The sequence below is a fragment of the Epinephelus moara genome, chromosome 12 (genome assembly GCF_006386435.1).
Source record: "Epinephelus moara isolate mb chromosome 12, YSFRI_EMoa_1.0, whole genome shotgun sequence".
NCBI lineage: Eukaryota > Metazoa > Chordata > Actinopteri > Perciformes > Serranidae > Epinephelus > Epinephelus moara.
In genome coordinates this window covers 14,839,850-14,910,634 of record NC_065517.1, presented here as the reverse complement: position 1 = coordinate 14,910,634, position 70,785 = coordinate 14,839,850, and the positions used below count along the sequence as shown (strand labels likewise).

Below are 70,785 nucleotides of genomic sequence, written 5' to 3'. Positions count from 1 at the left end.
CAGTGAGACGTCTGTATAATATATGATGCACATGTTACGCTAAATCAGTCTGTAAGGTGAATGAATTACAGCAGTACATGTGCAGCCCAGTGATGCGCTGCATGTGTGGGAGACAGAGCTGCTTGATTTTGTCAGGTCAGCTGTAGTCTAATGTGTGACATTCAGACCGAGCCTGGATGCAGATGACACATGCGTTTAAAAACATGAAATATGACAACACAGACGTTTCATATACAAGATGTATATAACACCAACAAAGTGTCTCTCGTTCCCTCACTCCCTCAGCCTCAGCATTTAAAACCAAACATGGAGATATATATCGTGTATCGCCATTCAGCCTGCAAATACTGAGATATGAATTTTTCTCCACATCACCCAACCTTACTTTTATGTATATTATATACAAACACACACGTTGGCAAATGCATCAAATGCAGGGACATGGCTTGCCACAGCACCGTGCCCTGAGCAGTTACAAGTTCAGTACCTTGCGCAAGAGCACCTTGGCAGTTCGCTTGCACATCTACAGGAGGTGAACTGGCATCTCTCCAGCTATCAGTCCACACTCCATACTTGGTCTAGCGGGACTTGAGCTGGCAACCCTCCAGTTCCCAAGCTAAGTCCCCATGGACTGAGCCACTGCCACTGTCATGCAGAGGGGGAAAATAATCATTTTCAAAAATATTTGTGTACGTGTAGACAGGGCCTGAGTTATAATTGAACCTATAACTGGGCATATACATATTTTCTTGTGTTAAGACCAGCCGGGAGATATAGACAAATGATAAACATGTGTGTTCCTTACTCCTATCCAGGACTCCCGGCCTACTCTGATCTCTGCCATCGAGAACTGTGTGTACACCTTCCTTTGGTTAACAGCTGCTGCTTGCCCTCTAGACAGCACCCAACACGACAACTGCAGGGTCACAAACCCAGCTACAGGTTAGACATTCAAAAACAGCTCTGTACACATTGTATCTATACATACCTGTTGTCAGTATGCTCTTATAGTTGTACTTTCTGGTGACAATAAAAACTACATTACTAGAGCAGTTGTATTTGTATTTCTAAGAGTATTTGTAAGAGTTTGTGAAATGGCTCTCCTCTCCCACAGGTCATTTGTTTGATCTCAACGTCCTGACAAAGGAAGGCGGTTACACTGTGTACGATCACCACGATCACAGGAAGATGTTCCGCATGAACATCTGTGGAAACATGACCAACACTGGATGCAGCGCTGACAGCGGTACGTCCAATCACTGGGTGACCAAGTCATCTTTCAGGTGTTAATTATTGAGCCAGTGATGCAAAGAATCAACACTCCTCTTCTTTCATTCTTTGCTCAAACAGCAAGATGGTAAAAACTTGCTTGCATTAATTTAATGGCATTGATATGAGCATATATTCACTATGCTATGATATTTGGTCGACATATTTCTGGATGAATCAGCCTGAAATATCCTTCAGTTTCATGTTTTATAATGTTTCATGTATCAATTATGAAACAGAACATGTGCACAACTCTGCTGTGTGCTTCATATCCTCTTAATAATTTGAGAAATATCTTCATAGAGGTGTTGTTGGGACACGACAGACATGCAAAGCCAGCTGACACTCGGGGGCTCAGAGGTCACTTGCTTGCATTTTCAGCATCTTCAGTTGTGCGGACACAAAAATCACTTTGCAAGCAATCAGATCAACCTTTAACTAGTCAGAGCTGACATGACGTTATCAAACTTAACTCACCCCTCTGTAGTGTACGGGGTGGTCCAGTTTCCAGCTCAGTTCATTTTCAGAGGTGGTTTCACAGCCTGGTGAAACACTTTATTTGACGGGGATGCAGATGTTTAAAAATATGTTAATATATGTATATATTATTCTTTGAAATCCAGTTCTCCCATTTTGTGCGAACACGAAGAACAGATTTGCATTCGTGCATCTGTTTAATCCTGATTCTACCTGTACAGAACTGATTTTATCACTTTTTTTGTACTAGTGATGCCAAACAGAATAAAAAAAATTAACAACAGATGTTTTAAGCTTATAGATCTCCTGCAATATGCTCAGTCAGAGGTGACACTGGAAAAAAAGCTATAGAAAAAAAAATCTGTTGCTTATTTCCTGTTACCTGTAACTCCTCCAAAAGCTTGGAAGATTCCAGTAAACTAATTTATCTTGGAACAATATTTTCTAACCATAACAGCAAACAAGGAGAGGGATCCATTAAGGATTCATTCACTGCTCTCCTGGTTACTGTTTAGTCTTGCTCAGTCATTTGTGCAATTTATGTAACACTCACATGCGTCAGCGCTGTTTGGGACGTAATAAGAGACCTGAAATGCCAGTACTTGTCAAATGATTAAATGATCTTTAACCAGGGCTGTAGTAGATGTTGCAGCATCGGCCAAGGCTGTTTATAAATGTTCAGCCTGCATTAAAATAAACAGTGATGAACAGTTATTAGGATGGATATGCTTGATTTTTAATTATTTAAAATGAGTGTGCTGTAGTTGTTGATGAGAAAATATGAGGGGTGGATGTTATAAAAATTCCTTGTGAAAACTTATTGTGCTCGATAATATACTATATATATATATACTTAGTGAGTTACAATTTTATATCAAAAGTTAAATTGTATTTAATTGCCATGAAATATATTTAACTGTTCACTATTAGTTTTCAGTTTATTTTTTATAATATTCACTGCTTAAATTTTCATAAAATATCTGGGTTTCTCAGCTGAATCTTGTTCACTGGCTCATGAATGAATCAGAAACCTGTAAGACATAATAACTTGCAAACGAAAACGCAACCTCACTTGAATGCAATTGTCAATTTAGGTTCTAGAAAGAAAATGTTTCCATGTTGCGATCTACCTAAAAAAAACTATATTTTAAGTATTAAATACAGCTGTAGGGGCGTCGGTGGCTTAGTGGTAGAGCAGGCGCCCCATGTACAAGGCTGCTGCCGCAGCGGCCCGGGTTCGACTCCAGCCTGTGGCCCTTTGCTGCATGTCACTCCCTCTCTCTCTCCCCCCTTCACACTTGTCTGTCCTATACGTTAAAGGGATAGTGCAGCCAAAAATGAAAATTCAGCCATTATCTACTCAGCCATATGCCGACGGAGGCCCTGGTGAAGTTTTAGGGTGCTCACATCCCTTGCGGAGATCGGCGGGGGGAGCGGCTAGCATACCTAATGGCAGACGGCGCCCCAGACTAACGTCCAAGAACACAAAATTGAATCCACAAAGTACCTCCAAAGTACCTCCATACTGCTCATCCGTAGTGATCCAAGTGTGCTGCAGCCGCGACATAAAAAGTTGTTTCGAAAAACATCATATGAACTCTGTTTTTAGCCTCACTGTAGCCTGTAGCTCTGACTGCTTCTCTGTGCTCGGCATATGGGTGAGTAAACAATGGCTGAATTTTCATTTTTGGGTGCACTATCCCTTTAAAAGGCTAAAAAAAAAAAAAAAAAAAAAAAAGCCCCAAAAAATGTCTTAAAAAAAAAAAAAATACAGCTGTATTTGTGCAGTTAGGTACGTAAAGAAATTCTCAAATTTTTGTTTGCATTTTATCTTCTAGCTGTGTGTATTAAGGATGCCACGACTGCGGTGAGCGGCGGTCAGGTGAGCAGGAAACTTTCGTACAAGGATCACGTTCTGGAGCTGGCGTATGAAGGAGGAAGTCCCTGCGAAGCAAACCCCGCCTTTAAACACAACACCATCATCAACTTCATCTGCAGGTACTTCTTTGCTTTCCCGTGCCCTTGTTAGATTTCCTCGTTTTTTTTGGTTACTGTTTACATTTTCTTCTCCTGCTTCTCGTATGAACGAAAAGCTCTCAGCGCTCAGGGAGATAAAGGAGCTGTATGTGACATTAAGAGCATTAATATAGCAGCAAACCAATATTTGCTATGTATAGATATAGTGGGGTAATGGTGTCCTGAGCAGAGGATGAAATCACGCTCCCCCTGTGCGTGTTGTAGTCTGAGCTTCTCTGTTTTTTGTTATGGAAGATGGTCTGTCCTTTTGTGTGTATCCCACTAACTAGCTAATGGCTGCCACTCTGCACTGCACCAATACAGTTACCTGGGATAACGCTGTACTGACCTACAGTGGCGGAAGGGTAGTGTCATAGAAGCATAGCGCCCACCCCCCTGTTCCCTCCATCTTAACACTGTTGTTGTTGTTAGCACTGTTCATACTGTTAGCACTGTTAGCCAGGGTGTCTGCAGGTTTTTAAAAAGTCTTTAAATGTCTTGAATTCAGTATAAATGTATAAATTAGTCCTTTCTTAAAATCTTCTGTTGGGTTTTAGATGTAGTGTTTCACATACACATAGATATATTTCCGTTACCTTCATAACGAAAAACAAAAACACGTGAATGACAGTTTAATAAATGTCTTCACTCAGTGTGAGTAGCTTTGAATAGTGCATCCAACAAATTGCATATGTTTTGGAAAAAGAAGTTAACAGCCTGGAAGTGGGAAAAGTCTGTCATTTTCTTTTTCTTCACATTTTCTCTCATATTTAGTTTTTTCCCCCCAGAAAAATGAAACATTTGGACTATATTTTGAGTAAAATATCATGTCAAGTCATGTCAACACGAAAACATTTTTAGCTATGATCTGAATATTGTGTTTGTGCAGGCCACCTTCCATGGGCTCGGCCCCGCCAGAGCCAGTCCTCATCGCCTCCAACGCTGAGACTTGCACACACTTCTTCTCTTTCCACACACCCCTGGTCTGCGAAGAGCCGGTAAGTATATTTTAAGTAAGTAGTACTGCGACTCTCAGTACAACCTGCCTGCATCATAAAGAAAATTTTGGGTAACTCTTGTCCCACCCAGTGCTGTAAGAGAAGGAATGTGCCTTCATTAGTAAATTCACTCAAATGTTAAGTTGTGAATTCCATAAAATCTAATTTCATCATGGGTAACTACATAACAATCATGCAGATTGTTGTGGTGTTATTAGCTTTTCATGAAAGCAAATAATAACAGGAGACTTTATAGAAGTGTGACTTTTATATTAAGTTATTTCCACACAGCAAAATGAAAAATATGGAGCATTCCTTAGCATATTGGCACTTAATTGGCCATTTGACAGAGCAAATTTAATTCCAGTTGAGTGCAGTCTGTAGGTGAATGACAATGACTTTCTAGAGGCTTCTCAAGGGTAACAGAATACTTACAAGGAGACAGGAATGTGGCATGAAATTATGTGGTGCTGTAGAAAGCGTAGGATTGTCTCACTACTTTCAGAAAAATTCTGAAAACTGAGGATCAAAAGAAGAAAATATTCAGAGGAAACTTTCTGCAGCCATTGTATAGAATAAAAATGGTTGAATTCCTCTGCTTAGAGTTTGGCTTTCTGAAGTCTAACGACTACGACTGTTACTTAGGGGTGTCACAATTCAATTTCACTTTTGATTTTAAGGTCTGGATCCAATTCAGTTTTTGATTTAAACATTTTGTTTCACTACTGAAGGCTTTGCCATAGAGCGCTGAGAGGAGCCAACACGGAAGTTAGCATTGCTCTGGTTCCCTCGACAAAAAGCCAGTGGGATATTTCCACTGGATTTTGGATTATTGCGTTAAACAATCGCTGTAGCAAACGAACTTTCTCACTTAGACACTTGCAAGCAACCATCTTTTTTGGGACACATTAAGACTTAAAAATTTATGAGTTGGGGCGTCGGTAGCATAGTGCATAGTGCCAGCGCCCCATGTACAGAGGCAATGCCTCACTGCAGCGGTCCGCTCTCTCTCACACCATTTCACTCTGTCCTGTACATTAAAGGCAAAAGCCTGAAAAAATAATCTTTAAAACACATCAGTTGTGGTATATCATGATGTATTTTATGTTGTAGAACAAAACATGAACGTCTCTATAGCTTGTGGTAACCACAGACCTTATTTCAGGCATCTAACCAAAAACAAAACCCATTGACTTTGAGACGAGGGATCCCAGAGTGCTAACATGCTAACTGATTTCCAGGTTTTAGGGCTTATTCCTGTAGCACTCTGTTGTCAGATTATTGAGTCTTGATTCTTAAAAATCAACAGATCATTGGTTTTCTGCCCTGACAGCTGTCATTTACATTTTCAAATTGTTCCTTAAACAGATAGGCTACATGGTATAAAGTGTGATATAACAGCCATGTTTCTCTTGGAATGTACCACAGTGAGCTCATATAGTCAATTTTAAATAATTTACTTAAAATATAATAACAATAATTTATTTCACAAGTCGATTGACCAAACTGTTTAACGCACAATCAAAAAGAAGAGCCCTTTACAACACCAGGTGAATTTTCTCACCTGCAAAAAGCTACATAACTTCACCTGTGTAGCCTGCAGACTGTAGTTTTTCTGTCAACAACGCATTTGTTGTTTACATAACTCACGTGGAAACTGCTGACCTCAGGGAAGGAGAGAGATTTTCCAGTTCTGTTGTTTTCCGTCATCTCCGACTTTGGCAGTGGCCATTGTTCCTAGAAAAGTGCAGCTGCAGGCTACCACTAAGCTACACTGTGTTGTCTCTGATTGTACCAATCCTGCTTCTGGGTTCGGTGATCAAAATCAAAAGCTCATTTCGATTAATTTTTCGATTGAGAATCAAAATTTTGACACCGCAACTGTTACTCTAGAAGATGTGCCACTCACATTTTTTTTCCTTTTTGTATAAATTTTTTCAGGTAAAGTGTTCAGTCCAGAACGGCTCTGCTGTTATAGACCTGACTCCTCTGATTCATGTCAGTGGATACTACACAGCAACAGGTCAGTGGGCTACGGGCTGAGGTGCCCTTGGTCTGACATCTGTCCAGTAATGCATGTGTTTAGGTCCTGTTTGTGCATGTGTCTACATTTTAGGCCCGTGTGTGTAATCTGTAAAATAACAATAGAGTGAAAAACTTGAATTTCCCCTCGAGAGACTAATTAAGGAAATTTAATTTTTGCATGCAGTGATGGAGCTCTAAATCTATTATCAAATTCACAGAGAACAAGTGCAGCACAATGTGCATCCTGTCAGCTTAGATTTTCAGTCACGTGCATCATTTATGAGGCACAACAGTCAGATTTACTGTTGTCATGTATCTGTCTTCCTTTCAGATGAGGCAGTGGACCAAACTGACGAATTTCCAGACTTCTACATCAACATCTGTCAGCCTCTAAACCCCATCCCCGGTGTCACCTGCCCTCCTGGAGCTGCTGTCTGTATAGATCCTGATAATGGACCGCCTGTGGTAAGACACTCCAAAACCACACCCACAGACACACACATTTTCTTTCACGTTATTGTCAGACAAGGCGGATACAGGTCCATTTACTTTGACCTCACTTTCATGTAGTTTGACTGATTTTGGACGGTGGTCATGTATAAAAGTCCAATGTCCAAAGTCCAATTTTGTCTCTGTGTCTCTTAAAGGACATTGGGCGAACTACCAGCGGCCCTGAGATCAATAGAGCGACTGGGGAAGTGTCCATCACTTACCACAGCTCTACAAAGTGTGCGGCCGATCCAGCACAGAACTACACTTCGACCATCATCTTCACCTGCCAGAGAGGCCTGGAGCTGGTCAGTGAGCACTTTGACATCCTTTATGATAAGAATACTTACACATGCACCGTTACTTCAACCTGTTTTTCTAACAAAGCTGCAACCTTTCATATCTTCATCCAGGGCTCTCCACAAATGCTGAGGCTGCAGGGATGTGTCTATTTGTTTGAGTGGGCGACTCCTTTAGTCTGTTCAGATGCTACCCACACCAACGCCAGCAGTTGCAAGCTCACTGACACCCAGCTCCAGTACACCTTTGACCTGTCGACCCTCTCTGGTGAAGTCCAGGTGAGCTCCGTCCACAGGCTTGTTGTTGTTTAGTTTTTCAGGTATTTTTCAGCCAGGGTACACAGACTCTGGGTCAACAGTTAAGAAAATATACTAAAGTTAAGTCTCTAAATGTTAGGTATCAGCGGGCTCCAGCACCTACTTCATCAACGTCTGCAGCTCAGTGACAGATCCGGCCTGTAAGAACAGCACAGTGTGCCGGGTGTCTGGTTCCGGTTCAGACAAGTCGGCCTCATCCTTTGGCATCAGCAAGGCCATGACGATGGACTTCAAACACGACGAGGAGGCTGTACTGATGCAGTATGGTGGGGGAGATCCCTGTCCACCAGGTAGGTCTAAACTTACCATGTTTATGGCCTGGGTTCAGGCTTTGGACCTTGGATCTTTTTCAGTGACTAATTGGAACAACCATTTTTGAAATTGGTCCAGTATTGACTGTTGCTGCAGCTGCCAGCAGTGTTAAACAGGCTGCAAAGTAACCACTCTGGGTAATTATCTACTGTCAATTTACGTCAACTGGAAGTGCTTGTTTTTGCCACTGACATGCTCAAATTATTACTTTTAGTGTCTAACAACTTACGGAAAGCATCCCTACAGAGGTCAACCTTTTTGTTAAAGAGTAAGATCCTTTTTGTTTAACTAGACACAGGCCCCAAATCACCAGCGCTAAACCCACTAGACTCCATTTGAAAAAACAGTAATTTTAGCATGTATAGAGGCAGCATATTTTCACATCTAACTGTGTGAATTAAGGGTTTATTTCACTCAAGCCAGAGATAACGATTGTTCAAACATCGGAAAGATGAACTGAAATGTTTTTTGTGAGTTTTATTTTGTTTCTGATAACTTTAAATGAAATGTGCGTTATGATGATTAAATTACTGCTTTATTAAATGGAGTTTGGTGTGTGTGGCAGTGGAGACTTTTGGGCTGTTTCTGGTTAGAGAAAATGGATCTTATGTTTTTAACTAAAAGGTCTATCTCTAGGAATGCTTTCAATAATGTTTTCAGACACTTTCAATAACAGTCTGAGCCTGTCAGTGGCAAAAACAAACACTTTTATTGGACGTAGATTAATGGTGTGCAACTGTCTACTAATCTTTCGCTGCAGCCTGTTTTGTCACTGCTGGTCAAATTTCCAAAAGTGTTCCCACCAAATCATGTGAAAATAGGGTCCAGGTTTAAAAAAAAAAATCCTAATCCTTAATCACAAATATTTCAGTATGCTCAAATTTTTATTTCAACAATAATAAGATATTTACCTACACATTGCTCTAGACTCTCAGAAGTGAAATGGATCATAATAATGACGTAAGATCAAACTTCTTGGAAAACAAGTAGTTTATGTGTTTGTTTGTGTGCTCCAGTGACAAATGAGGGCGAGGTGTGTGTGTTCCCCTTCACATTCATGAAGAAGTCATACACAGAGTGCACCAAAGATGAAAGGACAGATGGCAGGAAGTGGTGTGCCACCACTGCAAACTATGACACGGACAAGAAGTGGGGATTCTGCAGTGAAGGTGACCGCTTTTTGGCAGGGGAGAGGAAGATGAAGACACAGAGAGAAGGCGTGATACAACAAAATCATCACTGTGAACTCCAGTCACATGCACTGAGATCACATCTGTTATTCATGCTTTAAACAGCTGATTTTTTGGAAGTTCAGGACTCAAGCATAAATCTGTGAGGTGTAGAGCAGGCAGACAGTTGCTGGCTTCATTTTGTCAATGTGTTTCAAAGCACCTGTGTGCATTATTGATGCTAAAACTTGGGCTTTTTTATCATTTGTTCAAACCTTTCAAAATAATTTGTTGTGTTGCATTTATTACCTCTCTTCTAAAACCATGCTGCCTTTCCTCTCTCTCTTCCAGCGTCTGGAACGCGTCAGTCCTCCATATTGTTTACTTGCGACCAGTCTGTGGGCCACGGCACTCCACAGCTGCTCTCAGAGACAGAGGGTTGCTCAGCCACTTTTCAGTGGCGTACCAGCGCTGTTTGTCCACCGGTGAAGATGGAGTGTAAGCTGGTCAGCCAGCATCAGACCTTCGACCTCCGAACCCTGTCGTCCCTCACTGAGCCGTGGAAGTTCCGCCACCAAGGAGATTCGTAAGTGTGGCTTCAGTCATGGATGGGCCATGCCTCCATGTCTATCTCCTCCTTATAGTGCATAAATTGATTTTTATACTCATTGATACAGAAAAATGTAGGAGGAGGCATATAGGATGTAGATTAATACATTTGTTCAGTGTTTTTTGTTTTGTTTTGTTCGTGCAAATAGTTAAAAAATGCGAGGATTCATGAGGATCTTATCGAGAGGTTTTACTTTATATACAAAGGCATGAAACTAACTGAATTAACATTTTTGGGGTCACAGGTCAAATCTTTTATCATGGTTTTTAGGCATAAAAGTTTCTTTATTTAATAATTGCATTACCACTTTGTACCTATAACACATTCTGCTGAACAGTTAAAAATTTGTTTTGCAAGGCCATCTGAAGCACTTGATCCTTTACTTCTTGTGTCCTGATTTTATTGAGATATGACACTCTTTCCTGTGTCTGTGTCCTCAGATACTTCATTAACCTGTGTCAGGGTATCCACGGTGGATTAACAGGTTGTCCTGAAGAAGCAACTGTGTGCCGACGCTCAGCAGCAGGAGTGACCCAGACCTTGGGCCGAGTTTATACTCAGAAAATGAGCTACACTGGTGGGTAACCAAGTCATACACGTTTCAGTCTGCTTAATGTTGGTCTTTTTGAGGGCGAGTAGTGATATCTGCTTGAAGGTTCTGATATCCTAGGGTCAACATTTCTATATATTTTACAGTTTTGATGCCAGTAGAATTGAACAAAAGCAAATGGGGATGCATTTCATATTTTACTGCTAATGTCCTATACTAATGCAACTGAATACTGACTCTGATTTGAACCACTGGTTCCCAACCTGGGGTCCCAAACAGGGAGGCCCGACCCCCTCTATAGTCACTAAGGCTTTATGGGTGGTCGTGAGGCCTTCAAGTTTTTAAGGGATGTAAAAAAAACTTAAAAACAAAATTTACAGCAGGCCTATATTTCAGCATTTTATTAATTTCTGCGAAGAAAACTAATTAAACTGTTATTTTTAAAGTTTAGATTATTATTAGTTAAGAAATAAACTTGAAAAAATCTCACAGGATAAGGGCACAGTGAAGACTTGAACACAGCTATGTTCTTCTTATGAGCGTCAGGGAGAAATAGACACTGAATTTGTTGGGGGGAAACCCTATTAAGTATGCATGGTGGTGAGAGAAAAAAAAACATAAGACAGACAGAGGATCATATTAAAGATTCCTAAAAATATCATGAAAACTTCTCTCTGATGCAAAATGCACTGGAAATAATCTGCCTTACATTGCGTCAAAATCTCTTGTTTTACACAAATTTCCTGCAAATATTGCGTTCACAATTTAGGTTAATTGTACAGTTGATCAGTTTTTCTGTACTGTTTTTGTTATGCATTGAATATAATTTGAAATATCCATTAAACATGTCACTTAGTCAGGGGTCATAAGTTTACTCAATGATAGAAAAGGTTTCCCTTAACTTAAAAGGTTTGGAACCACTGATTTAAACAGAAATCAGTGCAGGCTTTGAGGTAAACAGAGTCAAATTTAAATTAATAGTTAGATGTACAGTGTATATTAAATCAGGGTCCGACGTTAAGGTTTTTTCCTACATGCCCTGCCGGGCAAGTACTTCTCAAATCTACTTGCCCCATCTAAATTCTTACTTGCCCTGCCTAAGAGGTTCTTTTTCTGGCTGTGTGGTGCATATTTTCGCTCATGACTTATATCTTACGTCAGCAGAGACGCTCAGCCAATGGAGGCAGCAGCACATAAAAAAGCAGCACACTGCAACTGGCCCCTCCGAGGACAGAAACAGGAGAGGAAATACACGATTACAGGCCTGGAGTTAAGATATTTTTAGGGCAAGGCCACTTTGGCCTTTGATAAATACAAATTTATTGGGGCATCACGGCCAAAATGTGGGGCACCAAGGCCAAAACCAATGGCGCAATAACAATATGTGCTAACTACATTGAATGAAGACAAAACAATATATGTGTTGAAAAACAGTACTGAGTTTATTAAAACTGGGTGTGCATGACTGGGGATATATCTCGTTTCTTGTTGTTTTGATTCATGTCCCTTATTTTTTAAGTCTTTGAAATCTCTTTATTCTTTTGTTATCTCCTAGTTATTAAGAAATTATTATTAGAAGAAGATTCTTTATTGTCCTTTCTCAGCACATTACATACGTTTGACCTCTGCATTTGACCCATCCTACTGTATACACTGGGAGCAGTGGGCAGCCACAGTGCAGCGTCCGGGGACCAACTCCAGTTCTTTTGCCAATGCCAGTGGTCAGGGTCACTGACAGGAGTATTCACCTAACATAGCCTACATATCTTCAATTATATAATTATTTATATGTCTCTATGTATATTTTTACATAAATCCAATATTTAATTTGCCTTTAAAAAAATCCTCTTCCTTCATTTAATTTGACAGTGTTTATTGTATTGTATTATATGTATTAATTCTCTACAGGATCTTGTATGTTCTTTAATGTGTGTTCAATTTATTTAAAGAAAAACCGTTTTGGTGAACCCTGCAGCAAAGTGAACCCTCTTCCTCAGAGAGGATCTTTGCCTCTCAGTTTGTTCCTGGCGACAGAGCAGAGTGAACCGTCTTTCTTCTCAGAGGATCTTTGTCCCATGAGAGCAGGCAGCTGTTCTCTGTGTCCGCATTTAAAACAACTTTCGCTGGCGATTTGACAGTCACTAGAAGCACATTATGACCCTTTTTCTGAGTGGTACCTGTGTTGTACATGAGCTAACGTTGGCGGGTAAGGACTGAGAGGCTGTCCGGTATGTGTGTGTGTCCGAGTCGGTGCTGCTTGCCCGATCGGGCATGTCTGCGCAGGGTCTGCTGGCCCGCCAGCTATTTTTACTTGCCCCGGGCATTCGGGCAACCGTTAATGTCAGACCCTGTTAAATGGAAAGGAGGTGATATTTTTTGTTTCCTTCCGCCCCAGTGAGGTTGCAGCACTTATGTAAGCTCTTGTTTTCTCTTACTAGTGACTGTCACAGCTGTGGGTTTGATTTTGTGCATTAGAAAGTTATTGATCACAGTCTCAAACTGCCTCTGCAGATGGAAAGATCTTTGTCAATTACTCATCTGGTGAAGATGTCTGTGGTAACGGCGTGAAGGCCAAGACTGTGATCCAGCTGAGCTGCGGCACCACTGTGGGACACCCAGCACTCATCAGGTAACACACACCACGGTACATGTTCAAAATCTGCGTCATTCACAGCTTTTGTTGTCATGACTTAACTACCATGTGTAAATCGATCAATAAACTACATTCTGGAGTAACACTCATTTACTTTATGGTTCAGGGACTTCTAACTGCCAGTTAATGACAAAACACAGTGTTTGTCTTAAGTTAATCTTTCTCTCGTTACGGCATTGTTTGAGGCGCATTGCCAAACATTTCTCAGCAGACTTGTCGTTATTCGCAGAAAAGCAGTTTCTATAAAATATGTACTTTTAAAAGTTGATGTACTTTACTAAACACAATTACTTGCTTGAACTGGTCCCTTAATGTTTGCTTTGTCATATTTTTCAGTCTTAAATGTTGCTTTCTGAACTATTCAATGTGCCACCTTGCTAAGAGCATCTCATCTCCATCTGTGTCTGCATGACAGTGTGGATATGGCTTCATGTGAGTTTGTGATTGGCTGGGAGACTCGGTTGGCGTGTGCGGTGAAGCAGCGTGAGGTGGTGATGGAGAATGGGACGATACAGGTTCCTGACACTGGAGTCAAGCTCAGTCTTGGAGAGGTCTACTTCAGGTAACACAAGCACACTCTCCAGCTGTCCACCTGTGGCTTATTCCCTGCTCCCAGTACGCTCTTCTTCATGTAACTGATGAATTTCTCACATTGTTGCACAAATGAGAACTTCTCCTTTTCATTTTCTACCTATGTCGGTCTGTTGACCCTTGTTTTTACCCTCCTCCTCTCAGCCACCATCAGGCGTCTGGAGACATCCGTACCAACGGCGATCGGTACATCTACCACATCCAGTTGTCAGGCATCACCAACAACTCCCTGCCCACCTGTCTCGGTGCCAACATCTGCCAGGTCAAACTTAACGCACCCTACAGACGCAGGATTGGCTCCTCCAGCAAGGCCAAGTACTACATCAAAGGTAATTTACTGCTATATTTAGTAGGTGGTATACAAAAGTCATGGTTTGATTCATAACCTGGTTTAGGAGTCACGATTTGGTGTAGTGGGGGAAAACAAAACATGTTTGTTTTTCATTTATTTTGAATGGGCATTTGCACTAGTGAATTATAGTGTTACTGAGCGCGCTCATATGCAACCATTTATATGTGTGCTCAGTGCTAAACATGCTCTTACTAACATACCATTAATGATCACGTTAACTTGAGAGATAGTGTTTAGTGTTAACTTAGCAAAAGCATGTTGACAACGTCTCTGCTTTCTCATCAGGAGGAAACCTGGATGTGATGGTGCCCTCGGACTCGGCGTGTGGGCGGGAGAGGACCACAACAGTGTCGTCCACCATCATGTTCCACTGCAGCCCCTTGGCAGGCATCGGCATCCCTGAGTTTATGCTGGAGACGGATGAATGCCAGTATCTGTTTGTGTGGCACACGGACGCTGTGTGTGGTCTCATGTGAGTAAAACCTTTTACGCTGGAATTAAGTTTTTACTCCAGACAGCAAAGGCAGATTTAAGAATATATTGAAGATTTCCTTCCTGATTGTCTTGCAGAACTGTTGATACACAGTCATATGACGAGGACAACGGCGAGGCTTCAGTTCTCTCAAGGCGAAGTCAAGCGGTGGAGGTGATGTTGACCCTCATGTTGGTGGGTCTGTCTGTCTGTCTGCTGGGGCTCCTGCTCCACAAGAGGGAGAGGAGGTGAGACCAAGAGCGTCAAACAAATGTCAGGTTTAAAGAAAGCTGAATTTTCACAAATGCCTGTCTGAACTGTTTTTGCTCATCTCTCATCTCCCACAGAGAGCTGGTGATTCAGAAGGTTGCCGGCTGCTGCAGGAGAGGAAACCAAGTCTCCTATAAATACTCAAAGGTGTGTTGGTCTAATGAATGAATCAATTTTGACTCTCTTTACACACTCCGGATAAACACACTGTTCCAGCCAGCTACTTTGTTAATTGCTTTCGAAGGATGCTGCATCCACAAAATCTCCTCTTCCGCTTGCCTTTCCTGACTCTGTATCATTTTATCCAATCAGGTCAACATGGACGAAGAAGGGGGAGAAGAAGAGATGGAGTGGCTGATGGAGGAGCTCGAAGCCCCTCCCACATCCACTTCCTCGTCCTCCCACCGAGGGAAGAGCAACCACGGCAATGGTCACATCACAACCAAGCCGGTGAACACGGACGGCCTGCGCTCGTTCTCGCTGGACGAGCAGGAGGACGACAGTGAGGACGAGGTGCTGAGCGTCCCGGGGGTGCGAGTGGTCAAATCCTCCGCGCTCCCCAGGCACTCCACGGCCCATCGCAGCCCCTTCCTTCAGGTGAGCATCGTCTCAGCATCTGTCCAGGTGTTTCAAACATGGTGTTCAGAACCTCACTGCCTTCCCTCATTTCAGGAGGAGAGCGACGAGGACCTGGTCGGCCTCCTGGACGAGTCAGAAAAGAAGAGGAAGAGCAGCAAACCTCGCTCCTCAGGCCTCAATCACGGTAACAACACGGCAGCCAATAGGAAACGGGATGAGGACGACAGTGACGAGGACCTCCTCAGGGTGTGATGTCACTTCCTCCGTCCCGCTCCTCCTCCCCCCACGACCAATCTGAACTCTTCTTTCTCAGTGAATGTCTCCATAACAACAACAATGAAGTACCAACAACATATTGAAAGCAGAAACCTTTTCCTCTCTTTGGGATTTTTTTGTTGGACTGCACCTTTACTCGGCCTCAGACTCTATCCAGTCCACTGTCTACAGACTGTTGATGTTAGCACATGGTTTCTTATTTATTGATAGCTGATTATTTAAAGTGTTCTGCAGGCTGTTTTTGACCTGCGCCCCATTTTCTCATATTTTCTGTCATAATTCTGAAATGAAATAAGTTACTTCTCTATCAGTCTTTCCACATTTATCTAATATAGACTCTAAAATCAACCCCAGAGGCATTGAACTCATCTTTCTTGACGTTCTGGCTCAATGAGACATGTCAGTGAAAATATGTAAATTAAATATTTTTATTTTCTTTTTGAGTTTTTGAAAAGTTGTGCCATTGCTTTAGCACTTTACTGTAGCATTGATTAACCGAGAATAATACTACATGTCTCATTGCACACAGTGAGAAGAAAAGCTACTTTTGGAGTTGATTCTTGGTTTTGATTTTAATTTCCAGGACTGTATTTAATAACTGTGGTGAGATTGTAAGTCAAGTAACTCAATAGTGAAACAAGTATTTGGGCGAATAACGGCTATCAAAGAGTTTAAAAAAAGGAGGAACTGGTTCAGTTCCCTGGACGTGGGCAGCGAAGGTGTCGGCTTGTGTTGTTTCTAAAGGGAATGAAGACACCTGTTTGTCTTTTTCTTGCTGTTTACAGTTGCTATAATAGCAGATGTTTCTCTTTCTTTCCCCTCAAAAAGAAAGCACGATGCCTTCCTGACGATGAACCTACTTCGTGTTTTCATCGATGAATCATGTCCGGCGACAGATTGATTTGTTTGTCTTGTTTTGATCAGAGACATTGTACATAGAGGATAATGTTCTATAATATGGACGTTTTGTTTGTTTGTTGTCTTCACTGGTGAATTGCTCACACGTTTTGTTTTTATGATTATTTAAACGGCTATCCGTGCTGATTATCTGTGCGAATCTCTGCTCTGTGAGAAAATAGAGATGGCCTTAAGTGTGAATGGACGGTCGACGAGGACGGAGGTTGAAAGTGAGATGTTAGTTTAGGTTGGTTTCTGAAGCCCCGCCCCCCACCGTCCTCCTCTCCCTCCGAAGCCATATTTCTACAGCCACCGCTGGCACTAATGTATGGAAATTGGGAATTTTGTGTTTCCGCTTGCACGCTCTCGTACATTAAAGGCTCAGTTTTGGTATTCAGGTCTGTGACTGTGGATGATGCCGCATCAAAAGTTTTAACTCGGTAAAACCAAGTTTTTGTAGTGCCGAAATCAGGCTCTTTTTTTTTTGGCCAAATGCATGTGATGATAAGAAAAGAAATGAGCATTAAAGTGTTAAGGAAACAGGCAGGTGACTTACATTTAACATATTTTCTGCTTAATAATCAAACTAGTGTTTTCACAGAGATTATCAGTGATGATTCTTTCACGAGTGAAATCAAACTGACAGTGAGATGAGTAAGCCTACACAGTATAAACACAGAGTACGTGTGTGCCGTCCTACTTGCAGGTTCTTTTCTTTGGTCCCAGCCAGAGAAGAAGTTGTTGATGTGAAGCTTTTAGTTTACACAATTAGAAAGCAGACGTATGAATTTACAAACTCACAAATAGTCGAACATTTACAGCAGCATAGTTTTGGTAGCATTTCATTCTCATGGTTCCAGTCAGAACAAGTCAAACTCTAGCTCCTGTGACTTTAACTGCACATGGTGGACCTGTCTGTGCTCTTTGAGGTAATTCTTCTCTGGTTTTCATACCAGTTAACAACATATTAGGTGTGTTTTTTCCGGCTGCTAATGACAGTTATTTTCATTATAGATTAGACCAGTGGTTCTCAACCTTTTTCATGTGAAGGACCCCTTAAGTGAGACTTCCTAGGTGACACCACAGTTCAGGGGATGACCATGGAGAAGGTAAAATGTATGATCAGAATTATCAAACTGACTCTTATTCACACTGGACTCAGTTTTATAGTCAATTGAAAAGTGAAAATAACCACCTGGAATTCTGTCAAGGACCTCTGAGAGTCTCTGGTCCCCTGGTTGAGAACCACTGGATCGTACAGTACAATGCGAAGAATACTCATCACAAGCTCTTAAAGTCCAAGGTGACGTCTTCAAATGTCTTTTGTCAGAGCAGTCTGAAACTCAAAAAATGTAGAGGAATCTAACAAATTCTCACACTGGGGAAACTGATAACAGAATTTTTGATGCCAGATAATAACTTTATCCAAAAAAAAAAAAAAAGAATGTATTTTCCATAGATTAATTAAGATGAGCATTTAAGTTCATTCTTGACCTTTAACATAGTGATTTAACAAAAAAAAATCTTAACTCAAGGTCCACTTACTAGCTTTTTCTTAAGCTTTTAACTACTTCTCACATCAGATTCCTTAGTTGTCGACCAAGAAGTTCATTTGACTGTGAGATGTGATTGAAAGCCACAGAGGGGGAGTGAGTCAGCCTGGAGTACAGGGCTTTCTTTGTTTAACTTCTCAGTCCAAGTTTGAGGAACGACTAGCGAGCAGACATCGTTCAAGCTCAATAAACAGAACATTAAAAATATTAGTCATCGTTAATCGTTGAAGTTGATCATCGAGCAGAACTGCCATATATTTTCTGTTTTCAGCCTCTCAAATGTAAAGATTTTCTCTGTTTCATATCGTTGCAAATAAAACACGTTTGGGTTTTTAGACTGTTGGTTGGTGAAAGCAGGCAGTTTGAAAACATCACCTCAGCCTCTGGGACATTTTTCTGTTTTTTTTTCTGTTTTCTAAACTAACACTTACTCGACTAATCCAGGCAGTGATCAATACATTAACTGATAATGAAAATACTCATTAGTTGCAGATCATTCATCTACTTATATCAGTAAATTTTGAATGGAACATTTTCGAGGTATGTCATTTACACGTTATTCTCACAAACTAAAAGAAGAATCATAAAGTTCCACAGATTGATTGAATCACTCCAAATTTACTTTTGGTGAATGTACAACCTTGGGAGAGCACCTATTAATGAACTGACAGATTTTGTATTGATTTGTAATCAAAAACACAGTGCGCTCACACACTATTTATATTTATTGCATTATGTACATTAATTACATTATGTACGGCATGAAGGGGAATGACGGTTGATTCACTTTTGGGTTTTCTCAGTATTTAATCCACAGAAACTAAAGTTATTGACAAAACGTGATGATAAAAGCTCTCATCAGTCATAAAGAAGGGTCACCATTCAGGGTATTTCTGAAGCTTTGTACACAAAAATTGTTAAACAAGTTTTTGTAGGATGTCACCCAAATCACAGATTAAAAATAACAAACGGATAAAATCTTGAAATTGGAAGCATAAGTATTTTGTATGAATGAGTGCCATAATGATTTACAAGCAGAGAACATCATGCTCTGGTCCCTTTCCTGTGGGTGTTTAGAAACTTGTTATCCTGTTATTAGAAGCATGTTTTGCGTCAAATCGTCAGACTCCGGAAAGATCAAGAATCTAAGCACTGATCACATCTTATTTAAAATCTCATTTATCATGTAATCTGTTAATTTTTGAAGGTCTTTGAGGATTAACCATATCACTAAGATACTGATCTGAAATTCTGAAGTGACTTAATATGAAATCCGCCCTTTGAGAGCTTAAAGAACGAGGTGATAATACACAGTACGCAGGGCAGGTTTCCAAAGAACATTTAAATTAGTGCAATCACAAATGAAATTTCAAGAATCCATATCCATTATTGAAATATCATCACAAATCCAGCAAGAGTTGAGATGAAATCGAGCCTGTTGTTGGCAGACTTGACAGACTTTTATGAAAATTAATTTTAAACATTCGTTCAGCTTTTTACTTCCCGATCCTGTTAGAAGGAGATTTGAACTACATCTATCTGTGTTTGGCACTTTGTAATCAACTCATCTCTCCTGAGGAGACATCGTAGCACTCCTCATTACACAGAAGCAGATGCTACCGTTTAGTATGTGAAGTTCTTTTCTCCCATCGTTGCATAAAGTCTGTTTCTGTTGTAGTTAGGAACCAAAAGTTTGTGTGGCTTATCTGCATGGTACTGTACTGAACCTACTCGTCTGTATGAAGATACGAATGGACATTCTTGTGCTTTTTTGTCGGGTTAGTATTGTGACTAAAAAAGCACAAGAAGTTTTCAGGGATGATTCAGTACTATGGGAGATCATTATTATGTTTCAGTTGGTGTAAGTTATGTTGTCTGATATGTTTTTCAGCTCTTTGCCTGTTTTCCTATTTAAAAAAAACCTTGATGTAAAAAATATTGCATTATTTGAATAAATAAGATCTGCTGTTTATCACTGCTGTGGTTCACGTACTCTGACTCGTAGGAAAGAGGAAATGAGGACCTGAGACTCGACTCAGAGACCTCAAGACTGAAAATAAAGTTCAATAAATAAAAACTGTATTCAACAGTTGCCCCACACAGTTAACAGCCTTAACTTGGACTTGTCGCAAACATTTGAGAATTTAAACTTGTGTAGAAGGACCAGACATAACTTGGACTTGTCTCATTGGACTTCAGAGAAGACTGTGAATTGTCTTGAAGGACGATATATGATTCTGACTTGTCTGGACTGACGAAAGACTTAACATGAACTTGTTTAGAAAGACTTGAGACTTTGACCTGTGTCGAAGAAGTTGTAACATGACTTGGATGCTTCTCAATGGACATGAGACTCAATTTGTCTCGTGAAAGTTGCAACATTCATTGGACTTGTCCCAATGGACATGACTCTCGCTTTGTCCCGGATAGGTTGCATCGTGACTTGGATATGTCTTAATGGACTTGAGACTTATTTTGTTTCGGATAAGTTGTAACATGACTTGGATGCATCTCAGTGGACTTGAGACTTGACTTGTCTTGACGTTGCAACAGAAGTTGCAACAAGACTTGAACACATCTCAAAGAACTTCAGACTCGATTTGTCTCAGATAAGTTGCATTATGACTTGGATGCATCTCAGTGGACTTAAGACTTGACTTGTTTCGAGGAAGTTGCTTTAAGACTTGGACACATCTCAAAGGACTTGAGACTCAACTTGTCTCAGATAAGTTGCAACATGATGTCAATGGACTTGAGACTTGCCTTGTCTTGGGTAAGTTGCACCATGACTTGGATGCGTCTAAATGGACATGACTCTCGCCTTGTCTCAAATTAGTTGCAGCATGATTTAGATGAGACTCAGTGGACTTGAGACTTGACTTGTCTTCAGATAAGTTGCAACATGACTTGGACGTATCTCAATGGACTTGAAACTTGCCTTGTCTCGGGTAAGTTGCAACATGACTTGGACGCATCTCAGTGGACTTGAGACTTGACTCGTCTTGAAGGAGTTGCTATAAGACTTGGACACATCTCAATAGTCTTGACACGACTTGTCTTGAGGAAGTTGCAGCATGACTTGGACGTGTCTGGATGGATTTGAGACCTGCCTTGTCTTGGATAATTTGCAACATGACTTAGATGTGTCTCAGTGGACTTGAGACTTGACTTGTCTTGGGAAAGTTGCATCATGACTTGAACCTCTCAATAGACTTGAGGCTCAGCCTGTCTCAAAGACATTGTAAAATGACTGAGATGCATCTCAATGGACTTGAGACTCGCTTTGTTTCAAAGACGTTGCAACAAGACTTGGATGCATCATGATGGACTTAAAACTTGACTTGGCCCTGTTTCGAAGGGCCTCAAACTTGACTTGCACTTTTCTTGATGAGCTTGAAACTCATCAAAGTCTCAAAGGACTCATCTGTGAGGACTTGAGATTTGACTTGTGCTCATCTTGATGGATTTAAGACCTGACTGTGACTTGTAGAATGAAACAAAACTGGACTTGAACTTAAATGAGCAGTGACTGACCTGAGACTTGACTTGGACTTGTTTGAAATAACTTGAGGCTTGACTAGGACCTGTTCTAATGGGAATAAGACTTGAAGTAGATGTGTTTGAATGACTTTATTTGTCAAATGTATTCAGATTTTCCAAGATATGACCTGAGACATAAAACAGCACTGTCCTTCACTGAACGGTCGTATTACATGGACCATGTGTTTGGACTGGGATCATGTCCATGTCACTTTGCATGTTGACACGACCATGATTAATTTCCTGGCTCCTCACAATCAAAAACTGCCAGCCAGATCTGACATCCTCATGTCTAACAGACTTCCAGAGACTCCATTTAATTGTTGACTGATTAACAGCATTACTGACGGTGTGCACAGGTGCATGAGATGCAGAGGCACAGGCTGCACAGATGTGTCCATGTGTTCATGTTGGTGTCAGTATGATAATGAAGCCCTGGGCGGTCCATTGGAGGCGTCAGTGGTCTGACGTCTGAAAAAGTGATGGTAAAGATTTTTTTTAATGATCCACTGCAATACTCGTAAGGCAATGACCTCTTTCTGTGGACCTTTGCTCCTGCGTGTTCTGTTAAAAACCCAGAGGACAGGCGTTAGTGGTCAGTCTGCAGACGGAGGCTCAGCTGACACACTGACAAATCTGTACAGTGTGTGTGAATTGATCAGTTTTCTGTCAGTTTTTGAGCGAGAGACAAACACCTCCGCAGCCATGACCACCTTCGATGACATCCTGGAAGAAGCAGGGAAGTTCGGCCGCTCTCAGAAGCGGATCTTCGCCCTGCTCTGCATGGTGTCCATGCCCTGGGCCGGTGTGTACGTCGGCATCGTGTTCCAGGGTTTCACCCCGGATCACTGGTGTCGAGACTCGGCCGTGGTGGACATGAGGCAGTCATGCGGCTGGAGCCTGGCAGACAGTCGCAGGCTGACGGTGCCTCTGGTCAACAGCTCCGGAGTGATGCAGCAGAGCACCTGTGAGCAGTACGTGGTGGACTGGAACGCCACAGCACTCACCTGTGACACAGAGGAGCTGGACCTCAGCAAAACTCCTATGACGGCCTGCAGAGAAGGATGGGAGTACGATTACGAGGGAAGACAGTCCTTTGTTACCGAGGTAAGTTTGATGCAGCATGGAAGAATACAGCTTCTTAGGGGGAGTGTAGCATTTTTTTAGAAGAACATTTATTGCACTCTATGTGTCACTTTAAAGGAATAGTTTAACATTTCTTTTAACTAGGCTTATTTGCTTTGTGTCCGAGAGTTAGACGAGAAGACCCAGTAGAAGATTATTAGCTTAGCATAAAGAGAGGAACTAGTGGGAAACAGCTAGCCTGGAGATCTCCTAAGTTCAAAAAGTCGCCCACCAGCACCTCTAAAACTCACAAATTAGAATGTTGAATCTTGGTTATTTAATCCAGAAATGTCTAAACAATAACTTGTGGTTCAGAAGGAGCCATGTTCTTCAACTGTTTCTTGGTGTAGAACTACCTGTTCCCTCCTGTTCAACCTCAGATCCATGTAGAGGAAATCAGGAGCTTAAAAAACACCAAAAAAGTCACTTTCTAACATGCAATCAATTCCTAACTTTCCCTCTATAAGAAAGTATATTGTTTTAAGAGTTTCCAAGAAAAATAGTAAGCGACCAATAAATTTTATGATTGACTTTGTTTGTTTGTTTGTTGTACCAGTTTGACCTGGTGTGTTCAGACAGTTGGTTGGTGGATATGTACCAAGCCACTCTCAACGTGGGCTTCCTGGTTGGGAGTATCGCCATTGGTTACTTGGCTGACAGGTAAGGTTATAATTTGTTTTAATCTGGTTTCTTGTCTTAATTTAACTTTCTCTTTGGTACCCTCCAATCTGGACCCTATTTTTCCATGTTTTTGTGTCGAAGTGACATGTTTGTGTCTTTGTCTTCAGGTTTGGTAGAAAGATGAGCTTCCTGATGTCCAACCTGTTGAATGGGATTGCAGGAATCCTGGTGGCAGTGGCTCCAGACTACGTGTCTCTTCTGGTTTTCAGAACTCTCTATGGGTTCGGAGTGAAAGGAGGCTGGGTGGCCGGATACGTGCTGAGTAAGAACAAACATCAAACCTTACAGCGAAGATTTACAGCTGTGACTTTTTTGGCAAAGTTAAAGAAGCTGCAAACACATCTCAAGCATTATTCCACTTCTTCTCTCTCAGTCACAGAGATCGTGGGAGTTGAGTACAGACGCACAGTGGGAGTCATTTACCAGATGTTCTTCAGCGTCGGCATCCTCATCCTCCCTCTGCTTGCCTACTATATCACCGACTGGCGCTGGCTGCAGGTCGCCATCACCATCCCCTACATCATCTTCCTGTCCTACTACTGGTAGGAAACACTCTTCATGCTTATATTTTATGCTTCACACAGGAAGTGAACCACAATTTTAGAAGATTCAGAAGAATTTTTCTGCTATGTTTATGTGCCAATACAAGATATAGATTGTTGTCATAGCTTCATGAAAGTTTTGTATTTGCAGGTTTATCCCAGAGTCTCCAAGATGGCTTCTCTCTCAGAATAAAAAGTCCAAAGCTGTGGAGATCACTGAGGCCATGGCCAAAGAGAACAAGATGACGCTGTCCAAGAACATCGAGGTAACAAATAAACACACAATGAGAAACCAGACTTTGTCCAGTTCACCAGGGCAGTTACAGACAAAACTTATACATCTGTTAAAATAAAGTTTAGGAAAGGACACACACTTTGTTATTGCTCCCGTAAATGCAGTACAGACACTTTACCCATCACTTGATTTTATTCAATTTAATTTTTTTTTTTTTTACAGCTTCCTTTCCTCCCAAATTTATCTGTAACTTTTTAATGAGTAAAATATAAAAAAAAAATCCATAAAATATCTAAAAAAAAAACCCAACTGTTAATATATGGCCAAAAATAATCTGTAAAATATAAAAAAAAAGTGAAATCACAGCATTTTTTCCTGTTTCACATGTACAGCAGTTACATGTAAATGCATGACAGAATTAAAGCTTTACTGATGTGACTTGTGACGCATTTGAAATAATAAGAGGAAAGCAAGTTATTTATTTATTTATTTTTATTAGTGGCATTACTCATGATGTGTGTTTGATCCTGCAGACTCTGACAGATGATAATGCCGAATCCTGCACTGCCTCCTTCATGGACCTGATCAGAACTCCAAAAATGAGAAAACACACTTTCATCCTCAGCTACAACTGGTGCGTATGTTTTATTTTTGTAGTTAGATTGCTAAAGTGAAACTATAGAATTGGAAATTAAAGTCTCATTTCATTAAAGAAAGCGAACCTTATTAGTTAACTGCTGTTGGTATCTGCTTCAGATTAAGTTCAGTTTTAAGTTCATCAAAGTAGTAACAACTATTTTAGGCAGGTATGTTGAAATAAAGCTCTGTAATAAAAGACTCTTAAATCTAACGATCCATCCTTGGCGCACTTGTACCATCCTCTCTCCATCTCTTCCAGGTTCACCAGCGCTGTGGTCTACCAGGGTTTGATCATGAGGCTGGGTATTCTGGGAGGAAACGTCTACATCGACTTCCTCATCTCCGGCTTGGTGGAGTTCCCTGCTGCCTTCCTCATCCTCTTCACCATTGAACGTATCGGCAGGCGCATTCCCTTCGCCACCGCCAACATCGTAGCTGGAGCCGCCTGCTTTATCACCGCCCTCATCCCTGACAGTAAGTTTTTAGGGTAAAGATGGAGATGGGGAACTAAGCCATTCAGATATCATCGGATTAAATGTTCTTTCTTTCCTTGCAGGTATGTTCTGGTTTAAGACAGTGGTGGCCTGCATCGGTCGGCTGGGCATCACCATGGCCTTTGAGATGGTGGTGTTTGTGAACACTGAGCTCTACCCAACATTTGTCAGGTAAGGCACTTGCAATTCCCAAAATGTCATGTTTCTACCATAGACTGTATAGAATAATGGACATAGCTACCATAAAGCTACGAGTTTGGCATTTTGTCCGTCGCCATCTTTGGAGGAAATGTGACCATATTTAGATTACAGGGTGCAGTGACTTGAGTTAGCTGCATTACTTTAAGCCTTAATAAAATGTAAACGGGTGAGTAACATAAAAAGTTAGTCCCCTTGCAGTTGTCATGAAGTTAAATTAGCTATAGAGATCCGAACCGGTTTTTGTACCAGACTGTAAACATGTTTATTTCTGCTGTTAAGTTGAGCATTTCAACAGGGAGGTCTATGATGATTGACTCACTTTTGGAGCCAGCCTCAAGTGGCCATTTGAGGAACTGTAGTTTTTGGCACTTCAACGTTAGCTTAATTTTTCAGCCTTAGAGGTTGCTGCTTGGTTTCTACAAAAGTTGAACACACTTATTGTTGGTTTATTTGGACCAAAGTGCCAAATAAATATCTAAAATAGCCTCATTTGTACAACAACACTTGGACTTATGCTAAAATTGATGTTAGTATGTAATATGCATAGGTGACAGTTGGTCTGTTAGCACTGGTGACACCCTCAGGCCAGACTGTGACTGCACTAGAATATGAAAGCTTTCATTTTTCAACCATCCAGGAGTTTTGCTTTTTTGTGTGTGACGAGTTTTACAGCCTCGTGGGGACACGACCCCGAGATTGCATTTTCAAAACAAAACAAACAATAAAAATGAAAAATTCATCTTGAGTGTTTGAGGATCTTCCCAACACAGTGTTTAGAAAAGTAAATTTACTATATGTGCAAATATGCATAATTAATAACCGGTTGTTTGCTTTTGCCTGTAGGAACCTGGGAGTGTCAGTTTGCTCTACTCTGTGTGATGTCGGAGGCATTGTAGCCCCCTTCCTGCTCTACAGACTGGCTGTCATCTGGCTGGAGCTGCCTCTCATCATCTTTGGTGGGTTTTATTTTATTACAAAGTGAGAACATCAATCATCAGAGAGATTGTAGATAAAACTAAACAGGACATTTTGTAGTCTAAAAAAATCAACTTTTTGACTTTTTTGTTGCTGATGTATCTGCAGTGAGCTAATATCAACGAATATTTCAGCCTAGACAATTTATTAATCTAGCTCTAGTTCTGATCATCAAAAGCCACTGTCATATTTTGACAAAATGCCTAAAAGCTGCCACAGAAACCACACTAATCAGTCAACCAAACGCATTTCTGACCATCTGTATTGCTGGAAAGGTCTCGACCTACTCCATTTTCACGCAAAAGTAGAGTTTCACACAAGCTTATTAAAAGCAGCTCTTCAATCGATGAGAAATTAGTCCCATCACTGGCTTTAAATCACTGAGAAGTTTAGGTTATACTAAAATCACCCCACCTCCCCTAGAGAAATAAATCCAGTCCTGACTAGGCATCAGTCTGCTTTTACCTCGTGTTACATACCATTTGGGACCAGTTGTTGTTCAGTAGGGTTGGGCTGATGTAAAAATCTTCAAACCGGTTTTAACACCATTCTGGACCTGTACACCATATTTGACCAGGTGTCACACTTGACACTGTCCCAACAACAAACAAGCCTCAGACTTTCATGTCACATCACTCAACAACGGAGCTCTCTGTCAACATTGAATCTGTTAAATATGCACCTCTGTTTTGTCATGACAACAAACTATGTAAATATGAGCTGTTGACTTGAGATCAGACCGGAGACATAACCACTTAAAGATGGTTGAGAGACGACATATTATAACCAACAGCAAGTTGGTTGTTGTCATTTAGCTCACCAGACACTTGAATTCATTCATTTATTTTCAGTAACCACTAATCCTGTTAAGGATAGCATGGCGACTATAGCCTATCCCAGCTGACATTGAGTGAAAGGTGAGGTACACCCTGGACAGGTTGCCAGACTATCACAGACAACCATTCACGCTCACATTCACATTTAGAGTCACCAATTAACCCAACCAGCGTGTCTTTGGACTGTGGGAGGAAACCGGAGCACCCGGAGAAAACCCACTCTGTCCATTGCGGTGCCTTCAAAGGGAGCGACAGGAATAAATAAAAACAGGGCGTCTGACAAATATTCATCTCAAAATGGCGCACCACATCACTTGCAGCCAGTTAGGGCACCCTTTTTGTCGGCTTCAAATCCAAAATGTTGAGAGACTAGTTTTTCTATGTCTTGTTTCGTCACCCCAAAAAACACACAAACTTCCTAGTCAACAAACACAGTATGCATCGCTCTGTCCCCTCTCCCACCTCTACTGAAAATTTGATCTCCTTCATGTTGTCGGCCTCTGTTCACAGCCTGTCAAACATTGGTGGCTTCATTACACTGTTTATAAACACACAAACAGAATATTGTGTTAATCATGTTTTCATATTGCTTGTTACTAATGCAAAACAAGTGGGAGTTAGCGCCTTGTGACGCCGTTGGCAGAGGTTGCTGATGTAGGCTTCTTTTTAATTTGCCAGAATGTAAAAACAAATGCAGATTCAGTTGGACTGGTCTGGCAAATCAGAAATAGACTTAACTCTTTTTTTCCAGTGCTGTTGTAAAAGTTCAGAGTTCATTTAGTTAGGAATATATTGTATTGTGATGTGCAGGCACTTTGGCTTTCCTGGCCGGTGGTTTGGTGCTGCTGCTTCCTGAGACCAGAGGTGTGCCGCTACCTGACACCATTGATGACATCGAGTTCCCAGAAAAGTGAGTATCCTCCGCTGAATCATGCAGCAAGAAATTAAATAATGAAATTCTTTACAAGACACATTTAGGCACAAACTTCTGTCTTTGTTTATATATACACCTGTATATACATATTCTGGATATGACACACTATGCTGACGATAATGGCTTATTTTTCTCATGTTGTGCCAGTATATTAGATTCGGTCTGACATGAAGATTATTTCCTTCACTTATTGATTAATCTTTTGTCTACTAAATGTCAAAAAACAGTGAAAAATGCTTGTTATAATTCAGCTTTTACCTAAAGACTTTCGGTTTAATGTCACACATGGCCTATAAAAGCAGCAAATCTTAGCATTTGAACACTTGCACTTGACGGACAATCAATTATCAAGAAAGTTGTCTGTCAATTTTCAGTTGATTGACTACTCGATTAACCCTCGCGGCTCTATATTAGACTCAAGTTTGTACCTATTGTACATCATGTAACTGTGTGTGTGTTTTGTGTGTTCAGAGTGAAGGAGAAAGCTGCACTGAACAGCCAGCAGCTGGACAACCTGCTGCCCAACGACGACGTCACAACCAACAAAGAACCAGCAACTGTTTAATCTCCCTCTGTGACCAAAGTATTTATTTATGTTGTGTGCAGTGTTGCTTGTAGATACATCAAGTCCTATCTTTGATTTTTGTTTTTTAATGAGCTTTGTCAAAGTTTTTGGTGTCTGTCTGCGACCCGCAGAGAATGAACTGCAGCTGTAAAGTTTCTGTGTTAAGCCTCGGTGATGAATGACGTTGGATGACTTAGTAAAATGTGTGTACAGAGAGTGGGTGTGTGGACTCAAGTGTTAGGATATCATCAGAATTATTATAGAAATGTATTATTAAATTATTAAAGAGTTTTCTTTGAACACAACTTGGACTCCAGGTGTTTATTTATTATTTATGAAACATTTTTCCCAGCTGAAAGTTGTAACCCTAGTACAGGGATACTCGATTTGCTTTGCCCCAGGGGGGGCAAGAAGGAAGGGGTTGAGTCAATGAACAAACATTTTTTGCTGTCGATATTGGCTGTTCTAACTTGTCTTTGCCAAGAGGCAAATCCAGTTGCAACACACTTGCACAGATCAAGTGAACCCAGGGGCGTTTCTAGGATTTGAGGACATTCAGGGCTTAAGAAACAGGTTTGGCCTGTAAATTGAGTATCACTGTACTAAGATTTGATTGATGGTGGTCCACGCTTACAACAGTAACAGCAAGTGTGGTTTAATCCTACAGCAAATATTTGTCAAGCAGCCACTTAACCAGAAAGACAAACACCAACAGCAGTGACATATACATTTTATTTCCAGTGACTCAAGGGCGTAGGTTTCACTCAGCACTAGGGGAGGGGAAGCATATGAAACAGGAGGTCTGGGGGTCCACTAGAGAAAAGTTGAACTGTCAAACAATTAAATTCTTGCATTCAGGTGAATTGTAATGCACCGTTTTTGCATTTTCTGCATTAATTTTTATTTCTACTTTCATGCTTTTACTGGGGGAGACAAATGCACATGCTCTAAATATTGCATTCTTTTGCTTTGGCTGTGTCATATAGGGACCTTTGTTGTTTGTCTGTTTCCATGCTTGATGTTTTGAATAGGTCACCTGATGATATAAGGATCGGTGCAGCATCTATGCGATTCTGATGACGTTTTTGTAAGTATAAAAATGAGACAGCCCTGGTGCCCTGCTGTGTCTTCTTTCATCCTGCCACTAGGAGTCACACAATGCTGCACAGTGCAACAGACCTGGGGGGCTTGGAGAGTTCACTCCAAGTCATGTAAATACTGCCTCCAACACCACTGCCTTGCCTTCAAGACAGAGTTACACTGTTACGTAACTTTGGATACACTTCAGAAATAGAAACAGTTTTGGCTGCGGCTCAGTTCGGCTTCATTCGGCTGTTGTATCACTGCTCTGCTATTTTGTTTAGGTCCATTAAACACTGACGAGTTTTTTTCGTTCTACTCTACAGCAGCTGCAAATATTTTCAACAGGGTGGAGTGTCAACATCTGGAAAGCTGACTGCTGGCATTCTGCATTATTCTATGCTGTGGATAGTGCAAAGTCTGACCTGTTTTTTTTTTCTAACTTGGATCACAGCAGCAATGACGACCTTTGATGACCTCCTGGAAGAGGCTGGGAATTTCGGCCGCTCTCAGAAACGTATCTTTTTTTTGATATGTGTGTGGTCAATACCTTTTGGATGTGTGTACGCCAGTATCGTGTTTCAGGGCTTCGCCCCCGATCACTGGTGTCGGGACCCTGCTGTGGTGGAGGTGAGGCAGGCCTGTAACTGGAGCCTGGCGGACAGTCGCAGGCTGACGGTGCCTCTGGTGAACAGCTCCGGAGTGCTGCAGCACAGCAGCTGTGAGCAGTACGTGGTGGACTGGAACACAACAGTCACATGTGATACACAGGAACTGGACCTGAGTGAGCTCCCAGTTACAGCATGCAAGGTGAGACCCCAGATGGCACCTGGGATACATGATTACAGCTTCATTCCTGATTTTATTTAGGGACTGAAAACGGTTAAAGAAACAGTCATTTTGGGGGGGTTTGGGAAATATTTATTTTGTGTAGATGAGGTGACTGGAAACAAGGGTGACTTGGCTCTGTCCAGATATAACGCTAATTATTAACTGGTCATATCTTGTTTGTTTAATCTGTGCAAAAAACTGAAGTGGAAAAAAATGTGGGGGTCAGGGACTGTTCGTTATTTATGAGGGGGACAGGGTGTAGAGGCTGAGTAAGCTCTTAACTGTGACTTGCTCACATGCATGTTTTCTTTAAAAGTTACAAAAAAAACCCACCAAAATTACACCATCATTTATCATAGCCAGAAACTACAATAAATAAATTAATCAATTAAATTCAATTTAAAAAAAAAACAAAAAAAAAACATTATTTCCGATGTCATGTGCAACTCACACTTCCACTCTTACCCCCCTACTTCTGGCCCCCTTGCTTGGACCACACCCATCTACAAACTGCATTCATTGTGATCTCAGCTACACACCTGTAAGGTTAGGTGACTGCATCATGCAGGGTTGCAGTGGTATCACATCAAAATCTCCACAGACATCATCAGGGTCATCGTCATATTATAGTATGTCATAGAAAGGTAAAATTAAACCCCAAAAGAAAAAAGCACCAAAATTACACCATCATTTATCATAGCCCGAAACTGTAAAATAAATAAATAAATGAATTAAATTAAATTAAATTAAAAAAATTTAAAACTTAAAATATGGTTAGATTTTCGAATTCCAGATGGTCCTTGGACACATCATGTACAACGAACGCTTCCGTCAACAACAACAACAACAAAAATTAGCTTAAAATAGTGATATTTCATGAAAATCAATTTATTCTACATCTCATTTAAAATATGGCCAAAAATACACTGTTTGCAGGAACTAACCAGCATGCGTGGCAAGATTGAAAAAAAGACACTTTTTTTCAACTTAAAAATTTTGTCTTCAGCTTTTAACTTTAACTTTTAAATGTCAAAGGGTAGGTTTTAATTGAACAAAATAAAATAACAAATTTATGGTGGTTGTGCATTTTCCCCCAGTCACTCAGGGAGGCTCAAGGGAAAGTATTTGTAGCTTTGGGGAGGGTTAAAAAAACAAAACAAAGTCACACCCCAGCCACCCTGTCCTGTAAGTAAAGAACAGTCCCTTATGTGCCAGATTCTTTCCTGACCATGAGCTGTTACCAGGCAACTAGTGGGGACTCCAGAGAAGCCCTGTAACCCCTCATAAAGTCATACATTTAAGTTGTTTGTTTCAGTGACAACAGAACCAAATTCTGGGCCCCATGCATGAGCAGTTTCTGGGGGCCCACCTCCCATTGGGGCCCACTTTTCCCCCCTAATACAATGCCCCTGTGTGTCATGCCCAACATTCAGCCCATCCCACATGGAATTACAAGCCACTGCTATGTAACATACATCTGCAAACGCAACAAATGTGGGCCCCAGGATGTAAAGTGGAGGTGCAATGGCCCCTTCCCTACTTCCTACCCCTGGCCCCCTTACTCTGACCACAAAGTCGTACTATATACTATGTCATAAAAAGGTAATATTAAATAGGTGATTACCACCCTGGGTCTCCTGGACCTGACAGTATCTGAAAAGAACTGTTCACATTAGGATCTATTGAATATCTACGGATTATCTTAATGAAAAGCTTTGTTCTCTTCTCCCAGACTCTCTCCAGATAACTGGCTTATTTATATGTTTTCATATGTGAACAGCCATCTCAGTCTTTGTGCATCATCTTAATCCCTATCCCCACCTTTCTGAACAAAGTGTCACTCAGTTCACAATAAAGACAGCAGAAATCAAAATGGAGTTCATTTACTGTATCGTTTAGACAACGCAAAACTGTCTGACTGTCTGACTGACTTATCATGTTCACACTTTAGTTTTTGTACAGACAGGTAGGTGGATACTCTTAGCTTGGAAGGAGTCAGGGTAGCTGTTTCTCCCAGTTTCAAGTCGCTCTGCTGAGCAAAGCTAACTCTAGCTTACTTACAACAGAACTAATCGATTTTCACATCTAACTCTCAACAAGAAAGCAAACCCCCCAAAATGTCAAACTATTTCTTAAAAGCAGCACATTTAAAGGATTTGGTTTTCATTTTGTTAAAAGTTAAGTCTACTCCCGTGACCCTGAAGTTATGTAAAGATGTACTTGTTGCTTTCATGTGGTAAAATTCAGTACTTTGTTGGCCTTGTGATGAGTACAAAACTCTCTGGCAGTGTTGTGCACAGCTTCTCAGAAAGTCAAGGGCATAAATCAAAGGGTTTGCAGAGTTGCAGTTCATTTTTGTAAAGAACCACACATGAGAAGGAGCATTAGGTCAGATCATGATGGCTCTATTCTAAGGCTCATGTATAAGAGTCCTTTCACCAGCTGTGTTAAATGCGATGTTTTGTTTTTGTCTTCTAAGAACGGCTGGGAGTATGATTATGAAGGCAGGAAGTCCTTTGTCACAGAGGTGAGAAGAGAAATCTGACGCATTCATGCCTCAAAACAGGGTGGATTTCGGTAACGAAAAAAACTAAAGCAATACAAATCACTGACTATTTCTCAATGCTCATCAATTAAATCTATAATTGAGCATATATTATATAGAGACATGTAACCTTTTTCCTTTGGGTCTTAGTTTAACCTGGTGTGTTCAGATGGATGGTTTGTGGACATGTACCAGTCTGTTCTCAATGTGGGCTTCCTTGTTGGCAGTTTTGCTTTTGGTTTCTTGGCTGACAGGTGAGGCCCTGATTTATCTTTTTTCTTCCATATTTGCCACAAATACACCTTCATCAGTACTGACTTTAGGTGTATCTTGCAGAAAACCGTTTTGTTTTGTCAGAGTTGCTGCATTTAATATTTTAAAAAAAGCTGTATTTGTCTCATAAGTAGGATTAGTTCACTGCAAACGAATTTAGATGACTGGTTGTCTCTATGGCACGCCGATGCTTGTGTTAGACCACTGACATGCTGTTTCTGTTTCGTATGTTAAAGCTTTCCATCATATGTTCAAACTAAACATGAAATGTAGCGAACAGGTACCACATGTATAAAACTGTGGCAATGATGTTAAAATCACATATTTTTAGTCAAAAAGATATGTTCAATCAAGCCTCTTATTTTGAAAGAAAACCTCACCTAATGTCTTTCTTTCTTCAGGTTTGGCAGGAAGGTCAGTCTCCTGGTGTCGACCCTACTGAATGTGATTGCAGGGCTTGCGATGGCTATGGCTCCAAACTACATCACCATCCTGGTGTTTAGGACCATCCTTGGCTTTTCATCCAAAGGAGGCTGGATGGCTTCATATGTGCTGCGTAATGATGACTTTTTATGTTAACTAAAACCAATTTTCCTCTGAGGCATCTCTATAGCCCCATTTCCACCAAACACTTTCAGTATGGTACCTTTGGAGCCAAAAGTAACCCTTCAGACATGGTACCTAGACCCTAGCCTTTCCCACCGCTAACAGGACCCTTCAATGCGGGCGGGGTTGTTGTCACTCACTGCTCCGTCCAGCACTCACTGTATTTCCTCCTTTATCAGTCTGCACCTCGTTTATTGTCTCCAGGATGAGGCTGCACGCTGATATTTTCAGAACAAAATAAAACAGGCTGCAGTGAAAGTCTCTCTCCATGGGATATTTAAAAAATAGCAGCTTTGTGCATTTAGTCCTTGTCAGGCAAGATCAGGGGTTTAGTGTTGCCGGAGCCCACAGGAACTACGCTCCACAGCACTTTTTTTTTTCTCAGAGTGAGGATTGGGATATATGCAGTTCACATAATCCGGCCGACATTAATATATGTATAAACGCTTGAAGATCCACTCATTACTAAAAGTGTTTGTAATATAAAAACTAAAGTGATAGTCAAAGATGTCACAGTGAAATTTAAGGTGTGCTGATGGAGTCACTCATGCATTGAGTAACATTACAAGTGAACGTTCCGCCCTAAAAGTTGCTGGCAGTCGGCCCAGTGAATTAAGTTGTTTTTTTCTCCGACACCAGCTGCTGTGAGAGGCAGCAAAACATCCTTTCATTTTATAGTTAGTCTACTAATAACGGTATGAACAGTGCCACAACTCAGCCCTGAGCAGAGTGACCATCCGCTATTTACCAGTCAACAGACTGCAGTGTTCACAGTTCCACCTTTTAGTACCAACAGAGGGGGGCCCAAAAATGGGGACGGTATGGAACGGTTCCATTGGTACCATCCACAACTTTTCACAGTGGAAATGGAAAAAAAGCGTACTGAACTGAACTGAACCGTACCGTACTGCTCGGTGGAAACAGGACTAATGACTACATTTACTGTGACTAAGTAACTGGCTTGATGATAAAAACATTATGAACAGACTGTGATGTTCAGTCATACTGCAGTTGTTGCAGTTAGCTCTTACAAAGTCAAATACTAAGATTTTGATTTCTCCCGTTTCATTCTAGTCCAGTGATACTCAACTTACAGCCTGCAGGCCAAATCTGGCCCGTCAATCATTTTCTAATTCACAATGAGAACAAACTGATTCACACTGAAATTTTTGGGTAACAGTGTATAAATAATGTATTTGAATCTAAATAATGTGCAAGAGTGCATCAAAAGCATCAAAATAAAGCTTGTTTATCAAAAAGAAAAGTGCCAGAGGAGGATCCTGGACCCACCAACAGAGGTGCAGGCCAAACCCTGAATGTCCTCAGTTCCTAGAAACACCCCTGCGTACACCTGACCTATGTGGGGCTGTTGTGACTGGATTTGCCTCTTGGCAAAGACTAGTGAGGCGGCAAACATCGACAGCAAAAAATGTTTGTTTATTAACTGACCTCTTGCACCCTGTCATTTCACATGGTTGGCCCCCAGGCAAAGCAAGTTGAGTATCCCTGGTCTTGTCCATGCTCTGTTGTGTAACAAACACTCCAAATAGCACCTGTCAGTTACCTAACCTCAGCCATATATTAACCAAACTTAAGTCTCTACATGTGTATAATATAAAAATGTAGAAATGTACAGGATTTAATCGAATGGTACCAGCCCTTGACAGAGGTAAATACAGGTCATATATTTCCCTATACCCCTTTTGCAGAGATCTATGTCCACTCTTTGACTGCTTTCTTTTTTAGTAAAATACACTCAGTTTGAATGTTTCCTGTTTTTCTGTCAGTCACAGAGATTGTTGGAGTGGAGTACAGAAGGATGGTGGGAATTGTTTACCAGATGTTCTTCAGTTGCGGCCTCCTTATCCTCCCCCTGCTCGCATACTTCATCACTGACTGGCGCTGGCTGCAGGTTGCCATCACTGCACCTCAGATCCTCTTCCTGTCCTACTTCTGGTAAAGACTTTTATGTTGTTTTTCCTGTTCTGTATCTGTTTAGGAAGGAGTGGCTATATATTTGGTGGAAGTCAATGTCTTGTCTCTTGCACTTTTTTTATGTTTTACTCAAACATATTACAATACCCAGAGTCGTGGTTTGCGTGTCCTTGAAACCCTGGGAGCTGTGTTGTTGGGGGTAAAAGATCCTGGTAGGGTCTCCCAAGACAGAGTGGTACCAGGACAGGGACCAGACTTAGAGTGATACACAGACCCTTCATGAATTAGCCATTGAAACCTAGGTGTGCTGACCCCTAGCATCACAGAATGTGTATCGTCACCACTCTGGCAGAGAAGTGGAGCTGATGCAGGAGGTGGAGTGGCACCAACTAGTTGGGCTCTCTGGGCAACTCAAGGCAGAGCACAAACTCTTTGGGCTTGTCTCTCTTCTTTTCTGGAGTTGCTTAGGGTGAAAGCTGCCAGATGGGTGTGGGGATACTCACCAGCCCCTGCCTGCGTGCCACTGTATTGGAGTTCTAATTGAGGATGAGGGGGTTGTCTCTATGTGTCTCAGAGTTGCTGAGAGGAATTCTCTGACAATTGTTTGTGCTTATGCATCAAACTTCTTGGAGTCTCTGGGTGCCGTTCTGGAGACGATCTAGGGACTACAGTTCTGCTGGGGGACTTCAGTGTTCTCATGGGCAACAATGGAGAAATCTAGAGGGGGTTGAGTGAGGAAGGGTTTGCCTGATCTAAGTGATGTTATGTTACTGGACTTCTGTGCTAATAATGGATTGGCCATAACAAACACCATGTTCAAGCATAGTGTACTCGTACCAGAGGTAGGTGCACATGTACCAGAACACCCTTTCTGTCTTCATATTCCACCTGCGGAAGAATGTCTCATGCATCCTGGGGAAGGTTGTGGATGTGGAATCCAAGTGGACCATGTTCAAAATCTCCGTTGTGGAGGCAGCTGCTAAAAGCTGTGGCTGGAAGGTCACTAGTGCCTGTAATTGCAACAACCTAAGAACCCACTAGTGAACACCAGTTTTGAAGGAAGCTGTCAAGCTGAAGAAGGAAGGCTTTTGGACTTGGATGGCCCAGGGGTCTTGTGAGGCAGCAGTCAGGTAAGCCAGATGGGCTGAGGCTACAGCGGTCGCCAAAGCGAAAACCTGGGTGTGGTAGGAGTTCTTGGGAGACTATGGAGAAGGACTTACGATGAGCCTCAAGGGAGTTCTGGTAAACTGTTGGATGACTCAGGAAGGATACGCATTTGTTGCATTCTGTTCACCATTTAAGTGTGGCTTGTTCTGCATATTTCTGTCTGAACCAACCTGGTTCCAAGAAAGTAGTAACTTAGCCAAGACCCAAGACGATAGACTTTCTGTTTTTTGTTTTTTATGTCCAAACCCAACATGAGCTCAATGCAGCTGATGTAAGGAAAACACTCTGCATGTTTCAACAGCAGCATTGGAGCGTCCAGCCTTGCTGAGTTCATTTCCTTGTGTCACTATGACAACAAACTGAAAGACGACATGGCAAGAAAGGTGTCAGTTGGCAAGGATATTAACTGGAAAGCAAAGCATGAAGCACCATGTCAACTGGGGAGAACCCAAGCACTATTTGTAATTCCTTGTCCAAACCCAGTGGGTTTCGATGGGTCCCGCTGTGTCCTGTCGGGCTCGGGTCAGGCATTCATTGTCTGTTCCCATCCCTTTCTGCCGCTCATTTCCTCTCTTCTCTTTGCTGTTTGCTATTTAATAAAATCATATAATATCTAAAAGTTATTTTTAAAGAAAACTTGACAACCCTGTTTCACAACAAGAAACACATTTGACTAAGAAAGAGACCAAGCTCAGATCAGCCATTACAAGCAGATGTTTTGGTGAACAGCTGCTTAGATTTTTATATCTGTCAAACTTTTTGCATCTCAGGTTTGTCCCAGAGTCTCCAAGGTGGCTCATCTCTCAGAAGAATTCTTCCAAAGCTTTGGAGATCACTAAAGCTATAGCTAAGGAAAACAAGAGGACACTCAAGAGCTTTGAGGTAAATTGATTCAGTCGTTTGCTTAACATCTTAATTCTCCTGAGAGGAAATGACTACTTCTTTTCAGCATCATTCTGTGGTCCACTGAGTCAAAGAATTTGTAGTGAGATTCCATGTTAATGTCACAACTGGATCATGATTACTCGTTTCAGACACTGACTGAGGATGAGGGTGACTCCTCCTCTGCCTCTTTGCTGGACCTGGTCAGAACTCCAACTATGAGAAAACACACTTTAATCCTCATGTTCAACTGGTGAGACTCATTAAAAATCACAGATTACCCTAAATGTAGATGTTGAATCTTCTTGTCTCCATCTCTTTAGGTTCACCATTGCATTTGTATATCAAGGCCTCATCATGCGGGTGGGGCTGGATGGAGGAAACGTCTACATCGACTTCCTCATATCTTCCCTGGTGGAGTTCCCTGCTGCCTTTTTCATCCTCTTCACTATTGAGCGCATTGGCAGGCGCATTCCCTTCGCCTCTTCCAACATTGTAGCTGGAGCCGCCTGTTTCATATCTGCCGCCATTCCTGAAAGTGAGAACAACTTCTTCTACTTAGTGTAACCTTTAAGGAGAACTAGCACACAGGGGCTTCAATAAAGAGGCCGCAACAGTCAGTGTGGATCATAAACATGCCATTTATTTTACAATAACTAAACTTTAAGAACACAGGCAAGAAAGGACAACAGGACAGACAGTCATACTACGGCTGGGAAACCAACCACTCACTGCTAGGGCACTGGGAGTATACTACGTATTCAAAAGAAATATAAACCTGACACACTTCAAATAAAACACCACACTAATAAAGATGTGCAACCACAAACCATATCACCATCTAGAGTGAACTTCTAGCACCCCAACCACACCGGTGAATGGAGGACGCCACCAGCCGCAGCACTAGAAACAGAAGAAGACAGAATGTTAAAACTCTAAAACTAAACAAACTCCAATCTACTAAACAATAAAAACAATAAAAACAATAAGGCTAAAACACGTAATACTAAACTAAAATAAACGGCAGTCAGTGCTATGCCTAGAAACAAACAAAGCACTGTTGATTTAGTTTGTAGGGAACCTTACAATGTTTAAATACTGCATGTTTTACATACCTTTGTGTAAGAGTCAACTTTTCAGTCTTTTTTCCTACAAACAAGTTATGGCAGACCCAGTATTAAAATCATTAAAATACAAATACCTCAGGGTGCATGCACCCCTACAGTACCCTAACAATTAAAATGCTAACTTAGGCTGACCAAACGTCCTCTTTTGCCTGGACATGTCCACTTTTCACGTCCCGTCCGGGTTTTTTTTTTTTTATAAATTGATGATAATGTCCGGTTTTCCGTGTGTGTGTGTGTGTGTGTGTGTGTGTGTGTTAGAGTGCGGGCCGCATATCTCTGTCCGAACCTGAACCGAGCCCGACATTATTTAATTACTAAAGCACTGAGTTTGTGTNACCCGAGCCCGAATACAATTTATACATTTTTGACCAAACCCGGCCCGACCCGTCGGGTAGGCCTGCCGTCAGGACCCGTCGGGCTCGGATCGCCACACTCTAGTGTGTGTATGTGTCCCCTGTCTATTGGGGCCTATCTGAATTTCTGTCTTTGAGAGATATTATTTTGTAATATAACTGAATTTTCTATCCATACATATAAACTTTAAATATATTAAAATAAGGCATCTTTGAGTAAGCTGCGAGTATCATTTAAGTAGGCTATGTCGTAGCCGGGCCGAGTGTCCTCTTTTTTGGAAATCAAAATATGGTCACCCTAAACATGATTATAAAACAATGCTAAAACCCCCCAAAAGTCCAGCTTACCGGAGCCACAGGGAATCAAACAGTCACAGCCACATGGATTGCACACAAAGAATCTGAGGAGAGTGAAGCCTGCAGTCACATCTGCTGCCAATTAGCCCCTCCTCCATTTCCTGTCTCCCCTGATTGGTCTCTGGCCTAGTGACCTACTGCTACATTAGATTACGTCTGTTATGGCTGATCCTTGCTGAAAGGGTTTTTAGAGGCATTTTTGATGTCTGTTACTTGCACGTCTTACAGAACAGATACGCTTATATAATGTATTAATCCACACTCTCTCGGACACGCACATCTTTGTGTCTTTTTTGTTGCATTTAGCAAAGTGTAATCTGCATAGATAGCTGTTTAAAACACACAGTGGTGCAGTGGTTGGCATTGTCGCCTCACAGCAAGAGGGCTCCAGGTTTGAACCTGGGGTGGGGGATTCAATCCCTGAGTTGGGCGAGAGTTTATATGTTCTCCTTGTGTCAGTGTGGGTTTTTTCCAGGTGCTCTGGCTTCCTCCCACAGTCCAAAGACATGCAGGTTAATTGGTGACTCTAAATTGGCCGTAGGTGTGAATGTGAGTGTGAATGGTTGTTTGTCTTTGATAGTCTGGCGACATGTCCAGGGTGTATCCCGCCTCTCGCCCAATGTCAGCTGGGATAGGCTCCAGCCCGCCCGCGACCCCTTATGGGATAAATGGTTATGGAATGAATTAATGAAATTAATGATTGAGTTTTCAGCTTATTAACAGCATATGGAAAAAGACCCCCAGTCTGTTTATGAGCTTGCCTGTTACACAACAGGCAGATTCCCCTCACTCACTACGGTGGGTGGGGAAATCAACACATAAAAATACTATAGATTTCTTCCCTTGCTGCTAACAGACAAGGAGATGTTTACAGAAGATGGAGTCAGTTGTGCTAATGCTCAATATAATCTCGCTTATGTCTTGCTTCCAGTGAAGATTCCCAGTCAGCATTTTACTTACTTCACCTTATCCATGGAGTCAGTTTTTAAAAAATAACAATTTAGTATTTTCTTTATCTTTTTTTAATGTCATTTGGGCAGGGTTGGACGGGTCATATCTCAGCTCCACTGGCTTCTCAGCTAATGTTAGCTAGCTGCAATGACAGTTACATCCATGCACTGCACCGCTGCAGTGTGATTAGTTAACACTAGAGACAGAAAGAAGGGAGAAAAGAGACGAGGTGAGGCACGAGTGGTGCAGCGTTGCTTGGGAAGGATTGTAAATAGGAGGATTGTGAGGAGTGGGAGGGCAATGAGGTGCAGCGTGTTCGCCACTGGATCCTTCTCAACAAGGATGGCTGTGGGAGGGCAGAGTTGGTAAGAAGTGTGGCAATGAAAGCAAAAAGAATTAGAGAAACTGTACTTCCTGTGATGATGCCCTTCTCAAACTTCAGTTGTTAATTTAACTTTCAGACTAATGCTGTTGTAGTGTAAAATAAGGTCTCTGAACTTGCCTGTGACATAATGCTGGTTTAATGAAATCATCATCTTCATCAAACTAGAGCCATATCTTCTCCTTGCTGGCCTGGAACAACTTGATGATCTTCTTATACTCTGCCAGAGACTGAGGTTTGCATCATTTGGAGGTTCGCTTGTGTCGTCTGCACACATTTCGTATTGGCTTAGTGGATTTTCAAGGCATGCAGGTTCTTGCAAACTTTGTCACACAAGCATTCTGTATTTCCTCCTTGGATCAGTCCGCATGAGATGCTCTAGAAATTCCCAGAAATTTAAAGATCTCTCCATGAAAATACATCATATTCCCTTATTTTGACAGAAAAAACGGTAATTTGATGGTAAATCCAATAAAACTGTAATAGGTGGATCATGGACCCAAAAGCGACACCAGGGACAGGCTGAACAGTTTATACTGACCTTTAATACACCACTTTAACAAATACAGGGCGAGCACATGCAACAGAGAGGGTCAATTTCCAATTTCAGAGCCCCCAGGGGAATTGAGTCAGCTCTCCAAATAGAACACTGAAGGGGAGCTGGTGTCAGCCGGATGCACACATACAGCAGTTAGTTCAATTATATGCGATAGTAACGATAGGGGGCAGGGATTCCAAAATCAGGAGTACTCAGAGGTTAGTCCGAGGCGCACACACAAAGGCTGAGTGTGCAGTGACACAGTGAAGCACTTCACAGCACAGGAGATCACTGGTGACAGAACCGGTTAACTCACTTTGAAAGGCTGGGTGATGGTGTGTTTCTGGACAGCTGCAGGAAACAGGCGAAGAGGAACCAGGAAGACAGAGGCAGAGCTTGTGGTTGAGAACGGAAGGCAGAGTGGTTTACCGGGGAGCAGACGAAGCAGGAGAGTCAGGGACATGCAGGGTTGATAACCAGGAAGCAGTCGGGAGAAGAACGCTGGAAATTATTGCATGGAGGCGAAGAACAATCTAGCAAGAAGTGTCTATGAAGCAGGCATCCAGCATGGTAGACCAGCAGGAGTGGTAAATGTGTGGACAGTCGATAGACTGGCAGGTAGGTGTGGTGATGAGGCGGGATGAGTGGAAAATTACTGAACGGGCTGAGGAGATGGCATGTACGGCAGATGAAAAGTGCCCAGTGTAACATAAACACTGTCACTTGATCAGTTGTTTGTAAGAAAACAGGCTCACTATCAAGAAAATGCATTATAGACTGAATCATAGACTTCAAGGTATGATGTCTCATTCTCAGTGATATAAGCATAATAAGATAGACCCTCTGTGTCATCTAATAAATGTCATACTTATGCCTCAGCTCAGATGTTCTATCTAAAGAGTAGTATGAACTGTAAATAAGCGCATTTTTGTCTTTGTGCCTCAGGTTTGGTCTGGTTAAGGACGGTGGTGGCCTGCATCGGTCGGTTGGGGATTACCATTGCCTTCCAGTTAGTTGTATTTGTTAACACTGAGCTCTACCCAACGTTTGTCAGGTGAGGTCGGATTATCTTATCTTACATATTCATGACACAATAACACTGTAAAATACACAATGTAACTGCAAATGTTTGTTTGATTGGATTGACTGGATTTAGGAGCCTGGGAGTGTCAATTTGCTCGACTCTGTGCGATATCGGAGGCATCATATGTCCCTTCATGCTCTACAGACTGGCTGAAATCTGGCTGGAGCTGCCACTCATCATCTTCGGTAGGTTGTGACACAATCAGCCGAATCCTCAACTTCAGCTGATTTATTTTTGTAGAAGTACACTTACATTGATGATTGATTAAACTGATGAAATTTATTTTTGTTAACTTGTAATGCTGCCATTGTTCCTTTCCGGGATACAATGCTTGATTTTAGTTGTGTTTCAGTTGTTGTCTTTTTGTGAAGATTTCCACCTTTCTGCTTTTACATGTTGCAGTGCTACACATTGAGATAAAGCCACTAGTTACATATGTTATAATATTGACTAATGAAGCCCAAAGATAGTGGATGTCTTTTTTTTCATCTTCAACTAATTCAGTCACTGTTTTATTTCATACAGGAGTGATTGCGGTGATAGCTGGAAGTTTGGTGTTGTTGCTGCCTGAAACCAGAGGAGTTCCTTTACCTGAAACCATTGATGATGTTGAGTTTCCTTATAGGTGAGAAATCTTGCAAGCTGGTAAATAGATTGTATTATTTCTCTTATTAGTATTAATAATAGACGAAAGTACCAACAATTCATCACAGTTGTCATTTAATAAATTAATTGATGCCTAATTTTGGAGTAAAATTGCAAGGGAATGAGATGCCAATAAATTTGTTATGATTACCAGTAAGTGTTAGAAAGCTTATCTGACTATGACAAAATTTTAACTGAGATTTATACGACATTCAGAATGTATCTATGATTCAACATCTGAGACGGGATTGGCTGGACACATCTCTAAAACTGAATGGAGCTGAGCCAGTGGCTAGTAGCTAGCAGTGCTAACAATGGCAACAGTGCTGACAGAGTTCATTATTTTCTAATTCATAATGAAAGTAAATTGAAATAAACTGAATGACTGCAAGAATAATTTAAGTAAGTCTTAAAAAAGAATATTAGTTGAAAATAATTTTGTACAGTGGCATTATTTTATTGCAGCAAGGATGTTTATAAGCTTGCATATAGAAACTTAACTAACATATACCAGTGCGGCTGGACTATGCAGACTGCTCATATGCTGCCTGTGGTCTTAACACCATAGGGACAATAAACAATATGCCACTGCGAAATGTTTATGTTTTCATCTACATACAGTATTGCATCGTCAATGAATATTGTTTCATTTGGCTACTGGCATCCATGGTAGCCTACCATCAGCTGTGAGTCCATAGTTTGGACTGCAAGGGATACTATCTCACTGTGTATAGTGCAGGTGTCCTGTTGAATGAAGTCATTTTGAAATGTGTCCAAGAGCCGGTTACGTCTCCTAAGAATCCATTCTTTCTTATTTGAGAGGTTGTAGATAGGCTACATTGCAGCACAAGTTAACACAAAATGCCATCATGGCTGCTGTCGACCCAAAAACAGAGGTTGCTGCAGCACCCAAAGCATCCCAGTGTCCTCAAATCCTGGAAACACCTCTGCGTACACCTGACCTTTGTAGGGCTGCAAGGACTGGCTTTGCCTCTTGGCAAAGATATCTGAGGAAAGCAAACATTCTTAGCAAAAAATATTTGTTTATTCACTGACCCCTTGGCTTTCTGTGATTTTGTAGAAGTGGCCCCCGGGCAAAGCCAGTTGAGTATCCCTGTTCTACAACAAAAAATGGAGAAGCCCGAAATACAGCACATACAGAGGGAAAGTGACTTCAGCCCTGCTCAGGATGCCATTGCAACGCAAATAGTTGTTTGTTGCTAAATTAATATTCTGAATGTCGTATACAGAACCTTTAATGATAAATTAACCTGTAAAAGATTTTAATTCTTAATGTGATCAGCAGAAAGTGTTTTCTATTTACTAAAAACAGAATATGTATGTTTTTGTTTCCAGGAAAAAGGAGGATGTCGTGGAGAACCAACAAATGAATAACCTTTTAAAATCAGACCTCAGAAACAACAAGAAACCAAGGACTGTGTGACTTGTGTGCATGCTAGTATAGATTTGACCTTAGCCTAGGTGTTTTTTAAATACATTTTCTATAAAGCATGACTTTCCAACTTCCTTTGCATTAAGTTTTATTTTTCAGCTTTTACAGAAAACACACCTTTACATCCAAAAACCAGGAAAACGATCTGCTTATTGTGCTTCCACCACAAGAAACAAAACACCTGTTGACAGCAGATAATACCAGGCAACAAACTTAGGTTGTCATTTTGGAGCAGAACAGTACACCCTTGTTAAATTATCTGCAAAAAGCACAATGAACCGTCACTTTCTGTGACTGAAGCTACTGTATTTGTTCAAGATGGATGATACTTTTTAATTGGCTTTGATGGTTCTGTCGATCCAGTCAACGAACTTCGAGACTCGGGCGTAGACGCCAGGTTTCATGGCATTGGCGCATCCCAGACCCCATGATGTCACACCCTGTAGGACGTACCTGTTCTGGGCATTACACACCAGAGGACCACCGCTGTCACCCTGCAGGGAGACAAAATATAATGGTTTTTGGTACAAAACGACAGTGGAAAAGAGCACCAGCAAAACAGGAAGGAAGGAGAGTTTTGGATCATTGAACTACACAATTCAAGATGTATTTCTAAAAGATGTATCTAACATAGGTTATATATTACCCTTTGGGGTATCATCGTTATTTGTTACAACAACTTTTTAGTAATGAACTGCTGAGCTTGGTAAGGAGCCACTTGCATGCACCAGTGGCACCCCCAGAATTTTTTTCCAGGAGTGGCCAGGTTGGGCCACTGAAAATTTTAGAATGACACACCAAAACCAAAAGTTATAACTGAATTTCAGGAGTTCAGTAGCTGGTTTATAATTAATAGCTCGCTTTAAAATTGAGTGCGCCACAACCCCTTGAAGACAGTAATGTCGGCTTCCAACAATATTTTCAATGGGGGAGCCAGTGGGACTGCCAGTAATTGTATCAGTGGACCCATGGCCATGAGTTTTTAAATAAGTACAACTAAATATTGAAATGGAAAGTTGTAATCAACATTTTGATTGAATGCTTTTACTTCTAAATAATTAGATTTTAATTATGGTAAAACTTCATTTTTCAGATCTGTAATATCCTAATACTTGAAAGTTTTCTTAACAGAACTAATTTTGTATTAATTAGAGCATACAACGTCATTAAAGAAATAACTACATCAGGAGTTGAGCATTGCACTCCTTTGACATTGTTGGTCTCACGATGAATAGTTAAAAGGAAAAAAAAAAAGCAGATCTAGAGAAATCATCTTTCTTAGTCTTCTTCCTTGTCAAAACAAGGTGCCTACATTACCCACAATTCAATTTGACAGTTTGGTTGGAGATGTGCTATCCTCAAGCAGAGATGATAATCCATTGCAAACTTTATTCTTCATAAATGATGAATTATATATTCACCTGCAAACAAATGTAACATATTTGCATGTTCAGCTGACATTCCTATCACTGGCACTTTTTATAAAGATAGACACAATTCTCAGGTGGTGAACTTCCAATGAACTCATCTCAGATTAAATTACATATTTCTTTCCAGTGAAGTGAGTTATTAAAAAATGACATACCTTTAAAATAAAGTGTTACCATATCACCAAAGACACTGTGGCAAACAGCAACACCCCACGCTACAGAGTTTTCTAAAATGTTTCCCAGTTCTTTTGAATTTTTCATACCTGGCAGCTGTCTGTTCCTCCCTCAATGTTTCCGGCACACATCTCGTGGTCTTTGACTCTGCCGTTGAGGTATGATGGACGATTACAGATCTTGTTCTCGATCACAGGGAAACCAGTTTCCTTCAGGACACCTGCACCTCCGGTACCTGCAACGCACCTCCACAAAGTTATCCACATTCTGGTTTCTGAATATAGTTTATCTGTAATCTGTTATCTTAAATTGTATTAAAATGTTAACTTTGCCTTGAATATGGGATCATATCTGATTATTTGTCTTTAACAGTGGATAATTCTTGTTTTTTTGTTACCTTTGGCACTTTGCCATAAAGAATCTTTCAAGCGACTTGAAGAGTCACTTGAGTTTTTACCATGACTTTTTAGAAAAATACTGTTGTTTTATTTATTTTTTTTAATTTATTTTAGACTTTAAGCAATAAAGTTCATATAAATAAGGAATGCATAGTTTTTTTTAACATAGTGAGGATCTTTTTAACACAATGCTTTCTCTAAAAATTCCCTTAAAACCAAGCAGTAACTTCAGGGCCTGAAAGATGAAGCCAATGCGCAAGTAACAAAAACTACAGTTCCTTAAATGGCCACTTAAGGCTGGCTGGATTGAGCCAGTCAATCCTCATAAACTCCCATGTTAAAATGCCCAACTTCACAGCAGAAATTAACATGTTTATATGTGTCACCAAAGTCTATGAGTCAGATCCACCCCTCGCTCCTCCTCAGTTTCACATTCTCATCTTCAAAAATCCAACATAGCACGGCCAAAATGCCAAATTCAAGACCTCAAAACCAAAGTCCATGGTTAAGTCCATCACATTTCCACAGTTTAATCACTGAAAGCAAGTTTTAGCCCTGAAACAACCCTTTGAAGAGGTGAGGACCAATCAGAATATCCCCACTTTTAAAAACGACCTCACTCCAAAACTTAAACAGGTCCCCACAAAGATAGCTGTACAAGATACACACATACACATGACATACTGTACCTTGAGTTTCACCCCATCCGGTCACATAACACTCGGTTCCACTGGGAACAATGAAGTCCTTCTCTGGCAGACAAGCTGGCAGGACTTTGTCATTTATTATTGCAGGGCTGAAAACACACACACACACACACACACACCAGTGTTGAAATAAGTACTTAGATCTTCTACTTAAAAATATCAATACTACAGAGAAATATTCTGTTACAAGTATACAAATTCACAATGTTACTCATTTAAACGTACAAAAGTATTAGCATTAAAAGAGTAATGAAAATCATATTATTGGGTCATATGATGTATTAAAATGTAGGCTACATCATGTTTATGTTGCATCTGGGGCTAATTTGAATTGTTACAATACTTCATTAAGGGACAGTTCACCCCAAAATCAAAACTACATATCTTTCCTCCTATCTGTAGTGCTATCTTTCACTCTAGATTGTTTCGGTGTGAATTGCCAGTCCTATCACCGTACAGCCTGATGCGCACATCTGCTGCTAGCTAACCTAGCACCACTAAGATAGCTAATTTTACAGCGCTTCCTCGGCTGAGCTTGATGCCATTTATGTTTACATCTTGCATGCTTCCATCTATGTAGTGATGCATTGGTGGGGTTAGTTCAGTAGAAAGTAGGACTGCCCCCTAATAGTTGACTGAACATTAGTCGACTAGAAAGGTCATTAGTCATTAGTCAAAACCTATATGACTAGACCATGTAGGAATTTAACTTGAAAGGACAAACACGGGAAGAGGCCACGCTCAGCAGTCAGACAGGAGTCACATTTCAAACCAGTCACAGCCGACAGATATCTGTGCCTTCTTCTGTAAATATTCAGTCTGATAAATACAGAAAAGTTGATCATGTCAGTGCAGGGCTACTCAGAGCTTTACATCTGCTGCTGGCATCTCTACGGCTAATATCTCCAACACTCTACAGCTCACACCAAAACAATTTCCATTGATAAATAGCACTTTTTGATTTTTACATGAACTGTCCCTTTAACCTATAATCATCTATTTGTTGATAATAAAAGTAACCAAAGTTATCAGACAAATGCAGTGGAGTATAAAGTACAATATTTGTCTATGTAATGTAGTGGAGTCGAGGAAGAAGTTGCAGAAAATGGAAAAGCTTAAGTAAAGTATTAGTACTGCAAAATTATACTTAAGTACAGTACTTGAGTAAATGTAATAAATTACTTTTCACCACTGGGTAGCAATAGAGAACAGAAAGGATAGTTGTATCAGTATCATTATTTTGGCCTAGTATTAGTAGTGGTAGTAGGATGATCAGTCTCACCTCTGCAGTTTGAGCAGGGCGATGTCGGCTCCGTTGGGTCCCAGTATCAGTTTCTCCAGGTTCCTGTCCTGTTTCGACGGCTCAGTGGCTCTCTCCGTGTGGACACCCAGGAGTATCTTGTAGGCTGCCGGCCGTTTGGACCTACAGTACACAACACATTAATATATGCACAAGTCTTACGGTGGTTATTAAGATTTAGTCTTTAGATGTTTTTTTTGTTTTTTTATCTTCTCTCTGACCTCTCCAGGCAGTGTGCAGCCGTAAGGACCCACTGAGGGTGAATCAGAGTTCCTCCACAGAAATGAATTCCCATACTGGTAGAAAGAGACACACAGAAATGTATTTAAAAGTAGGGCAGAAGAGAGGTATTATATGGCCTTTTAAAATATCAATTATTATTTCAATATTTAAAGATAAATTCCTTGAGATTTTTTTTAATTTCAAGGTAGTACTGTAGCTGTAACAGGCTGTTGGATAACAAGAGAATACACATTCCTGCTTTAGCAAAATTATAATTGGTGCAGTTTAAACATAGTCTTTTCACTTAGTTTGGTAATTTGGTGCATGGTCCTTTTTTGGATTTTAACAATATGAGTAAATGAGGGTCATGCTTGGGGAAATATGGGCCTTATTTTGCAGATTAAATACATTATACCACAGTCCCATTATCAAAATATTGGTCATTGTTAGTCACCAGTCTGTGCAGGGACACAGGGTAACCATCCATTTTTCTAGAATATAATTAACCGGTGATGTATGAAAAACCCAGAAGGTCATTTGAAGATATTTACTGCTGTTCTGAAATTTCCAGCCCCCTCAAAGAAAAAATAATTGAGGTGCTAAAAAAAAGAACAAAAATAAAAAGTTTAACCAGTTCCCCAAGTTGTGATTGTCTAGGTTTTCCAACATCGCTGGGTAATTATCTTTTAGAGACACTGCTGGTTATCTCTGTGACCTCTGGAACCCATTACCTATACTTTTATCATATTTTGCATATATGTTGTAAGTCCCTTGTTCTACTCACTTGGTCCTGAGGCTGATTTGCCAGGGCCACGAGTAAGCTTTAGACACGCATCCTCCCACGATCCGACCGAAACAGCGCTTTGGTTTGACAACTGGCGTCCCACAGTCCATTCCAGCTATAAAGAAAGTTCACAGTCATGAATTCTCACCAGAGAAGCAAAACACAAATATTAAATTGGGTTGAACTGGTATCATTTAACAACAATAAAAGTTAACAGCCACAGCAAGCAGCCTGTGAGGCTAATGCTCATTACAAACAAAACAATGAAACTGTTGGATGGACAAAAATGGATTCCATTATCAGATCTTTACCACAAAAGAAGTTGTAAAGCTTGACCTGAAGTCATGTTAAATCATAATAGTTTATCCCTTGTACTATGGCCATTTTAACAGCTTTTATCAGTCATGTGTAACTAAGCACTCAGCTATGCTTGGAGCAAAATAACTACTGAGTAAGGGCTGCAACTAGGGCTGAAACAATTCCTAAAGAAACTCAAGTAACTCGATAACTGAAAACCATTGATACAAATTCTTTGTATTGAAGCTTTATTTAATCAGGAACTGCCCATTGGTTCGACAGCCCATTGGTTCGACATCCCATTGTTCCGACCATATTAAACTCATTGTTCCGAAGTCCGTTCCGAAATCATCATGATGCCCTGTGGTTAAGGTCTGGTTAGGTTTAGGCACAAAAACCACTTGGTTAGGGTCAGGAAAAGATCATGGTGTGGGTTAAAATGAAAAATAAAGTGACAAACTCATAAGCCGTGAGCCTGCTTCGCCTCAAGCCTTTCCCAGCTGACCCAGAGCCGGTCGCGGCGCACCATATGCCTGCTGCGAGCCGTTCAGCACCGCGGACAGTCGGACTAATGGGATGTCAAACCAATGGGCTGTCGGACCAATGACATGGACCCTGTTTAATCCAACTGTATACAGCCCACTGTGTTTTGCACAGATGACAAAATCTGAGGGGACATGGAAAAAGTCATCCAACTAAAAGAGTGTTGTAGGCTAGCTGGAAAAAAATAAGGGAGCAAAAAAATTTTTTGGTTGGACAGGAGATGCAGCAGCACTCAAGGACTCCTTACAGGACACAGTTAAAAACCAAGCAGCAATGTAACCATAGATCATAAAATCAAACAATTCTGTTTTATACAATAAATGTTGACAAAAAAAACAGACAAAAATCGTAATATTAAATATCAGGTATAAAATCATCAACAGTGCAGGTCACCATATGCGTGTCTCCATTAAATCAGACCGAATATGTCAGCTTGAAAAGGTGTGTTTTCAGACAGGATTTGAAAATGGAAAGGGAGTCAATATTGCGAATGTTGTAAGGGGGAGAGTTCAAGAGGCAGTGGGCAGAATGGCTGAAGGCTCTAGAACCCATGGTAGTCAAACGAGCCCGGTCTCACTCTGAAGTCGTTGAAATCTGGTGCTTGGGCAATGACTTGTGATGTCAGAAACCAACAAAAAAAAGACATCCTTTAACGTCGGCATGATACGCGGCCTGTTGCCACTATAGTTTAATTGCGCTTGGCGTCATCAGGGGGAATAGGGCAGGACAAGGACGAAAGTTAAGGAGGTGAAAATCCGACTGGGGCAGGCGGGAGAGGTGGTGGATGGGTCCAACAAACACAGACTTTCACCTAAGAGAGCGGTGTTTGCGTCCTGTAAGATTCTAAAGCAAAAGCCTGTTCTTTTTCCCAAACCTAACCACGTGTGTTTGTTGTTAAAGGGAAGAAAAGCAATCAATTGTCAATCATCAATTGGCAGTGTTGTACAGACGTTGTGCATTTATTTTGAAAGAGACTGTGTGTAAACATTAAATTTGCTGTGAAAACGGAAGTGTATTTTGAAAGAAGACAATGCATGTAACGGGCAGAACTTGACACGGTGTCCCAGAATATCAACAACCAACGCACCCAGGGTACCTTTCACATCGTATCTGGACGTGGAAAGTCCATCAACAAACATCAATATGTGACGAAGTCGGAGTGATAATGTGTTGGTCGAACAGGCAGATGGTAATGTGAGCTGGATTGCAGAAGAGGATCTAAGGGTACAGGAGAGTGTGTAGATATGAAGGAGTTCAGACAGGTGGGAAAGGGCTTGATCATGAAGCATCTTAAAGATGAGAGGCAGAATCTTGAAATCTTGAAAAATGTATGGATGATGGAGGCAGTGGTGGTTGATATGGAGATAAATTAAGGGGGAACAAAACAAGAATGCTGATCTAGTGAGTTTTACAAATATCAGGAAAAAGTATAAAGACTACGTGCAGGTTTTTACAGATGGGTTAAAGGACCTAGATACAGCGAATACAGGCTCTGCAGTGATAGTTCCCAGTTACAAAATAGAGATCCGGAGACGAACATCATACTGCCTGAGTGTGTACACAGTTGAGCTGTATGCCATGTTGATGGCATTAGAATGAGTTGAAAGAAACAATCTAAGACAAATTACAGTTTGCAGTGATTCAGTCTTTGCTCTGTACATGTCAAGCATTAACAGTAACGTCAAGATTTCATGTATGAAGTTACAATAGTACATGGCAGAATACGAAGATAGGGCACTGAGGTCATATTTATGTGGGTTCCTGCTCACGTAGGCACTGTGGGAAGTGACAGGGTTGACAGAATTGCCAAGCAGACTGTGAAAAAAGAAGTCACGGACACAAATAATAAGCTATCAAAATCAGAAGGTAACGGCATTGTATGGAGAGAGATCAATAAAGCATGCCAGCAGCACTGGGATCAGGAAGTCAGAGGAAGATACTCTATTCAAAGTAAAGTCACTAGTGGGGGAAGTTGAGAGGGAAATGAGAAAGAAAAGACAGTCATCACCAGGATGAGAAGAGGTCAGCTCAAGAGTATGCCTCATGCTATGGGGAAACATCCAACCAGCTTGTAGGCAATGCTGGTGGTATTATATATAAATCATACATTTGGACTGGTTTATACTTGTAAGTCATGAATAATTGGTCATTTATATTATATACTAAGATGTGTTTTTGTAAGACGGATATGTTTCAAAGGTAATAACAATGGTATATTTAGAAAAGTCTTAGGTATAGGTTTATCTATAAGGAAGCTGTCTGTGTCATTTCACTCAATGACTGGGGGTGGGATTCAATAAGTTTATACTTCCTCCCACTACTCTTTGAATGTTTAAATCCGGTAAATCCAAGTAACTAGACAGTAGACACTGACAATAAGTTATAGTAATAAGTTAATACTAATTTATTTCTGTCTGTCTGCTTGTTTGTATGTCCATGTCCTTTTTTTGATAGTTTTGTTCTTACACATTCGAAATAAATATCAAATATAAAAAGACAGTAGAGCATACTAATTATATGAAGATTATGTAAAAGAGAGGAAGGACATGGTGGAAGAAAAGGAGAGCAAAGAAGAAGAATTAAGGATATATTGAGCTTTGGGGGTGGTGGACAAAGCATGAGATGCCTGGTCAGCTTTCTACTAAGGACTGGTGAAGAGAATTTAACTGGACGTTGTAGGAGTTAGGTAACTCCACAAGATGGCGGTAGTGTAACACCCGGGAAGCTGCCGTTAAAAAAAGGAAGAAGAAGCATGGATGACGGCTGTGGACAGGTGAGGTGAAGACGGCGCAGATTTAATTGGAGAGAGGGAAGAGAAGCGACAGACCAGAGTAAACAGCATCATAGTTTGAGTTCAATTCAAACTGAAACAAAACGAAAACTCTGTACAGTGCCTCTGTTGTAAAGCCGAGCTAGCTTACTACAACAAAATGGCGTCAACATTTCAGCATACCAAGGGAGAGCAATGGGTCAAGGGAGTCGGCCGACAGAAGTTAAAATTAACTGTAAGCATTTAGCAATATGATTGCTAGTTGAGATGAGAGCTCCAAAAGCATATGCCTTGTTTATGGCAAATTATACAGCGCAGTGCAGTTTCAAGGGACAACGCCTTGGACAACCCTCCAGGCTGCCAGGGCCGCAGCTCCCCTCATCCAACGCTAAAGTCCGCCAGAAGACTTAAGACCCGGTGACCCGCCAGCGAATGAGCGGGAGAGCTTCGAGCAACATGGAGGACAGCCAGCCACCATTCATCTGTACAAACTGCCTGCACTGCAGCGACACAGCTGGTAGAAAGTCATTTCCATTTTTGAGAATGTAAGTTAATATGGCAGCTGGTTAGGCTTTCATAAATTAACTGCAGGAATTTATTTTGTGTGTTTTAATTCTTGAGCAAAGCCTAATGTTAGCTAACTCAGGAACAAAACACAGGAAATTAAATGCGGTAGTCACTTTCTAAAAGCCTGTTCCATTTATGTTGTTATTGGGATATTTACATACACACAAGAACACTAACAGGCCTACTTCCGCCACAGTGATGCATAACATGCCCCCCCCCCCCCCCCAATCTAAAAGTAGCAAATTGAGCCTTATTACCAGATACATTTAAAGCAATTAAAATTATTGCCTCACAGCCTGAGGGTTTCTGGTTTGAAACCCGGTGTGGGGGAGCCCTTCTGTGTTGAGTTTGCATGTTCTCCCTGTGCCAGTGTGGGTTTTCTTTGGGTACTCCGGCTTCCTCCCACAGTCCAAAGACATGCAGGTTAATTGGGGACTCTAAATTGGCCGTAGGTGTGAATGTGAGTGTGAATGGTTGTCTGTCTCTATGGCCCCGTTTATACGACAACGATTTCAACTGAAAATGGTAAACTTTAGTTGCGTTTTGGCCGATCGTTTACATGACAGCGGCGTTTTGGGTGCCTGAAAACGCAACGTTTTAAAAATGGGTTCCAGAGTGCAACTTTTTGGAAACGGCAGCGTCTCCGTTGTCATGTAAACTTGCAATATGCAGTTCCTCTGAAAACGGAGACTTTTCGCACATGCGCATTACGGTTCCAGTCACCAGGCATGCCGACCGTCACAACAACAATGCCGAGCTCTGTTTGTGCTGCTCACCCTGTTGATTTGAAGTGAAGTGTAGATCTGTTACTGTAGCAACTCCACCTCGTCGTCCACCCACACAAAGTTATCTGTGCATGCTTTCGCCATTGTGTCTTCTTTGTTTTGGTTTGTAATCACGGCGTTGGAGAGGAAGGCGCTTCAGCGCAGGCGCATGGCGTCATGCCGTGGTGTTGCTTTGCAAATTTACACTGTCACCCATTGGCCTGGTGTGCATACTACAGCATTTCCAGTAGATTTTGCGGCTCCGTGTGAACGGGGATCGTTTCAATAACGTCGTCATATAAACGCAGAAGTTTTTTAAAACACAAAGGACAGACTTTTCCGTTTTTAGAGAAACCGTTGTCGTCTAAACAGGGCCTATGTGTCCTAACAGGATAAGTGGTTAGGGAAAATGAATGAATATTTATTGTTGCTATTTAATAAAGCAAGAGTATTTCTTATCTGATTACCCAATCAATGGATTACTCAGTAGAATACCCGATTACTAAAATACTTAATAGTTGCAACTAATGATCATTTCCATATTCTGTTAATCATATCTTTTTGATTAGCTAACTGATAAGCCTGAAACGTGTCAGAAGATTCTCGGTACCAAAGATGATTTTTTTCAAATAGCTTATTTTGTTTAACTTATTCCCCAAAACCTGAAGATGTTCTATTTACCATTATAACATCACTTGAGTGGGCAACGCTGCAGGATGAGTGGAGCCATGGCAGAAAGCTCAGTGATTTCACTCCATGGTTCTATAAAGAGAACTCAATACAGCGTTGGGGGTGTCATTCCTATGAAAGTTGCTCAGTGGCAACTTTCCGTGGCAGCAAAAAAGTTTGACTTACGGATACAAAATTACCTGGATCTTCCTCGTCATTCTAGATCCCCCTTCTTTTCTTTGCGATTCCCGCTTGGCAAGTGCTGTGATCTGCTAGTACTAGCACTAACCATGACCTCTTTGCCCTAACTGCCTCCAACCCCGATGCATCAGTATGTTTACAGGACATTAGGAAAATCCATTCATTATGTTAGTCCGACCAAAAGCAGATATTTAAAATACACATAAACATGTTAGTCCAACTGAAATCGTGCTAAATTGTTTTTTCTCAAAGTCTGACTAACACACCCAGATAATGGGATTGGGAGTTGAAATGATCCAGCATGTATACAGGCAAGTGTTTCCAAACTGGCCAAGGCGCTTGGTGCATGCTCCACAGTTTCTGTCCTGGGCTTTGACCCCAGAAATCGAATAGCATTAAATGCGTAACAGAAGAAGTTAGGAACAACATGGCGTCATTCATTTAGAGCTGGGCAATTTTGGACGGATGAGGAGACACAGTTCATGCTGTGTCAGCTGAAAGAGTTAAATATTTTACAATACTTTTTGCCACTAGCTAAACGTAGCAAACTTGTTTGTCGATTGTTTGGTCTGGTCAGGTCAAATGGAGAAAGGTCCAATACTAACAAGCAGAAAGGGGGCATATTGCCACCTATCGAGCAGAGTGAGACATACTTGAGTCAATGAATCCATTCCCCAGCCGTGCTTGTATACCGGGACAAGGACAGTAGTCCAGTTAAATGGCCTAGTTGAGCTATAACCGTAGCTCCACTTAACTGTGCAGGTAAACGCACTGAGTGTGAGGAGTATCACTGCACAGTCCCACTGCTTTTCCAAGAAAAATAATGGGATCCATAATAATAAAGACCTTCCTCATAGTGGGCCCCATTGAGCATGTGCAGTAGTAGTACAGGGTATCCTTTTGAGTGTTTGTTCTGGGAAGTTGATAAATTTAAAAATAAAAAATAAAAGTTTGATTCACAGACATGTCTGTCACAGTATAAGTCTGGGAAACGTGATTATCCGGAAGTTGTAATTTGACAATTTGGCGGCAATGTCAAATTGGCCTCAAAGCCCTCTGCTGTTCCTGTGGGCTTGGTTCACTGGGGTTCAAGTAAGACCTGCATCCTTTTCATATTGATTGTCAACCACGGTGTTGTTAGTAGTTAATTAGGGCCTAGACCAAACCACAAATTTCACCAGTACAACATGTGCTGTGCAATGAATTTCTTAAATTCATTAAGAAATGAATTTATGGCATTTTCACAAAGATTAACATATTATCAAAATACTGGCCAATTGCTTTTCTGTTTTCTAATCAATTTTATGACTAACTGCCTCAGCTCCATAGTGGATCATACCGTCATTACAACTAGATAGCTTTAGCTTTATGGTATGTGAATTTTTTTTTCTGAATTATTGTAATGTGGTTAAAGAGTTTCGTATCCAACTGTGATGTCCTACATACAAATATTGTTGACATACCGCAGTCGGGGATCTGACAGTAGTCCCATTTCTTGTTCCTGTCTGTAGTGTAGCACCACGGTCCGTTCACATCGCCATCTGGGTTTCTGCAGCTCTGATGTTGACACACAAGGAGAGAAACATTTAACTCGAAACATATAATTACTTACTAGCATCATGAAATTGAAAACGAAATATCACCACTTCAAAAGTCTTCAGCTCAGAATGTTCATACAGGAGCACAAACACTTACATTTCCTTCCAGACCCTTGGTGGGGTGAGATTGTGGGGTGAAGCTGTTGTGTGTGTGAGGGCTCTGAGCACTCCAGGCCTGGCAGGTCACGCCCAGAACAGTGATAGAGGTTGGACCCCGGTACGTAACTCCATTTCCAATCTTGCAGTCTAACTCAGCAACAGAGGAAAACAAGTTGGTGAATGAGGGATAAAACAAAATAAAACACATATTTACAAAGTTTAATCATTTACCTTTCTCTGGTGGGGTCCGGGTGGGGGTGGAGGGATTTGGAGGTTTCGTTGTGGTTGCGCCTACTGAAGGAGTGGTGGGGCATTTCTCCAAGTTGCAGTACTCCCAGCGGACACTGGGGTCTGTGGTGTAACACCAGGGAGCTCGGTCTCCATCAGGGTTTCTGCACAGATTCCTCCTGAGGTCCCTGTTGAAAGAGAAAACCTGGAACTTCAGGACAGCAGGAACCAATAACCTACACGGTTTTATGTTTTATTAAACCAGGAAAGGAGCCACCGATGTTGGCTTGTTATTGCCATTTGAATCTCACGCTTTAGGGAAGTTCTGTGGAGTTTTTTTGTGGCTGTGAGGAGTCATGGCGCTCCAGCTTTGACATCTTTTTCCACTGATTGTCTCTGATGTTATGCCACGGTAATTCGTCCCATCCCCCTCATAGCAGTCCTCCTCCTCTGGGGGGATCACTGGCTCATCTGCAGCAAGAGACAGCAAAAAATTTATGAGTCAGTTATACTCTCTACCTTCAATACCGCTGTCATTATTGTAATAAGAAATCATCTTCTCTGATCACTGTTATACCTGGTCCGGCTGCATCTCCACAGCTCGGCACCTTGCAGTACTCCCAGCGAGTTCCATCGTCAGTGGTGTAACACCAGGGCATCCTCTCGTTGTCTGGGTTACGACAGTAGTTGTTTTCCAGGCCTCTGACAAACAACAGACAGTGATGATGATGAAAACAGGTAAACCCAACAGTAAAGGCAGCATCCCATCAGTCCCTCTTTAAAGGAAAACTACATTTTCCTGTTACAGTTGCTCTTACTTGCAGGGGTAGTTGTCTGGCGTGCGGTTGTGTTTGTGTGGCATCTGAGCCGACCAGCTCTGGCAGGTTTTGCCAGATTCAGTCACAGCAATCGTGCCTCTGTACGCTCCACCTTCACTGGTGGCACAGGTCAGCTCGGGGACGATGGTGGGAGCCTCGGATGCTGAGTGCAGAAGATGAAATGGATTAAATACAGAACTCACAGTTATAAACAAGTGAAGTAGCAGCAGTGTTTTAAAGGAATACTTCACCTGCAAATTGAACATTTAGTTAGTCGTGCCCTGTTACCTTGAATTTGTCAAGAAAACTTTGTCTCGCATGCCACCATGGAAAATATATTGATCTATTGGTTGATCAGCAAACTCTATCAGAAAATCCATTTACAGACTCTCACACAACTCGTGCAGTATAATCCAAGTCTCATTTATTCAGTCGTATACTCAGTACTTCCCAAACACATGCATTTTCACCAAAAAAAACTCCATATTGGTGTCTGACTTTGATGACAGCATGATAAGTTTTACTTTCAGTGTAGTTTTAAATACTAAGGTTTTTGCAAAGATGCATGTGGTTGGGAAGACATGGATTATACTGCACAAGGTAAGTGCAGAGTAGCTGCCTTGTAGTAAATCAGATTAATGAATGCTCTTTAAGACCTATTTGTAATGTTGATGGGCTGATTTACACTTAATAGGCTGTTACCTTTATTCAAAGATGTTTTGCAGTTCCAGACAGATTTCTTTTCTTTTTTTGGCCAATAGTGGGTCTTTTAATAGTAAAGGTTGAATAATGAAAAAATAATGAGACTGAAAAAGAAAAGTGTAAAAACACAAATTTGTATTAATTATTCAATATTAATTAGTATTATTCATTGTGGATATGTGGTCATACGACCTCTTTTTAAATTCTTAAAAGCTGCCATTATATTTGCCATGTTGCTTGTTAAAGCATCTAGCAGTTACATTTCCTCGTAATTCTGCATTTGCACAGCTAAGACACATTTTTACACGTTTACTCTTATGTGTGAATAATATGACTCAGATCCTGACTCTCAGTGAAGGAAGCTTGTGCAGGTATAATGCCTAATTTATCCTTGATGCATTTGTCACAAGTGCCCACACGGCCAGAGTGATGTCATACCATCAGACATGCCCCTTCACATGGGGTCCAGTATGGTGGGTTTTCACATGTCTGTGCGTATCCTGCATTGTCTAACTATGTGGATGTGGATGGGCAGAGGAAATGGAGAACCATGCTGTAGATGTGAGTCTGTCATACACTGCACCCCACGGTTTTGGAGAAAATCGAATTGCCACAGGGGCATCTTTGGATGTGAGGGGTCGTACCACTTCCCAGCACTTGAAGCTCATGGGTGTGACTGGATGAACCTTCTCACTCATGGCCTGTCTGCACTTTTAAACCAGACTAACACACCAGCTCATGTTTCTCTTTTATTCCAAAAATAGTTCACCAAAATGTGTATCTGAAAACATTTGAGGTGAGAATAAAGCCATGCAGTTGCTGAATCGGTCTTCATTTTAGATCTCTAAACCGTTAGTTTAAACATTTTTGGGAGTTTCCAGAGGCGGTGAGCTGCGCAGGACACCTCTTATTTGCATGGCCTAGACCTCAACTTCATACAAATGAGGAGCTCCAACGTGACCCTGTCTCTCAAAACGTAATGTGGAGCTACCAAAATGCACTGCACGGCTGCTTACATAGCACATAAATGGGAAATGGCAGAAGTAATGGAAACTTAGAAGGACTTACTGCAGCGGGGTATGTTGCAGAAGTCCCATCGTTTGGATGGGCTGGTGGTGAAGCACCATGGTTTGGGGTCTCCATCGGGGTTTCTGCAATAGTTCTCCTCAAGATACTTCTCTGGAAGACTAGAGGAAGCATAAATAATGATTGGAACAGTAGAATAAATAATTAGCACAAAATGTCTAGCTTCTAGAAAATGTTTTATTTCCTGAATACATTTATTTATTATATATTAAAGAAGTATTTCACTGCTGGAAGGATTCTCTTTTCATAAAACTAGGCTGTCTATGCTGTAGAAAGATGCAAATACTTTTGAAATGGAAAACAGAGGAAAAGGGCTGAAGGATTTACTCTTGCACAAGAGGCAGAAAACCTACAACTACCAGAATGCACTGCGCCGTACCAGCCCAATAAAGGCTTGCAGATTATGCAATGCGAGCTTGTTGTTTTGACACAGGAAACAATATGACAGCCAGCTGGTAACAAATGATCTTGATTTATAGTTAAATGGTAAGCTGAAATATGTTTCTGAAAACATTTAAGGCAAGAAACAGGCAATCCACTAACAGAATCTTACAATCATATTTTGTCAGTACTGCTTAGTTTTGTCATTCTGTCTTTACAATACCAGAAACAATATGGCGGCCACTTCCTGTTCACAAATTGTCATAATACAGCCAGACAGTGCACTAAAATATGTTTCTTAAGCCATTTTAGGCGATAAATAGGCAACAAAGAATCTTTGATTATAATTACTCAGCACTCCTAGTTTTCAGTGTCTGAGTTTGGGGATGGTGGTTACTGCTTTCTCTCTTGATCCACTTTTAGTGTCCATGGTGGCGGGCACACAACAAAGGTTAGGAGATGTTTGTAAAGAGGGCTTTCTGCCAAAAAGTGATTTCTTGGTTAAGCTTGGGGAAGTTGTGGGATGGGTTGAAATAAAAAGATTTATGGGAGAAAACCTGCAGGGAAAACCTTTACCATGTGAACAAGTACAATTTGTAGTTCGAGCAACAGGCCTAGAGCCTTTTGTTCTGCATCATCCTGCAGATTTGACCTGAGAGATGAGCAGGGAGATCTGGGCACTAGTAAGATGGAGGGAAGATTACTGTAGTTTATTTACACAGACTAGCCACGTTGTGATGATACAGAGCTAGTTGAAAATTGGCAAAGTATCCCTTCAAATCCTGCTTGTGCTTGATGAATAGATTGATGTGCTGTTTTGTAGTCTTACGCGCTGGGGATGTAGCCGTGGTTGTGAGGTTGCTGGGAGTCCCAGCGTTGGCAGGTGAATCCGTTTTCTGTAGTGGATGTTTTCCCTCTGTAGTCCTCACCACTGCAGTGTATACAGTCCTCTGTAAAGGAGCAAGCATCAATTGATCACTATTTCTCTGCTGTATTGGTCGACTGTCGAAACTTTTGAGCACACTTTAAACACGGAATGTTACACTTCAGAATAACTCACACTCAAATTAGAAGGTAGACTGTGAAACAGTTTGTAATTACTGTAGGAGAATACAGAGTGATTACACTTACTAAGTGATTACCTTTTATTAAATATGAAAGGAGGCCCCCACATGCTTGAGCTTTACACTGCTGACTTGTATAATCAGAACTAGTCTCGCCACCAGAAAATCAGAGATCTCCGCCTTCTGATAGTCTGGGGACACTCCTTTCTAAAGTGTGTTTAACACGCCGGAGAAAACGGCCGGCAACAAAGCAACGCCTCTTGCATTTTTGAAAAGGACATGCCCTCCCGGAAATGTGCGCTCCCCCTTTTCTCGTCCGCAAGGAAACAAACGCACAGAGAGATTGAAAATGTATGCCGAGAGATTTAACTCCATTTTATCAAACGTGTGCTCAGTCCACAATATTGTGGAAATGAAGGACTTACAATTTCAAACTTTTAACACAGTCAGACTATGTTTACGAGCACAAGAGTTCAACGAGCCACCGAAGGACCGCCCTGCGGATTTACTATTGGTTCTGCAATGTAGGAAGTTTTTTAAAACTCTGAAATTGTATCCGCCCATCTAAACACAAAATCAGGGAGAAAGACATCAGTCTTTAGTTAAGCAAAGCATCTAAAGACTGACTTGTGAGTCTAAATCAGAACAGACATGTCATGTGATTTTCAGCCTTCTGTGATTATATTTACCCTTTACAGCAGGCACATCCTAACAGCTGAGAATATTACTGTCAGGTATAGAGTGTGCCAGTAAACCCGGAACTCCGTTAGCGCTTTTAGCACTTCCGGTTCTCTCGTCTAAAAGTCAATATGTTTTTTGAATGGGATTTTGGTAAAATGCCTCAAATAAGGTCTGTGGTTAACAAAAGCTTAAGCGAGTTTCAGGTTTTGTTCTACGACATAAAACACATCAGTAAATACCCTACTTGTGAATTTTGAAGCTTTTACGTGTCGTAAAAAAGGCGGTTGCTAACAAGTTGCTCAATACGACTACAAACCCTGTCGGGGACATTAAACGTCATCACCCCCGAACAGGCGAGAGTGCTGGCAGTCCGCCATTACAGCTTCTTATTTAGCTTAAACAGTCCGATTTCCCCATTATACAATGTTTTTAAAATAAAGCGGCCGAAATCAGTTGAAAGCTTAGTGGCGGTGACGTCAAGAGTCATGCGACCGTGGAGTAGTCATGTAGTCCGTTAAAGCCTAACGTTAGCTTTTTACTTCTGGCGATTGCATTTAAGCTTCAAATGCGGTATGAAAAGTGTTCATATGTTAAGATTATCTCGCTGAACAAAACCTGTAAGTATCATAAACTTGTGTTAGCCACAGAGCTTATTTTCTGACATAATCCAAAACGCAATGCAAAAATCACATTCACTTTCTCAAGCACACACGCCGAACCCAATGCGTGCCGCTATGGCATCGCTTTGGGTTGTCAGCGCGCATGACGCGCGTCTACATTGAAAGTAATGGGTTTGTGCGCGCGAAAGACGCTACATCTGAACGCCCCCCATGCACATACGCACACACACATACACACACACACACACACACACACACACACACCAAGGCGGCGGGCAGAATCACCCAGGCGGCTCACCTTTGTCTTAGATAGGCAGGGAAAACCCTGGATTCATGGCACAGAAATGGTTTGTATTTGTGCCTTGACATCATTGATAACACACACAAACATGCAAAAATGAGAAAAATACAACATAAATAAGTCTTACCAGTGCAGCTGGGTACATTGCAGTGTTCCCAGCGGGTGTTGGAGTCAGTGGTGTAACACCAGGGTCCCCCGCTGTCTGAATCAGGGTTTCTGCAGAAGTTAGACTCAAGGTCTGCTCGGGGATGTGACTCTGGTGTCATGCTGCAGCAGACACATTGAGAAAATTTAGATGAACAGATATGAAAGGATACGATGAGCTGTGTAGAGTAACGTGATGATGCGTGAATACATACTTGGGCCTGTGTGGGTATTTTGCTTCCCATCTCTGACATATCTTTCCTGTTTTTGTTTTGGACTTTGTTCCTCTGTAATCTGTTCCTACTCCATTTACACACTCCAGGAGGTATGCTGGACACGACAAAATATACACCAGAGGACACTATCAGCATTGCATGTTTGATCATTCAATCACTTCACTGTGTTTGCAGATACGGTCCAAACATCACTGATCACGCAGCAAAGGCTAAACATTAACCACAATATAATGGACGCTAAATCATGTAGAATCTAAACTGGAGAACAGTATGTGCACTCTTGTACAGCTTTCTCCTAAATTCATAGGAAACAAACAAAGGAAACCAAAACAAAAAAAATTAAAAAAAAGACTTTAGGCCACATATATGACAGAAAAAAACAAAAGGACTTGCTTTTTTTTTCATATAACGCTGTGCTGCTTCTGCGCAGGATCGTCTCTGTTTTAGAGTTTGCTCCTGCTGTGTAACACTCTTGGTCCTTTTCATTATATATGAAAGACCTGTGAAAACACAATAGGTGTCAGGTCAGGATGCTGAGCCTTAAATGTAAAGGCTAAATTGTGATGTAAACATAATAATTACAGAATAATTTCAAATTGTGTACTTACCTGCATGTGAAGGACGTTTCAGCATCACATTTGGCGGCACAGTCAGCCACAGTGTTTGCCGAATACATTCGCCTCTGCAGCGAGAGGATCCATGCTCCTTCAGTTTTGGCGTATCCGTCCTGCTCAGTACCACTAACTGAAATCACAGACAAAAATATAAATTAATTGCTAAATATACAGTCAATTAATTATCATAAAAATAGTTTCAGGCTTTACATATAAGGTTAAATAGTAGTAAATGTCATGATCTCTTATATGAAAGACTGTTGTGTAAAATAAAGGAGGAATTGTAAAAAAGAAATAGATAATTTAATTTCAAATAATTTAAATAATTAAATGAGTAAAGTAACACAAGGTTACATAACTGTAACTGTATTTCACTATCTTGGACTGGAGAGATGCAATCAAGAGCACAAGTTATTCACCAGATATTTAACATTTGAAATGAAATAAAGGGTCAAAGATAAAAAGAAAAACTACGTAAAACCACAAATAGGTATACACACTACCTACATATATTCATTCATATGTTAACAGTATGCATATATAATTTACCTAATAGAAGAGATAATTAAATGATTTTCCATGTTCAGTAATTTAATCTGCTGTTTTCCGCATTAATTTCTGATTCAAATAATTAAATGTTTAAAAGCCTTCAGATTTACTATAACAAATCGACTTAGTTCTGTTGTTAGAAACTGATGTTTTAATAATTTTGCCAGCATTAGATTTTATAATGAAATGAATGTGAGAATGAATGCTGATGAGGTGTTACATGAACAGGAATTGAGTAATAGTTGGAAATTGAGTTATCTTATTTGTAACAGTGTGCCGGGAAAAACCAGTGTTTACTAAGTTGACTGAGTTGACCAATATTGTGACAGTGACTAACTGTCCACTCATAGGTCATACATATCAAATACACAACATGGTAAGAAAACACTAAAGCACTTCACTACAGGTTAAGTGTTGTTTTTTTTCTTTAAATTGTTGATTTTGAAAAGTTGTTAAAACTTTTTCTGGGATTTATTACATGCAGGTCTGTGCTCTGAAGTGCATCAGTCTGAGGGTCAGGGACTTTGAATTATGTAAGAGGATTCAGTGAACTTGTGCATTTCACCCTGAAGGCTGTTCACACCAGCACAGAAGCAGGGAAGTATTTAAGTAGACATTTGGAAGTTATCTTGGTGGTCTAACTTGTAAAATGACATGGTATGACACATAAAATAGAATGAGTTAGTACAGCATTAAAACAGTTGTAGTAAAAGAACATTAAGAATTCATGCGGAAGATTTAAGGAATAATTTTACATTTTGGGAGATACTTATATTCACTTTCTTGCTGAGGGTGAGATAAGAAGATTGATATGACTTTGATGTCTGTGCCCTAAATATGAAGCTACACTAGCAGCAGGTTAGCTAAGCTTAGCACAAAAACTGTAAGCTGGAGGAACCAGCTAGCCCGGCTCTGCCTAAAGGTTAAAAAAAAAGTGCCTATCAGCACCTCTGAAGCTCACTAACACATTGTTTCTCATTCAAATACAAAGTGCAGCAGGGTAGCTCTGTTGCCCTGCTTCCTATTTTAATGCTAAGCTAGGCTAACCATCTCCTAGCTGTAGCTTCAGATATGAATGATATCAATCTTCTTATTTAACTCAAAGTTTTCAGTGTATTTCACAAAATGTAGAACTGCTCCCTGAAGATCTGATATCAGGCCCTGAGGGTTCTTCTAAAAATTTAAAAGGTGACTCAAGTGGTCCAACAGAACGCTGTCAGACCTGCTTTTATAAACGTTGCAAAAAAAAATTCTGGATCCAAATGGAAGACAAAAATTTGCTTTTAGCTAGATGATATTCAGCCTCTCTGCTTCCCATTGTTTGGAGCTGCCTCTAAACTGTAAACTAAGTGTATACACATCAAAGGTGAACAAGATGTGTTTAATGTATATCCAGTCTTGTCTCAATACATCCTGGCTTCAGAATCTGAAATACTTTATTAATCTCTGAGGGGAAATTATGATTTGTCACAGTTGCTCTGATGTAAAGAATAGAGAATTATAAGAAGTAAGAATAGTAGTATGAAATAGAAGTCTGTAAATATAAAGTAACAAAATACTATAAAATAGAAACAAAAATGTGCACCATGCTACAGTGTTAACAATGGTGTTTAAGATGTTAATAAAATATGTATCTTCACTGTGTTGGGTGTTTAAAAATATACAGATATATGAGTTGTGCTACATAACACTGTATGTAAACTGTGTTACATTCAGAAATATAAAATATGTACTGTGCTATAATGGTTACTACAATATATACATCAACAGAATAAAGATAAGAATAAGAATTGACATAAGCATGTACATTAATGTGCATTGTAGGCTGAATAAATACATACATTAAAGAGGTGTTAAGAAGATTGCACAGTCGAATAATTGCGCCAATTATTGCATGTTAAAAAAAGTAATAATAATTGATTACATTGGCTGGATTACATGATGAAAATCAATTTGGACTGGGTTTTCCTGATGAGAACAGTGACGCAAAATATTGTCTTACTTTTGAATATTTAATGACAGTTATAATAGAAGTATTCATATTTATCATTCAGAGGTGCCATTATATCTTACCAGTGCAGATCAGGGCCCCCAAAAGGAAAGCTAGTTTGTACAGGTCCATGGTGAGGCCCTTATACTAGCAGCTCATAGTCGACAAAGTCACAGAGGTACCTCCTGGTATGTTATTGGGCTCCTTTTAGCATGTTGGAAAGATAAATAGGACCGCTCAATCATTAGTCAATCATTGGCTCGACAAGGACGGCAAAAGAGCAATGGGTCAAAAACCTTGTTTATGGGAAATTTTGGAACACTTAATGTTACACAGCAATATCACAGTGTATCATCCTCTCCATTATGTGTTGAATATTACTGAGTATTTTCAAGTGTACCATCTGTTTAATTAGTACCTTGTTTCGGTTAGGAGACACCTTCAGTTGGGGAGCAGGGAGAGAGCCACCCACAGACCTCTCGAGCTGATGTGGATCTTTTCAGCAGCTCCAGTGCATTTTATTAGACTGCTTATGAGCTTTGACCTCTTTTGATATCAAGTGACCTTTTGTTTCTGATCAGCAATTCAATTTTTTCTCTTCATCACTTCAACCAGAGCATGCTTGTATGTCCTGTGAAACGATAAAACTTATAACATTAGCAAATGGTTGCATGTTCTTTAGTGGTAATATATGTGTCTATGTGTCTTATAATGTTAAAATCTAATGCAGACTTGATTCTCATTCTACTGATGAATACTATGTGATCTAGATTAAATGAAATCAATATATATAGTTAATCTTCAGCTAAAAGAGACCAATGTCCTCAACTGCAAACATGTGATTACCAAACAACCTACTTTAGACTGTTCAGTGTGTGTTAGGACAGAGTTACTACTGCTCAACTCTAGAAAATCATGCCAATGTCTTTCTATTTTAGGGCTGTTTCGCTTAAATTCTTAAATAACCTAATGATGAGAGTTTTCTGTGTTTATAAGCTCCTTAAGGAGGCTATTTGATTTTTCTGCACTATGAGTACTTGTTTTATATTGATTCTAGAACATTTTTGTTGACACGTTTTTTTAGGTATTAGTGTTTATTTAATTTGAATACAGCACATTAACATTTAATAGATTATGTCTGTGTTTTAGTATTTCTATTTCAGTCCCTCCAGGATCTTGCAGTAAAAAAACTTTGAATTTGCAGCCAATTTTGTAAAAAAAAAAAAAAAAAAAAATGCCATAAAAATTGCGGCATTTTTATGTGATTTTTATTGTGGGAAATTGCTGCAAATGACAAAAATTGCGACTAAAGACAAAAGGAGAAAAAAAGTGCTTTTTTTTTTTTTTTTTTTTTAATGACTACCACAGAAAAAAATTACATGTAATCACTTGCTATAATAATGATACTGAATATTACAAAAAATAGCTGCAAATGTTTTTTATAGTTCTCTTCTTTACTTTTATTTAATTAGTTTCAAAACATGGACTCCAATAATGTTGCAAAAATCCTGAGTGAATATTGTAGCTCTCAAACCAGACAATGTGACTGTAAAACAACATGTAAGCTACACCTTCTGTAAACATAACATTTTAATAAATTCCACACATATTGTATGCATTTACACAGTGCAGATTATTATGTCAATACAGAGTGTTTCTTCATACTGCATTGCCATTAGCCCATTTGATGACGTGTCTCAGGGGGACTTCAAGTTCCTGTTCAGAAATAGCGTTGTTGGAGTCTGGCTAGTGGTTGCATGCATTGCATTACCATAGGCAAGGAGAAAGTTGTCTATCTTGTGCTGTAGCGGACAATTTTCATTGTCCATTGCTTTAATGGCTTTCTTGAACGTCTGCACAAATCTCTCTGCCAAGCAGTTTGTGGATCGATGGTGAGGAGCAGAGGTAAAGTGCTTTATTCCATTGTTTTTCATGAAACTTTGGAATTCCTCGGATACAAACTGTCTTCTATTGTCTGTACAGATCAGTTCTGGTATGCCATTCCTGGCAAACATGCTCCTCAGAACTGCTATGGTCTTTTCAGAAGTGGTTGTTTTCATTTTAACAACCTCTGGCAATTTCAAGTGTGCATTGACGGCGATTAAAAACAGAGTTCATGAATGGCCCCGCAAAGTCGATGTGTACTCATTGCCATGGTGATGACGGCCACTCCCATGGATGAAGAGGAGCTGATGGTGGTGCATTCTGGATATTTTGGCATCCTGAACAATTCTTGGTCAAGTCCTCGATTTGTCTATCAATTCCGGGCCACCACACATAGGCAGGGGCCAGACTTTTCATCTTCACTGTGCCCAGGTGGCCCTTATGCAGTTCCACTCTGGTATGTAGCTTGGACGGAATTGTAACTCGTGAGCCACACATTAGGGTTCTGCGACACACTAACAACATCTCTTTTCGTGATGAAAACGCTGTAAACAGTGCATTACCATGGGCTGGCCATCCCTTCACGGTTATGTCATACACTTTTGACAAGAAAGGGTCATTGTGTGTTTCTCTTTCCATGAGGCTGTTTGTCAGGTAATTTTTCAACTATTGTGTGAAATACCTCTGCTGAATCCATTTTTTAGTCACTTCTGAGGTTGGCAGGGGTAATCGTGACAAACCATCTGCATTTCCATGTTGTTTGGTCCCTTTGTGCTCAATGTCATACATATGACCTCCCAAGAAAAGAGACCACCGCTGAAGCCTTTGTGCTGTCATCATGGGGACTCCTTTTCTTGGATTAAAGATCGATACCAGAGGCTTGTGATCAGTCAGCAAGGTAAACCTTTGACCATACAGGTAGTGATTACATTTCTTGACACCCAACACAAGGCTAAGGGCCTTTCTGTCAATCTGTGCATAACTGCATTCAGCTGAAGTTAACATTCTGGAGGCAAATGCTATTGGTCTGTCTGAGCCATCTGGGAACGTGTGTGACAACACAGCTCCAATTCCATGTGGTGAGGCATCACATGCTAGTCAGATTGGTAAGGGTGGGTCAATGTGTGCTAGCACCTCTTCTGGTGTAATGAGTCTTTTAGTCTCTTGAAAGGCCTGCTCAAAGCTTTCGGTCAGTTTCCATTTTGTTCCTGTGTGTAACAGTGCATTCAGAGATTGCAAGACTGTAGATAGGATAAGCAAGTGTGGATAAGTTTGTGGTAATAAGTCACCAGTCCAAGATAAGCTCTGAGCTGGGAAATATTCTTAGGTGGTGGTGGCTTAACCACTGCTTTGATTTTGTCTTGAGACATGTGTAGGCCATCCATGTTAATCACAGGCCCACAATATGAGAGTACAGGGTTCAATTCCACCTACTTCCAAAACTAAAATCAATTCACAAATGTAAGTTTATAAATTTAAGTCTTCAGAGAGGACTTAAATGATACCAAAAAAGCCAATCCAGAGTTTTTGGACCCTGATGGTAAAAACTTGATAAGCTTTTGGTCATCAATCTACATGTTGGGATTAGCTTTCAATATATGAACATTGTTGTTACTGGTATCACATCTGTGACTGTTACGCTCCACATACCATGTACACAGATGTACAATCCAAATTAAATCAGTGACAACTACAGTGATTCCCCTCATTCTCAATTTAAGCCTGATTTTCTCAGTTAAGTAGCTTTTGGGACAGTGTCTGCTTTTACTTACTTTACTTTACTTTACTTTAGGCTGGTAGGTGGATGGGGTAT

General features: G+C 40.8%; 4 protein-coding genes across 5 annotated transcripts in view; 3 read left to right on the top strand and 1 right to left on the bottom strand.

Moving 5' to 3' along the window:
* Positions 1–18,555, top strand: part of igf2r (insulin-like growth factor 2 receptor) — a 53,590-nt gene extending 35,035 nt beyond the window's left edge. Inside the window, exons 32-51 of one of the 2 annotated variants that reach the window (XM_050057640.1) lie at positions 816–942; positions 1,115–1,246; positions 3,585–3,744; positions 4,652–4,760; positions 6,702–6,783; positions 7,117–7,250; positions 7,433–7,582; positions 7,688–7,852; positions 7,971–8,181; positions 9,220–9,372; positions 9,724–9,958; positions 10,423–10,559; positions 13,044–13,161; positions 13,601–13,747; positions 13,921–14,105; positions 14,414–14,600; positions 14,699–14,848; positions 14,948–15,017; positions 15,183–15,467; positions 15,543–18,555. In XM_050057640.1, the coding sequence (XP_049913597.1) occupies positions 816–942; positions 1,115–1,246; positions 3,585–3,744; positions 4,652–4,760; positions 6,702–6,783; positions 7,117–7,250; positions 7,433–7,582; positions 7,688–7,852; positions 7,971–8,181; positions 9,220–9,372; positions 9,724–9,958; positions 10,423–10,559; positions 13,044–13,161; positions 13,601–13,747; positions 13,921–14,105; positions 14,414–14,600; positions 14,699–14,848; positions 14,948–15,017; positions 15,183–15,467; positions 15,543–15,701 (3,096 nt within the window). In that variant the 3' untranslated portion in view covers positions 15,702–18,555. The remainder of the gene's footprint in view (positions 1–815; positions 943–1,114; positions 1,247–3,584; positions 3,745–4,651; positions 4,761–6,701; positions 6,784–7,116; positions 7,251–7,432; positions 7,583–7,687; positions 7,853–7,970; positions 8,182–9,219; positions 9,373–9,723; positions 9,959–10,422; positions 10,560–13,043; positions 13,162–13,600; positions 13,748–13,920; positions 14,106–14,413; positions 14,601–14,698; positions 14,849–14,947; positions 15,018–15,182; positions 15,468–15,542) is intronic. The other variant, XM_050057641.1, reaches the window with a different exon arrangement.
* Positions 18,556–22,298: 3,743 nt separating this feature from the next.
* On the top strand, positions 22,299–29,247 carry LOC126399024 (solute carrier family 22 member 2-like). Its single transcript, XM_050058744.1, has 11 exons — positions 22,299–22,822; positions 23,397–23,500; positions 23,629–23,783; positions 23,895–24,063; positions 24,215–24,329; positions 24,832–24,932; positions 25,197–25,411; positions 25,494–25,602; positions 26,476–26,588; positions 28,254–28,353; positions 28,849–29,247. Exons 1-11 carry the CDS (start codon positions 22,421–22,423, stop codon positions 28,940–28,942), a joined length of 1,677 nt encoding a protein of 558 aa, XP_049914701.1. The 5' UTR covers positions 22,299–22,420; the 3' UTR covers positions 28,943–29,247.
* Positions 29,248–30,181: 934 nt separating this feature from the next.
* LOC126398375 (solute carrier family 22 member 2-like) lies at positions 30,182–45,192 on the top strand. The gene is made up of 12 exons (XM_050057657.1): positions 30,182–30,832; positions 33,333–33,380; positions 33,549–33,652; positions 34,073–34,227; positions 36,065–36,233; positions 38,150–38,261; positions 38,414–38,514; positions 38,585–38,799; positions 42,915–43,023; positions 43,126–43,238; positions 43,579–43,678; positions 45,055–45,192. Exons 1-12 carry the CDS (start codon positions 30,422–30,424, stop codon positions 45,140–45,142), a joined length of 1,725 nt encoding a protein of 574 aa, XP_049913614.1. The 5' UTR covers positions 30,182–30,421; the 3' UTR covers positions 45,143–45,192.
* A 30-nt stretch (positions 45,193–45,222) lies between these two features.
* On the bottom strand, positions 45,223–67,645 carry plg (plasminogen). The gene is made up of 20 exons (XM_050057656.1): positions 67,507–67,645; positions 67,172–67,292; positions 64,544–64,679; positions 64,329–64,435; positions 63,915–64,029; positions 63,683–63,822; positions 61,719–61,839; positions 60,491–60,609; positions 58,721–58,883; positions 58,480–58,604; positions 58,214–58,373; positions 57,906–58,090; positions 57,673–57,821; positions 57,441–57,534; positions 50,167–50,281; positions 49,382–49,456; positions 49,143–49,283; positions 47,843–47,949; positions 46,845–46,990; positions 45,223–45,645 (listed from the first exon to the last, which is right to left on the bottom strand). Exons 2-20 carry the CDS (start codon positions 67,218–67,220, stop codon positions 45,484–45,486), a joined length of 2,409 nt encoding a protein of 802 aa, XP_049913613.1. The 5' UTR covers positions 67,221–67,292; positions 67,507–67,645; the 3' UTR covers positions 45,223–45,483.
* Positions 67,646–70,785: the final 3,140 nt, after the last annotated feature.

Bases quoted from the DNA above. Each gene is read 5' to 3' on its own strand.
- LOC126399024 (XM_050058744.1), top strand. From the start codon at position 22,421: ATGACCACCTTCGATGACATCCTGGAAGAAGCAGGGAAGTTCGGCCGC. The intron at 23,784-23,894 runs GTAAGAACAAAC...CTTCTCTCTCAG, and splicing joins GGTGGCCGGATACGTGCTGA to TCACAGAGATCGTGGGAGTT. The intron at 24,064-24,214 runs GTAGGAAACACT...TTGTATTTGCAG, and splicing joins ATCTTCCTGTCCTACTACTG to GTTTATCCCAGAGTCTCCAA.
- LOC126398375 (XM_050057657.1), top strand. From the start codon at position 30,422: ATGCTGTGGATAGTGCAAAGTCTGACCTGTTTTTTTTTTCTAACTTGG. The intron at 36,234-38,149 runs GTAAAGACTTTT...TTTGCATCTCAG, and splicing joins CTCTTCCTGTCCTACTTCTG to GTTTGTCCCAGAGTCTCCAA. The intron at 43,679-45,054 runs GTGAGAAATCTT...TTTTGTTTCCAG, and splicing joins GATGTTGAGTTTCCTTATAG to GAAAAAGGAGGATGTCGTGG.
- plg (XM_050057656.1), bottom strand. From the start codon at position 67,220: ATGGACCTGTACAAACTAGCTTTCCTTTTGGGGGCCCTGATCTGCACT. The intron at 64,680-67,171 runs GTAAGATATAAT...CTGTGATTTCAG, and splicing joins GGGGGCCCTGATCTGCACTG to TTAGTGGTACTGAGCAGGAC. The intron at 47,950-49,142 runs GTGAGACTGATC...GTGTGTTTTCAG, and splicing joins GCCCTGCTCAAACTGCAGAG to CCCTGCAATAATAAATGACA.